The sequence below is a fragment of the Thamnophis elegans genome, chromosome 2, assembly GCF_009769535.1.
Source record: "Thamnophis elegans isolate rThaEle1 chromosome 2, rThaEle1.pri, whole genome shotgun sequence".
Classification (NCBI taxonomy): Eukaryota; Metazoa; Chordata; class Lepidosauria; order Squamata; family Colubridae; genus Thamnophis; species Thamnophis elegans.
Window position 1 is genome coordinate 10,859,255 of NC_045542.1, and position 67,356 is coordinate 10,926,610.

The 67,356-nt window shown below is 42.7% G+C and overlaps 6 protein-coding genes across 8 annotated transcripts in view; 2 read left to right on the forward strand and 4 right to left on the reverse strand.

Annotated features, from left to right (window-relative positions):
- The window catches only part of CDK20 (cyclin dependent kinase 20), an 18,216-nt gene extending 13,807 nt beyond the window's left edge, over positions 1 to 4,409 (reverse strand). Inside the window, exon 1 of one of the 3 annotated variants that reach the window (XM_032238958.1) lies at positions 4,269 to 4,409. In XM_032238958.1, the coding sequence (XP_032094849.1) occupies positions 4,269 to 4,395 (127 nt within the window). In that variant the 5' untranslated portion in view covers positions 4,396 to 4,409. Of the gene's footprint in view, positions 1 to 2,839; positions 3,052 to 4,268 lie in introns of those variants that run through there. The other 2 variants (XM_032238956.1, XM_032238957.1) reach the window with 2 other exon arrangements.
- An 11,589-nt stretch (positions 4,410 to 15,998) lies between these two features.
- On the forward strand, positions 15,999 to 19,484 carry LOC116523890 (chemokine-like protein TAFA-1). Its single transcript, XM_032238982.1, has 3 exons — positions 15,999 to 16,924; positions 17,446 to 17,586; positions 18,169 to 19,484. The coding sequence occupies exons 1-3, from the start codon at positions 16,777 to 16,779 to the stop codon at positions 18,372 to 18,374; spliced, it is 495 nt and encodes a 164-aa protein (XP_032094873.1). The 5' UTR covers positions 15,999 to 16,776; the 3' UTR covers positions 18,375 to 19,484.
- Positions 19,159 to 29,927, reverse strand: TIMM17B (translocase of inner mitochondrial membrane 17B). The gene is made up of 6 exons (XM_032238981.1): positions 29,820 to 29,927; positions 25,933 to 26,032; positions 24,739 to 24,802; positions 21,316 to 21,444; positions 21,105 to 21,215; positions 19,159 to 20,132 (listed from the first exon to the last, which is right to left on the reverse strand). Exons 1-6 carry the CDS (start codon positions 29,843 to 29,845, stop codon positions 20,044 to 20,046), a joined length of 519 nt encoding a protein of 172 aa, XP_032094872.1. The 5' UTR covers positions 29,846 to 29,927; the 3' UTR covers positions 19,159 to 20,043.
- A 485-nt stretch (positions 29,928 to 30,412) lies between these two features.
- PQBP1 (polyglutamine binding protein 1) lies at positions 30,413 to 38,652 on the forward strand. Its single transcript, XM_032238980.1, has 7 exons — positions 30,413 to 30,540; positions 31,705 to 31,815; positions 32,036 to 32,147; positions 34,302 to 34,411; positions 36,262 to 36,372; positions 36,514 to 36,574; positions 38,172 to 38,652. The coding sequence occupies exons 2-7, from the start codon at positions 31,749 to 31,751 to the stop codon at positions 38,326 to 38,328; spliced, it is 618 nt and encodes a 205-aa protein (XP_032094871.1). The 5' UTR covers positions 30,413 to 30,540; positions 31,705 to 31,748; the 3' UTR covers positions 38,329 to 38,652.
- A 404-nt stretch (positions 38,653 to 39,056) lies between these two features.
- Positions 39,057 to 56,240, reverse strand: SLC35A2 (solute carrier family 35 member A2). Its single transcript, XM_032238979.1, has 5 exons — positions 56,140 to 56,240; positions 52,911 to 53,093; positions 51,014 to 51,165; positions 48,423 to 49,144; positions 39,057 to 40,207 (listed from the first exon to the last, which is right to left on the reverse strand). Exons 1-5 carry the CDS (start codon positions 56,192 to 56,194, stop codon positions 40,180 to 40,182), a joined length of 1,140 nt encoding a protein of 379 aa, XP_032094870.1. The 5' UTR covers positions 56,195 to 56,240; the 3' UTR covers positions 39,057 to 40,179.
- Positions 56,241 to 63,908: 7,668 nt separating this feature from the next.
- PIM2 (Pim-2 proto-oncogene, serine/threonine kinase) overlaps positions 63,909 to 67,356 on the reverse strand; it is an 8,295-nt gene continuing 4,847 nt past the window's right edge. Inside the window, exons 4-6 of the mRNA XM_032212286.1 lie at positions 66,526 to 66,898; positions 65,764 to 65,940; positions 63,909 to 64,661 (exon numbers count right to left, since the gene is read on the reverse strand). Coding sequence (XP_032068177.1) covers positions 64,495 to 64,661; positions 65,764 to 65,940; positions 66,526 to 66,898 — 717 coding nt within the window. The 3' untranslated portion in view covers positions 63,909 to 64,494. The remainder of the gene's footprint in view (positions 64,662 to 65,763; positions 65,941 to 66,525; positions 66,899 to 67,356) is intronic.

The following is a 67,356-nucleotide window of genomic DNA, read 5'->3' on the forward strand; positions in this document are numbered from 1 at the left end:
TTATTCAATTTGGATGCCCATCTCAACAAGTAACTCCTGGCAGCAAACATAAAATGAATCAAAACAAATTTCCATTTTATAATGCACACATTAAAATGCACACAGCATTTGAAGAAAATACTATGGATGGTGTAAAGCCATGAAGACTTGTTCCTCCAGCCACATGGCCAGCTGGGAGTTGAGTTCAACACATATACCGTATATTTGGGATGGGAGTATGTTGACTTAGTTGTATATAGTGTTTTCTTTATGTAGCCGTTGTTAGACAGTCAGGGTAATATTGTATAAGATGAGTAGCCTTATAAACCTTTTCAATACTATAAATAAATATGAACTTTCTCTGCTCCAGCACATATACAGAGTGGCAAGATTTTTTAAAAGTCAAAATTCTTGATGGTATAGAAGATAATTTCAATCAAAGCAAAGCAAACTTCCAAAATGCATCATAGGATATATACTACATTACTTTGTGGATTTCTTCAGTGTTGATTTCAAGATTCTTTGACAAGGTATTATAGTATTGAGGAAGCAAAGTCAGGCTACTCTTTTAATTCCTTTTCCAGAAAAGTAAAACATAAAATAACCCAGCCTATTATAAATTAGTCAATACTAAAAGGTTCCATTTAAACAGGATAAGAAGACACCAATTACAAATCATATTATATGGGATGGGAGTTCAATACAATACAATACAATAGCAGAGTTGGAAGGGACCTTGGAGGTCTTCTAGTCCAACCCCCTGCTTAGGCAGGAAACCCTATACCATTTCAGACAAATGGCTATCCAACATCTTTTAAAGACTTCCAGTGTTGGGGCATTCACAACTTCTGGAGGGAAGCTGTTCCACTGATTAATTGTTCTAACTGTCAGGAAATTTCTCCTCAGTTCTAAGTAGCTTCTCTCCTTGATTAGTTTCCACCCATTGCTTCTTGTCCTACCCTCAGGTGCCTTGGAGAATAATTTGACTCCCTCTTCTTTGTGGCAACCCCTGAGATATTGGAACACTGCTATCATGTCTCCGCTAGTCCTTCTTTTCATTAAACTAGACATACCCAGTTCCTGCAACCGTTCTTCATATGTTTTAGCCTCCAGTCCCCTAATCATCTTTGTTGCTCTTCTCTGCACTCTTTCTAGAGTCTCGACATCTTTTCTACATCGTGGTGACCAAAACTGAATGCAGTATTCCAAGTGTGGCCTTACCAAGGCCTTATAAATTGGTATTAACAGTTCAAGTTCAATATCAATCAGAATATAACGAGTAGCAATTAATTCCTCAATAATATTTGATACGCTTGTTTTTATTAATAGATTCAAAAGCAAAACCACCTCTTGTTTAAGTGATCCCCCCCAATTATTGGACCCAGATTGTTGGGGGGCAATAGGCTGTAAACATCTTAGAGAGGGCTGTAAAGCACTGCGAAGTGGTATGTAAGTGCTATTGCGATATCCTGGATGAGAGAAGCAATTTTCTCAATAACTGGAACCTGGTTACTCTGAAAGAGCAGAGGTGGCGCAGTGGTTAAATGCAGCACTGCAGGCTACTTCAGCTGACTGCAGTTCTGCAGTTGGGCTGTTCCAATCTCACTGGCTCAGGGTTGACTCAGCCTTCCATCCTTCCGAGGTGGGTAAAATGAGGACCCGGATTGTTGTTGGGGGCAATATGCTGACTCTGTAAACCGCTTAGAGAGGGCTGAAAGCCCTAGGAAGCGGTATATAAGTCTAACTGCTATTGCTATTGCTAAATACAAGTCTAGCATATAATTTAGAAAGAGAAATATGCATAAAACCTATCCCAGATATCCAAGTTGAAATATTAAGATAGTTGCTTTAAAGAGGATAAATGCCAAATCCCTTTTGTATATGGCAAAATGATCCCATCAACCATGCCACTTTCTTTAATCCAAAACACGAACATAGGAAGCAGTTTCAATCCTAAATTAAATCATCAATTTCAGCAGTTCTCCTGGATTAGATAGAGATCTATCACTGGTTCTGCAAACAGGATTTCACAGCAGCACTGTTCTCTCATTTCTGGACTGCCCACAAACATATTCAGTGGTATACTGTTGTGGAATATAGCGGTTCCTTGTTTTATGAAATATTCAACAACCCGCAGGTATTAGTTTTTTGCAAATACACCTAGGATCTTTGCAGAGATATCAAAATTTAAGATATAGCCATCATAATATACTAAAGCAATAAACGGGATTGATTCTAATAATTCTATGCTGCTACTATCTACTATGCTGCCCACCCAACTGGGCAATTGCTCAAGATCTAACTGCACGAAAGAAATAGAAAAAAAAAATCTATTCCTACATACTTTCCCGTTACGGTGCACGCGCATATTTAAAATGTGAAAGAGGTAAGTTGCACAGTGGTTAAATGCAGCACTGCAGGCTACTTCAGCTGACTGCAGTTCTGCAGTTCGGCTGTTCAAATCTCACCGGCTCAGGGTTGACTCAGCCTTCCATCCTTCCGAGGTGGGTGAAATGAGGACCCGGATTGTTGTTGGGGGCAATATGCTGACTCTCTGTAAACCGCTTAGAGAGGGCTGAAAGCCGTATGAAGCGGTATATAAGTCTAACTGCTATTGCTATTGCTCTCTCTCTTAACCTAAGGCGCTAATGCACCGCTTTTGCTAATGCATAATGGTAGTAATGGTGGTTGCCTGCTCCTTTTAAAAAAAAAAAAAAAAGTGTGGAACCCCCATTAAAAGTAATAACGCTTTAAGAAAACAAAATAAAATAAAATAAAAAACAGCCGCGGACAGCTTGAAGGGATAATTGGGGTGGGGCTCCGCGTCGTCTTATGCAAAACCCTATAAACCCCTGCTTACCCTATTAGAGGATCCCCGCCCAGGGCCCCTTAAAGGATTCCAGGGAGAGGGATGCGGAACTCCGCCATCCAGCCCGCTTTCTCGGATCGGGTCCCCGGAGAATCAGGAGGCTGCTCAGCCAAAGGATTCCCCGATGGTCGTTTCCCAGCATGCCGCGCGCTCCCGCAAGTGGCGGTTCCCCGGCATTTCCACGAGAGTTCAGGTTCTCTATTGCGGGGCTTCTCGGCTTTTAGATGGGTGGACTTCAACTCCCACAATTCCATGCTGCCCAGGGGGGTTCTGGGAGTTGAAGTCCACCCTGCTCTATGAAAAGTAGTTAGCCTAGCTTCGCATATGAGCCGTTTCCTAAAGTTGTGCGTGCGTATGTGTGTGTGCGGGTAAAAGATGTGTGCACTTCAACTCTTTGATTCCCAGGATTCTCCATGATGACTAGGGAATTTCATCATGAAGAATCCTGGGAATTAAAGTTCACATATGTTAAAGTTGCCAAGTTGGAAAAACACTGCCCGTCTCGAGGAAACAGAAGGATCCCACAACACTCTGCTGGATTTTCGCAGTAGAGTTTCTAAGCCAGTGTTTCTCAACCTTGGCAACTTGAAGATGTCCGGACTTCAACTCCCAGAATTCCCCAGCCAGCGAATGCTGGCTGGGGAATTCTGGGAGTTGAAGTCCGGACATCTTCAAGTTGCCAAGGTTGAGAAACACTGTTCTAAGCAATCCTTTGGCCACTGTTCCCCCCCCCCCCCCCAACCTGTGCTTTTTTAAAAAAACAACCACCAAACAAACCCATATTTATTTACATATTTCGGGCAAACAAATCCTGCAGGGTATGGCAAAACCGAGTTTTCTGTCCCGCTAGAAACTCAGGCGGCCCTAAGTGAAAGGTTCAAAAACATCCCTTTGGAAGAGAGGCGTACAAAATCGCAAAGATCCGTTAGTGGTTTCATTTGGCATATATCTTTATCTTTAATGATTCTAAAACGCCCGTCTACAGCATAGAGGAGCTCTAAATGCAGAGAGCAAGGAGGCTTCGCACATCCCATGCCTGCTATGCCGTTGTTAAAAATAGGAATACAATTTACACATCTCCATAAATCAGCGTTTGACCAAAACCGCAAGGTGCGTGCGGGCGTATTGCTTAAAGTTAAATCTACCGTATTTTCCCTTCTCGGAATAAAGACAGTATAATATCTATCGTTACATATTCGAGGTAAATAAAAGGTTCCCACGCCTTAAGGCTATGAGAGGATGTCGAACTGGGATCGATAAACTGCAATTCGCCCCACCTGATGGAGACACTGCCACAAAAAGGTGTGTTGAATTAAGTTTTTAGGTTGGCTGCGTACTTTCGCCACCCTCGCTTCAAGCTTGGAAGGAGTCTAATTGGAACCGGAAATGATGGCTCTACAACTGGGATTTTTCAACTTACCTCTTCGCCAGGCAGTACTCTTGCTGCGGTTTATAGAGACGGGACCGCGTTGCCCAGCAACCCGACTCCAACGGTTCCTGAAGGTCCCCTTTCTGAAAGCAAAGCGCCGCGGAAGAAATCTGTGCATGAAACCTTTTGAGTTCTCCAGAAGTTTGGGTAGTATAAACAGGGTTCTCCAACCTTGGCCATTTGAAGACTTGTGGACTTCAACTCCCAGAATTAATTAATTCAATTCAATTGACCCAGCAAAGCTGGCTGAGGAATTCTGGGAATTGAAGTCCACAAGTCTTCAAGTGGCCAAGGTTGGCGACCCCTGGTATAGAAGACAAAACGAGCATTGAAGGAACAAGAATTAGAACACAATTAAAAAGTACTCATTCATTTGGGAACTTTTCTATTTTCCCCCTTTTAAATTGAACAAAAATCCTGGAAGACTTAGGTCCCTCTCTTATGTAGTTGATCCTAATAAATATTATCCCCCTTTAATGGATTTACACTCATAAATAGGACTTTCCCTTCCCAAAGATGCCCATTCAGATGTTGCTGAGTTACAAGTCTGGTGGCGATCTTCTTAAGATCACTGGAAATGCTTCGCTTGCCACCTGCTGCCATTACAGCTATGCAGAATTCCAGTTCTAAGGACAAGTATCACATCTTGATTGGCTGAAGATGTCTTGCAGAAGGACAGTGTTGGAAGCCCTATAGAGCAGGGGCTTTCAAACTTTGTTAGGCCACAAAACCTGTTGTTTTTTTTTAACTTAACAATGAAGAGATTAAGGAATATTCCCAAACTGCATGCTTGTAGCTCTGTGGAAGAATATGATTCCTTTCAAAATCAAATGTAATTTGGTAATCCACTTTTCAGCTTTGATTTCCAAAGTTGTAATATTTCTACATTGTCCCACTTTAAGTTTCAGTTTCTTAAATCTCACCCATCTCAATATTGCCCTCACATAGCAGGCCAGAGACCCCAGAGTACTACGGAGCCCACCAAGTGGTTTGTCCGATTGTTGTCGTCAGGAGTATCATTGTGCTTTGTCAACCATGAAAGACAGGGAAGGGCTTTTGACTATACAGGTAGTCCTCACTTAGTGACTTCTTGTTCAGCAACCATTCGAAGTTACAACAGTGCTCAACAAGAAGACTTATCGCCGGTCCTTGAAGTTGTGGCTGTCACAGTGTCCCCACAGTCACAGGATCATGATTGGGACACTTTTCAACCAGCACACAGTTACAGTGGTCACATCTTCCCCCAGTCACATCATCACATCAAGAGCCAAGGTGGCGCAGTGGTTAAATGCAGCACTGCAGGCTACTTCAGCTGACTGCAGTTCAGCAGTTCGGCTGTTCAAATCTCACCGGCTCAGGGTTGACTCAGCCTTCCATCCTTCCGAGGTGGGTAAAATGAGGACCCAGATTGTTGTTGGGGGCAATATGCTGACTCTGTAAACCGCTTAGAGAGGGCTGAAAGCCCTATGAAGCGGTATATAAGTCTAACTGCTATCACTATTGCTATCACCACTTGTGATCTTCACTGCCAGCTCCCAATAAGTCAAGTCAATGAGGAAACCAGCCACCATCTGATGTTGTGCTTAATGACTGCACATGATTCCTTGACAACCACCTGAACTGTCATTGTACACTGAACAGCGCATTTAATTTCGTTGTACAAGATGCAATGACAATAAAGTAAACTAACAATTTCAACAGCATTCCTGGAATCTTTATACTGATAAAAACTTCAATATGTTTCTTCTAGTGATTTAAATGTTGGATATCATGGGGAACAGGATAAAATCCTGAGAGATCTCAATTCACCATGGCAAAGTTTATGGTGGTGCAATTTTCTGAGGCATATTCTGGCCTCGTCTTTCTACATGTGTGTGGTCTGTGTCTGTCTGTATGTGTGTGTGTGTTTGTGTGTTTCAGTCAGTGTTTACTCCTGGCAATTCTGAACACGTCACTGCAAATTTCTTGGCAAGATTTCTGAAATGGTTTGCTCTTCCTAGAGGACTCAGCTTCCTAAGTCTGAGAAAGAAGAATTGGCCCAAAGTGTCCCCCTCCACCCCCTGAGACTTTGTGCCTAAGATGGGACTAGACCTCACAATCTTTCAGTTTCCAGCCTGAGGCCTTAACCACACCCCAGACTAGCTCTCTGTTCATCACCTAGCCCCATCCCTAACTACGAATTAGAAAGAGTATCACAATATTAATCAAGAGATTCAGGTGAACCGACCAAATAAATTTCCATCCCCTTTCATATGACCTCTACCGAGGCAAATCAATTAAGAGCATAGTAACATTAAATCAGTATATAGTAGCATAACAGTAGAGCTGGGAGGTCAATTATTTAATCCAGGCAAACTCTGTGCCCAGTGCAAGTACCCCAAATATAACATTTCTATCTATCTCTGTTTGGATGTATCGAGTTTCATTTTCTCTCAAGGCCATTGGTTTCTCCATGGAACAATTGTTACTCTTAGGAAGAATACTTGAGGTTGGGGACTGACTAACCTATGCAATGAAACTATTGTTCCCATAATATATACGTAGCTCTTAATCAAATACTAAGATCGGTATTAGGGAACACAGGTATCCCCATCTCTGTTTCCTAAGTGAAGATTTTTGCATATTTTTTTTCTGTTAAAAACCATTCTAGCGTTTTCAGACCTTACATACTGATATTATTTTTAATTTAGGATTTAGTTATGTTACCCAGTGGCGTGTCAGATCTGATGGGTCTTTCCTATACCTCTACACATCCAAAGATTACTGAAAATGCTGAAAAAGACCAATCATCATTTTGTGCACAGTGCTAAGTGTTGCTTCTTACATTCCACAACTTCTGTCCTCTGAGGAGGTCGTCATTGCATGGTGAAGACATTACTATTTACTTTTGAAAGGCAAATCAGAAACACCTTACACTCAGTCTACGTTTCAGCCGGTCTAGTTTGCTAAGCGGAACATAATAGTGTACTTTTATCCCTCTTGTTGGAAACATTATTATTACGATTATTATTACTCTGCTGCTTTGCAGGTCCCCTGAGAGCTTCTGCTCTGGAGACAAATTCCTTGTGTGTCTAATCACACTTGGCCCACAAACTATTTTATTCTATTCTATTTGTGGGGGGAAATGTTGATGTTAAGACAAAAGTCTATATTTTACTTGTCAGACTAATCCGTATATAGCTAGGGATCTATTCAAAACATGAAATATAATCCAGCAAATCTTCTCCATGACAAATTCATTTCTAGTAGATAGCAAACCATTTTCTAGAAGTGTACAGCTTTAATTTTTCCTTCACAATTTTCTCTGTTATTGATGACAAGCTGTCTTATAGTGTGTAAAATTGGGGGGCGAGGGGCGGCAGAGGGAATAGGAATGTTTGCCATCCTCCACAGGGGATGCCCCTCTTCTCCAGATTTTTCAAGGATAAAAATATCTGAGGAGCCCCTAATGGGATTGGTCCATCCAACTTGCTCCAGAAGAAGAGGCCTGTTTAAGATTTCGTCTATCAAAGAATTTCAGAAGAATAAATCTTTCCTGCTGGTGCAGAAGAATCTTTCCTGCTGGCTCGGACCCGATTCTCCTGCAGGAGACGAGGTTCACCCCATACTCTTGGCCTTCCAGAAAAGCGTTAAAATCTGACTTTGACTGTTGACCTGGGGGTCCCAATGAGGATACTCTGTGCTGGGGGTAGTTGAGAGGATAGAGAGAAGATCCCCACCCCTATGTTGGCTGTCTTCTTGGTTTTTAGTTTCTATTTAATCTTTCTTATTTTTAATTATTTTATGTTTTTATCATTTGCCTGGGAGTTGTTGAATAGTAATATGAGAGGCATATAAATTTAATTAATAAATTATTGTAATAAACAAACAAAAAAAGATTTGGCCTGCTTTCTTCAGGAGCTTTGATGCAATCTATCTAGCCCTGAAAATCTGAATTCAATAAAGATCAATATATATTCCCTGTTTTGGTCAAGCTCATGTTGAAATTATTTTTAATTGCTTTCTTTATGTTTCTCTAGTAAACTCTTTTTCTCAGTCTGACCCAAGTTAGGAATTGAATACTTTAAATGTTTTTTCTCCCTTCTGCGTTCTTCGCTGAACAATATATTGTTCCTTTTGTTATAAATATCACTTCCTATGCACACCTTTAACCATTCTGAGCTTTTATTTTCCTGACACCATTTCTGTCTCTTTGATCTGGTGACCTGTCCACTCTCATAGTCATTCCTTTGGATTTTTTTAGATTTTCTCCTCGCTTTTTCTGTGCAGGCACGTTCAATTTGGCTGTCTTCCATTTTTCATCCTTGGATGACTTTGTTTGAATTTATCTACCAACAGATGGCAGAGTATTTCAGTTCGCCCATCTCTACTATCTTGTATCTCTTAAAAATATCTGAACATTTTATCTGGAATACATTGTGTGTGTGTGTGTTTGTTTGTTTTTTATTTGTGCTGATAAATAAATAAAGGGAGACTAGTATAGATCTATCTCAAGCTATTTAGCTCTCATCAGCTAGCCATACCCTTGCTGGGATTTGAACCTGGGCTATATTACATACTAGGCAGACATCTTAGCCATTAGGCCACAGGCTCTTATCCATTATCAATGTATGTATGTATGTATGTATGTATATATGTATATATATGTGTGTGTGTGTGCGCGTGCGTGTGCGTATGCATATGCATGTATGTATGTATTCTTATTTGGGTGCTCAATAGTGGACAATGGGTCCCTGCTTTTATTCTGTTTAATTTCAACTTGAATGATTTCAACAGCACCATTGTATTCATTCACTTGTTATACACACAGTACAGCACAACGTGACTCCTTTTCAATTGCTTCTCTTGTGACTGAATGAAGAGAAATGCTTTTTTTTTTTAAAGTACAATGTTAGATTTGGCAAAATATAGTTGGCAGTGTCTCATAAGTAGCATGCAAATATTTATTGAAAGCTAGAACTCTTTTCTAAGCACATCTGCCTTGTGGTACTGCTTCAAGGAGCCCTAGAAAGAGGGAGCTGTATTAGCGAGGGACTGATTTGAACAAGATCAACACCTGCTTGTCTGATAAGAGTAATCGTAAAGAAGATTCCACCACTGAATGTGTACAGCTTGCACTTCCTGTCTTCAAAGGCAATCCTCATCCAGCATGTAGAGGGGGGGGGGGAATGCACTACATGATTGTCCTTGTCTCAGTCACAATTGAGTGCAAAATTTTTGTTGCTAAGCGAGACCTTTGTTAGGTGAGTTTTGCCCCCATTTTATCACTTGCCTTGCCACAATTCTTAAGTGAGTCATTGCAGTTGTAAAGTTAGTAACATGGTTGTTAAGTGAATCTGGCTTCCCCGTTGACTTTCCTTCTCATAAGGTTGCAAAAGGTGTTCATCACCCACCCACCCACCGGACACCGCAGCTGTCATAAACATAGGTCAGTTGCCAAGTTTCTGGATTTTGATCATGTGACCATGAAAATGTTGCAACAGGCATAAGTGTAAAAAATTGTCATAAGTCACTTCTTCCAGTGCTATTGTAGCTTCAAACAGTCACTAAATGAACTGTTGTAACTGTATTTAAGGTTGAAATTTTCATTTTTCCTATTCTTAATGAAAACGAAGTCTGGATATGGCCAAGAGAACAATGTTCCTTTAATAAAGTAATGTACTTTTTTAAAAAAAAAGTCCTATTGGTGGAAAAATGTACCTTACATTCCAGGCAAGCCCGTTTACCCTATGGGCTTTTTGAAATCCCTACTACTGGTTGCTACACTAGCAAAGTTCTACGTCAATACAGTATAAGATAGTTATCATAAAATCCCAGCAAGCAACTGAACAGTTAAGAGTCTATTCATATCTGGCCTCATTAATAAATTGTGTATTACACCAACACGCACACTTTGTCATTATTCTCACCATCTTCAGTGATACTGGGTCAATAGCAAACCTAGATTTGTCTAGGAGGACATTTTATCACATTTCACTCCTCACACCCTCATTTTCAATTGACACCAGAGCTTACATTGACAATTACGATTTCTACTGCATATTAGTGAAGATGGTGTTTAACTATATGGAGAAATTTACCATCAATGCAGAATGAGGTTAAGGAAGAAAAGGGTTAAAAGGATAAACTGTAATTCAGTCTGGCCACCTCATCACAGTTACCATCTGTGGCTAATGATGGAATTGGTCCTGGAAAAAAGAAAACAATGGGATTCACTAGGATCCATCACTCTCCACCATTAATCTCTGCAATCTCAATCATAGATATGGTAATTGTCTTTTGGATCTGCAAATTGGGATGGGTGGCCCAGCAGGAGCCGTTGGAGCTGCCACCAGACTCTGACAGCGAGGGGCCCTATGAGTTGGCCCTGGAGGATGTGGAGGACCCTGGACAGGGTTCCGACTCCGAGCAGGGTGCAGAGACACTGGTTGGCCAGTGGCGCCTGAGCCTTGGATCAGTGGGGAGGAGACAAGAGAGTGATCCAGAAATCAACTGTGAGTTGTTCTGGGATGCACGCTGTCGAAGGGCTACTCCTACGTAATTACAGGAGGTAATTACACTTAGCTGATGGTCATTAAGCTCCTTTCCAGACTATAAAAGAGACTGCTTGTGCTACATCCTTCTTGCAGAAGTCAACACTTTGACTAAAGAGAAACTAACTTGGCAGGCTGGATTGCTGCTAGAGTTTGTTTGCATTGCTGCCACGGTTTGTCGGACTTGCTGCCAAAGTCCTTATCTGTTTGTTTATTTGGCTTTCAGCCACCGAGAATCTGGTCTTGTTATTCCATTCCATTTTACGCTTGTCTCGGATTTCGTTACTGAACGGAGGAGGGGGTCAGAACAGGTGGCTAAGATTGAAAAGGAATAAGAGGAATAAGAGGAAAATATGCTGCCAAATTAAGAGATAATAGCACTGAAATATCAGAAATTTCAGCTACAGATTAGCATCTACAACAGTATAACCACACCTTATTCCTGTGCAATTTTCATACAAAACATACTCTTTTGCAACTCAAAGAATATGCTTTAAAATAAAACATGCCTCCCATTGCTTTATAAGAAAAGCAATAAAAGATGTGTCACCAATCCTGGGAAAGCAAAATAGGCATGACCTTTCTTTCTTTCCTTCCTTCCCTCCCTCGTTTCTTTTTCTTTCATCAAAGAATTACAGAAATCTCTGGATGCATCCTCTGTTGCTCCAACTTTTTTTTTTAACACCATCCCAAAGTGAGAAGCAGTGAAGGCAAAGAGAGACCATCAAAGCTGGCTCATATCCCAGCAAGAGGGGTGTCAGAAACAAAATCTGGAGGAGGCAGCATTGTGTGGGATGTAGCAGGAGGGCTCTCTGAACAGAAAGCATAAAGGAGAAAAGCACAAAGGAGGCCGTCTGGAGTTCTCCTACACAGGCACATGTGTATACATATATCAATCAAAGCAAAGCTGAAGAACAGGCAGACTCCAAATCTTGCACAGATACCGAGACATCTGCTGGGTTACAGAAGGAGGGCTGGCAGCCAGAACTTTTGGTTCTGGCACCAAATCTGGCTGAGAGAGCAGTGAGTTGCTAGATTGTAAGGTTATGATCAGGGCAGATCAAAGCTGCCCGAATAGTGACTTTGGTTCCAGAACTCTGAGCACTTGGAATATTTTTCTCCACCTTTTCCAAAAAAAGAGAATTAATACAAACAAAGAAAAGAGGATGCTTCCAGGCTCCCTAGACCCTGCGGCCATGGCTGGGACAGAGAGGTGAGAACACTTCAGCACCAAGGACAGGATCACAGGTAAGGAATGAGAAAGGGACCTGGATGACTATTAAAAGCTTGTTCAGTTAATGTTGTAGCATGGCAGGTAATGATGTTGGAGAAGTGGCAATCAAATAATAAACTACATCAGTATTTTATGGGATGAACTAGTCATTTTAAAAATGTCTCAAATCTCAAAATTAAAATTCCATTTATCATTGTTCCTGACATAAAACAGTAAAATAATCCCACTTGAACTAAGTCTGCAGCTTTTATCAGTTGCCTATTACATAATAAGAAATTGTTTATTCTGTATTTTTTGTCCCCTTCTGCATTTGAACCCATTTAACATGAGGGTGGGAAGGGTATTCATAGAAAGTGCCATGGCAGAGTATTTGATGGATTGAAAAATTCAGAATGCAACTTGGATATTCTCAATGCAGTGGAACAAAGCTCCCAAGTTAGGAGTAAGTTACCAGCAGCAGGAGAAACACATTTTGAACTCTTTGGTATAAAATGTGTCACTGGCACATTTCAATTCCCACAGAAGTAACAAATCCAGGACTTTGATTTGATTTGCACAATGAGCCCTTCCTTGAAAAGCTCTTACACAAAGTATTTCGCAATTTATTGCATTTCCATTTGACTAGATGTTATGAGTGCATAAACATGACTTCAAGTGCTTCAGGTAACACTTGAAGTCACTAACTGATCAATACCTTTTCTATTTCGGCGTTCTAAATAATGCAACCCATTATTTATATAGTATCTTTTTAGTCTTTTACTGCAGTGTTTTTCAACCACTGTGCCGCGGCACACTAGTGTGCCGTGACATAGTGTAAGGTGTGCCGTGGGAAAAACACCCGCCTATATTGAATATAGGCACAGAGTTAAATTTTTTAAACATTTTCTAATGGTGGTGTGCCTCGTGATTTTTTTCATGAAAAAAGTGTGCCTTTGCACAAAAAAGGTTGAAAAACACTGTTTTACTGTATAGCAACAGAGTATAAGAAGCTTATAGAAATTTATGAATGCTGGATTATATGAGCTGCAATTCTTGTTGTGTTAAAAACACTCTGGTCTCTGAAAGCAGGTATTTTCTCTATACAGGCTGATTTGAGAATTTGCTAATTAAGGTACTGATTTAAAATACAGTGAGAGAGGTTGTCTCCCCTCCCTTCTCAATTGTTCCCTTGAAGAAAAGCATAGTTCCTGTGACCTCCCAGTTCAATTCTTGCTCCAAGGGTACAAGAAAGCACCACTTTCAGCAATAAAAGCAGCGTAGACTTTATTATTTACAGGAACTGTTATTTAGCCACCATTTAGTAGAACATTTTAAATATTTCTCTTAATCAGAGTTTACACAGAATGTTTTTATGGGTTAGATTTAACACTGTATCATCTGTGGTTATAGGGACCAAGTATAACATCATCCTCTCCTACTAGAGAGTGTTTTTTAACTATGCTTCTCATAGTTAAACCATTTGGCTTGATCAAATGAGAAGGCATGCGTTCTGTAAGCAGCCTTCGCTTGTGAAATAATTAGGAATCACTGGGGCTGGATTTAATAAAGATGGAATGATTAGACTGGGATTTATATCCCTCTCTTAGATACTATTATATGCATTGCTGGATTTTTCTAGGATTCAAATTTTATTGGGTTTTTTCTGCTTCTAGTATTTTGGGAAGAGGAAAATTGCTTCTCCCTTTTCACTTTATTCACCCCATATATAGTTTTCTACAAATCTGTCATATCACCTTTCATTTGCTCTTTTTAGATTAAAAATCCCCCAAACATTCTAGCCTTTCTTCATGAAAGCTCTTGTCCCTGGATGATCGTAGTTGCCCTCCTCCTCCAGCTCCACTATATCCTTTTTGAGACGTAGTAATCAGAAACCCACACAATATTCCAGATACTGTCACACAATTTATATAAGGACATTATAACCTATTTTATCATTCGTAACATACCATTGCCCTTTTTTTACAGCAGAGGCACAGTGTTGATACATTCATTGAACTGTTTATCGTTAACTCAAGATCTCTTGCATTCTCAATGCTAGCCATGATCCATGTATACAAATTTTGTTGTGTTCTGGATGGGGTTGAACTATTTTCTTCAACATCTCGGATTCTCTCAAGGTGCTTTCTCAGCATCACTTACTTGTGCTCTTCTGGAAGGCCAAGAGTGTGTAGGGTGACCCTCACCTCCAGCAGGATAATAGGGCGGTGGCCAACAGAAAAGAGGCTTCCTTATTGCTTCTTCAAGTAATAGCTCAGGTCATCTAGCTGGGAAAATGGCTTCTCTGCATTATGAGTAACCATGTGTTTAAATCAGACTTCTAAGTTTTCAGGAAACTAACTTATGGAAACTAATTTGAAGTAACATTAATGCACAGGACAATTTCCTTCCACCACAGGATGCCTGCTGAAAAACTGGGAATTAATCACGTAGACCAGAAGAGAATTCTAGACAAACTGGAGATCCACCTCTGTTAATAATTCCAAGTTATTATGATTCTATATTACCAGACATCACTTTTCCAATAGAAATTCCCCACAAGATCTATGGATATGCTGAAGAAAGGTCTTCTCCCTCAATCATGACACAAAATGAATAAATACATTAACATTGCCCCATAGAACATCACAACATGATCCACTCTCTTCACCAACAAATCATACAGGCCGTCCTTGACTTATAACACTCCGCTTAGTAACTGTTCAAAGTTACAACAGTGAAAAAATATATGACATGGCTGTTTTTCACACTTCTGGTCCTTGCAGCATCCCCCATGGCCACGTAATGCTTCACAACTGACTCACATTTATGACAGTTTCAGTGTTACAGGGTCATATGATCACCTTTTACAAACTTCTGCCATCAGTGGGGAAACCTGATTCACTTAACAACTATGATGCTAACTTGACAACTGCACTGATTCACTTAACGAATGTGGCAAAGAGTCATTAAATGGAGCAACACTCACTTAACACATGTCTCAGCAACATACATTTTGGGCTCCATTGTGGTTGTAAGTTGAGGACTACCTGTATTTTCTACTTGTAAAAATCAACACATGAACATATCTCGGTTTCTCTTGTTGAAAATGAACATTTACTCGACTGTTGTAGTTAGGGTGTTTTGGTTTTCTGAGTTGATTTCTGCCCTCTTTCATCTAGGCTTGACAAACAACAAACTCCTTTGAAACAAGTGTTGCTGCTGGTTGAACCTGCTCAAGTGCTGATTCAGAAATAAGGTGCCCATTCAGGTCAGTAAGGTTGGTCGAAGGTAATAAATACCTCCCTTAACTGGCAGCACAAGAAAGCAGATAGCCTTCAAGCTATTCCTGATCAGTCCTGGGCTGCTCATTGTATGGTAGCACACCTTCCAAAAGTGTGAAAGTCAAGCAATGTAAAAAGAGCCGAGGTGGCGCAGTGGTTAAATGCAGCACTGCAGGCTACTTAAGCTGACTGCAGTTCTGCAGTTCGGCTGTTCAAATCTCACCGGCTCAGGGTTGACTCAGCCTTCCATCCTTCCGAGGTGGGTAAAATGAGGACCCAGACTGTGAGGGTGATATGCTGACTCTGTAAACCGCTTAGAGAGGGCTGAAAGCCCTATGAAGCGGTATATAAGTCTAACTGCTATTGCTATGGCTATTTTGTTTGGGACAAATTGAGAATATGGGACAAATAAAGAAACAATGATACAAGATTGATATTAACCATCTAACAAATACAGAATTCTGGCTAGCTTCGTTTCACTTTGCATTTTAAAGTGGTTTAGGAAATTAAATACATTAGCAATAGCAGTAGACTTATATACCGCTTCATAGGCCTTTCAGCCCTCTCTAAGCGGTTTACAGAGAGTCAGCATATTGCCCCCAACAATCTGGGTCCTCATTTTACCCACCTCGGAAGGATGGAAGGCTGAGTCAACCCTGAGCCGGTGAGATTTGAACCGCTGAACTGCTGATCTAGCAGTAGCCTGCAGTGCTGCATTTAACCACTGCGCCACCTCGGCTCTTAATTGGCACATACATTAATTGGCACATACTGTTTTGTAGGTGCATGGTATACTTTCACAATTAACAATATTTTTAATAGTCATGTTTGCACTTTTGATAATGTACTGGTGATACTTGCCCAATACTTTCTTCTCCTCCCCCACCTTTTTTTCCTTTGAACTCTGTACCACTCTTTACAACTCTGTAAGAATTCACATTGAGAAAAGGCCTTCCAAAGATCTGGGGAGTCTTTCCTGAAGAGAAGTACACAGGTATCATAAAATTATCTCTATGGTTTTTTTTAATCCCTTTCTTTTCTGTCAGTTTGAGCCTCTATGGCCATGCACTTCACAAGTCAAGATCGTCAAATGAGACTCAGCAGCCAAATTCTCTGAAAAACCAATTAACAACTTCAAAACAAATTATAAGGAATATGTCAGGGATTACCTGACATATTCCTTATAATTATTAATTTTGTTGTATGTATTTTGTACAATGACAATAAAGACTATACTGTACTATTACACCCTTTCTAAGCCTAGGTGGAAGAACCTGTCTTCAAGCTCTTCCATATTTTACTATGTCCCCTCTCGTGGAAAAGTAATCCCAAAAGTAGTTATGATGCAATTGTTCTCCTCACTATGGTAACTTTGCCAAAGCTAAGGTTAAGTGAAAAGTACCAAGTAAAATAGGATTTCATTTTCCTTTCTCCTTCTCACTGCAATCTCATCCTTCTTTTGCAGCCCTATCATGATGCGTCACCCCTTTCCAGCATTCCTAATGATCTCCATCATTCTCATGCGGCCGGGCACCTTTGCTCAAGAGTTTCCCATTCAGAGTCAACATCATCATGATCAATATTGGTACCAGACAACAGTAGATCGAATCCCAGTCATCAGTGAGTTCCTTCCGTTCTGGGGAAGGGGAGGGTTGAGTAAAAGTTATTAACTCCAGCCTTCGTTTTGGAAACTTAGGGCCTACTGTCTTTTCCCCAGTCATCTGATTGGATAATAGTTTGTGCATTTTCTGTTAAGATCACTATTTTGAGCACCCCCAATTGTATTTGTGCACAAATAGAATTACTGTATACTCCAGTTCTTAGAGTGTGGAGGTGAGTCTTCCAAATAGGCATAGTAATCCCTAAGCATCAGAGGACACCGCAACTCCACCCAAATGACAGCAAATTTGACAATGCAAATAACAACTTCAAGTAACTATCGTCCTGATGCAGTCCAATTTCCTTGCAGTTTTGTCACACGACAAGAGGTAAAATACTGGGTACGTGTGCATGTGTAGAAGTTGACACCAGATTAGATCCTTCACTCTTCTGTGCTAGGAGAAAAAAAAAGGTGCAGCAGACAAAAATCCTCAGTGCTGCCTCCTCCTCCCATCTTCCCTCTCAACTCCTCCCCACTGTAGGTGGGGGAACCTGCAAAGTGATTGCTGTCAAACGCTGCTGCAACCGCAACCATATTGAAGAACGGTCCCAAACTATCCAGTGCTCCTGTCTCCAAGGCAAAGTGGCTGGCACAACCCGTGGCAAACCTTCTTGTGTGGATAGTAAGTACTAGGAGCCAAGATCTTTCTTTCTCTAACCCCAAGGGGCAGGAAAACCCAAGGGGATATACGGACCAAAAATCTAAGCAATAAGAATCCTGGGAAGAGGTTAAAATATGGATCCAAACTAAAGAGGGAAAAAAAAACCCCATCAAATGTACATAAACGGATATGGGTCAGGATGAGGATAGCTTATAGCATGTAGACTGAAGAAAAGATGATTGACGGGCTTGATAGTTGTAGCCTCTTTTATTAGAGGACTGCATGCATGTTCTATATAATGGCTCTCAGGCCAGATGTAAGTAGTGGTTATGTCTTAAAAGTCCTCAAATAGTATTTATTGTCCTTCCACGATAAAGCAGGATACTTGATTCAAGCAGGACAGACAGTTAGCTAGTTTGGAATTCAGGAAGTCCCATTTGTCTCCGGTCTAAAAGCTCTTGATGCCAAGAGGCCCAAATAGACTAGAGGCATTCCATCTTAACCACAAACCTATTGAATTGCCGCAATGAACAAGTGACCAATGTCAGTAAAGTTCATGGCTTTAAGGAGGGATGGTAACAAGCGTCTCCCTCTATTATATAGCCTCCATTGTGACGGGAAAGTGGTGGTGTGATATGCAGCCCTGCCTGGCTGAAGAGGAGTGCAAAGCATTACCCGACAACTCAGGCTGGATGTGTTCATTAGGAAACCGTGTTAAAACCACCAAGGTAAGGTCTCTCACAACCCTGACAAAAGTCATGTCTGCACAGGATGCCACTTCTTTTCCCGCATCTCAAATGTGTATCTAGTTCTTAAGGATTGTAAAGGTTTTGTCACTTTTTTTTAAAGCCCATTGTACAAATAGTAGAGGAGATTGAATTTCCATTTAACAATTTATCCTGGCTTGTTTTTCAGATCCATCCCAGGAAATAAAAGTCTGGTAGAATGGAAAACCCATTTCTGAAGAATGCATGACATTGTATTCTGTACTGTAATTATCATCAACTTCATGATGAAGGGGAGGACAAAACATCGTATTGCTGGATGCACTGTAACTTTGCCGAAGACATTGTTGCTCTTAGTTAAGGGAAATGGAATCAAAGACCTTTCATTAACAGAAGGAAGATTTAGCCCTCTTTTTGGGGGGAAACAGAAGAGCAAGTTGGTTCAAATGAGTCTGAACTTTCTTGTGAAAGACTGCTGAGAAATTTCCTATAAACCGTAACTATCATTTTTGTCAAACGGATAATTAAATTCTCCAAAACAGATGCAAAAAAGCCAGTTTTGTATTTACATCTGTAATATCATACAGTGTCTTTCTTTACAATGATATTGAAATACAAATTGCCCCACCATTAGGCGACCTTCAAGTTGGCGAAAGTGGGCGACTAGATCTGTAAAATTTTAATGCTATCTTAACAGGCTGTTTGAATTCTGAATGAGGTCCTTAGCCCACAAAGGCCAAGTATATAAAACTGGAACTAAAATTATATTGCCGGATTAGAGGTGATTTGGCTTAGATGGGCAGGGGAGGGAGGGGTAATGTCAATTTAGATCCCAAAAGAGCTTTGGATTGTTTGGTATCTATAACTATAGCAGTTTCAATATCCTGGATGGCTTTTAGGCAATTAAGAGACTGAAGCATCTCTCTGTTTTGCCAATCTGTCCTAGTTAGTTCTTCTAAAGGTGGAACCGGCACAGCATTTTACTGGAATAAAACTTAGTTCTAAGGGAGGCCTACCCAGTCTTTTAAGGGGAGCCAAGGCCACAAACCCTGTTTGGATCCACCATCATTCCGTTTTGTTTTTTTTTAAACCTAAGCAACCAGCAACAACAGTACTACTAAGTGAAGGAAAAGGGTGAGGATTCAGGGTAGCAGCATCTCTTATTCTGGCTCAATAGCATATGGGCATCTGAACTACAATGAAGAGACCTATCACAGGATATCATCATTGGTAGAGTGGCAGAGAGCTTCCCCTTGTTACAATAATTCTTTCATCCAAGGCTTGGGAAAACGCATTGTTTGTTTACGGAGTTTTAAAAGATAACTTAAAAGGAGTTCCCACCAAACAGAGAAAATTGGAGGAGTCCTTCCATCAGAAAGTCAGGAAAACAGCCATTTAAAATTTGCCATAGGTCGATTAATTGTAATTGCACATCCCAGTTTTTCAGGCAAATATCACCCTAGGATCCCAAGTTCTCCTAAAAAGCTTTGGTTCCGTCATTGTATGGAATTAATCCTGGGGCACCTCATTTCATCACTGCAAGCTTCTTAACTCCTCACAGAGGTAGATATTATACAGCTCAAACCCCCAACCACGTTTTCCTTGCCCCTCCCCTCTGCCAAACTTAAAAGATAACTCTAAGAATCAAATCCCTTTCATGCTCTGTTTGCACTCTTGGGTGAATGTCTTAGTTTCAAGGGGGAAAACTCTTGCTCGATTCTAAAAATAGAAGTGGTTCAAGCCCCACACTGGTTCACTGATATTGTCCATAGCCTGTAAATCCTGTAGGTGGTGAACCATCTTTGGGAGGCAGTTGACTGGGATCGTCTCCAAAGGGATTGGCTAAGAAGAAAAGAAGGACCCATTAGTGGTACATGAAAACATAAGACTACTACTATTCATGATAGGAAACAGCAGAGGAAAACTTTCTGAAGCAGAAGTAACAACAGTGAAGCTAGGTGGAAAGAAGGTGGGGGTTTAAGGGAGAAGTGATTCATTAAATTAAGTGAAAAATCTCAACTTTTACTATTAGAAAATTCAAAAGAGGTTTTGATGTCAATCAGCAAATAAAAAAGAGGAAGGTGCCAGACAGCATGGGAAGAAGTGTAACCCTGGAACACATTTATAGAACCCTTAGCAAAACGCCATTGTCATAATGAATTGTGTTAAAATAAGGAGACGGAGATGCCACAGGCGTGTGGCATGCTTCCTATAGAGGCACCAAGAGATATGGCAATCAGGAAGAGACGTTTCTTGCATTTTGGGTAACTGCAAAGACATATCACTTTGGGGGCGGGGGGATTAGAAAAGCCAAAATTTATTTCACCACAAAGTAGAACTGACTTCACACCACTTCCTCCAGCTCTACTGCCAATTGGTTCATAAGATTCTCACTGAATTTTATCATTACAAGGTGATAGACAAGGGAGATGCGTTAACATCTGGCTCTTTGGATTTTGAACGACATCTCTATTGATAATGCTGGCTGAGGCTGCTGGGAATTTGTTTTTTTCAAATTTATATAGCTGCCCATTTCACTAATCAAGTGACTCTAGGTGGCATGCAAGAAAGTGTTTGGTGGGCTGCGGGTCCTTTACACATAAGTAGTATGAAAAAGTATTCCAACCATATTTCCAGGATGTAATGGAGACTTCTAGCCCTCCAGATATAATATTACATTTCAATTCCAGCATTCCTGGAATTAAGGCCAACAATGAAAAGGAGTTTTTTCTTGCAACTGTATTTGGAGGTCCACAGCTTCCCCCAAATCCCCCCTCCTTCTGAGACCCTTTTATTCTCAGAATTATAACTTACGGTTTTGGAATTGCTGGGCTGTATATCTTGTCAACAAAATGCCAACACCTTCTATCAAGGCAAGCAAGATGCCTCCCATCATGGCAGAGCCTACCATAGCCAACGGCCCACCTAAATGAAAAAGCAGTTAGTAAGCGCCAAGGAAGCAATTATTAGAAAGGGATGATAAATGGGTGGTGTGTATTTGGCTGAGCTAAGAAACATCACTTACTACGCGATGCTAATACAGCCCCAGTGAGTGCCCCGCTGGTAATGGAATTCCAAGGATCTTCTTTGCCTCGCATCTTCACCAGACCACAGTCAATGGTAGAGAAAAGCCCACCCCACACAGCAAAGCTCCCTGGGAAGAGAAAGAGAAAAAGCCTTTGAGTCACTAGTTGAATGTTGAACTGTTCATAGCTTGCATCGAAAAAGCCCCATTGCCTGATACTAAGCAACTTTATTATAAATACCTGTTGGGTGCACAGGAGAATTGGATCAAAACAACCCAGAATCTTATAAATTATTGCCAAAGATATTCAGAGCTTCTCAAAAAGGGGCAGCAATTCTACCCCTCGAGCAACAGATTTCCAAATTTATCACCGGAACCTTGAAAGACAGAAACAACTTTGCCTTCTTTTTTAAAGTAATTGCAATCTCAAATGTGTCAATTTCTTGAAAATAAAACAGTAGGAATAAACAAGTAGGAAAGCATCAGAAAATGTAAATGACTTAATTTATTTTTTATTGTTTACACTGGTATTTTTAAACACATGATCTCATTCTACAAACCGTTACACAGGTATAGGATTCATAATAGCTCACTATAATTACTGTAACGCGCTCTACATGGGGCTGCCCTTGAAGAGTGTTCGAAGACTTCAGTTAGTCCAGAATGCAGCCGCGCGAGCGATTGTGGGTACACCCAGGTACACCCACGTTACACCTATCCTCCACGAGCTGCACTGGCTACCCATTAGTCTCCAGACCCGCTTCAAGGTGCTGGTCGTTACCTATAAAGCCCTACATGGCATCGGACCTGGGTACCTGAGAGACCGTCTTCTGCCGATTACCTCCCTTAGACCGATCAGATCTCACAGGTTAGGTCTCCTCCAGATTCCATCCGCCAGCCAATGTCGGCTGGTGACCCCCTGGGGGAGAGCCTTCTCTGTTGCAGCTCCAGCCCTCTAGAATGACCTCCCCGTGGAGATCCGGACCCTTACTACCCTCCCGGCCTTCCGCAAAGCCACCAAGTCTTGGCTGCTCCAGCAGGCCGGGGGGCTTGTGAAACATCCAGCCCCACGGAAACTGTGAATGCTGCGTTCTTTTTTAAAGTGTTGTCTTTGTCTATTTATCCCCCTTTCCCTTATCTATTGTGAGTCGCCCTGAGTCCTTCGGGAGTGGGCGGCATACAAGACAAATAAATAAATAAATAAATAAATAAATAAATAAATAAATAAAATAAGTAATAGATCTCAGAGCAGCTTACTGCAAGTAAAGGTCTCACAGATGCAAGTAATCAAGTCATGGGATTGCAATTTGGGTGCTGGGCAGCCAGATCGCATTTATGACAGATTACAGCATCCTGCAGTCACATGATCATGATCTGCAACCTTTTTTTTTTTACTGATTTCCAGCAAAAAATAGCACAAGCCACCCATTGGAGAACCTGGATTTGTTTAACAACCATGTGATTCACCACAGTAACCATCCAGTAATTAGCTAATAATCACCATAAACATTGTTGCAAAATAGGATCTGACTTGAGTTACAACCACAACTTATGGCAGGAATTCCAGTCCTAATTGTGGCAGTTAGTGGAGGGCTACCTATATAATACGAACTTAGAAATTAGTATAACGGGTAATCCTTAAGGTAAAATGGAAATTGGGACCAAGATTGCTACTGCTAAATGATGTGGCTATAAAGCATGATATCATGTGACCACATCAATCCAGGCCAATCCCAGTTGTCATCATAACCCTAAGACACATGGGTCATTAAGTCAGAAGTTAAGGGAGTCCCAGGTAAGGAATGTGGACTGGCACAGCGGGGTGGGTGCCCTAGGAGGCTTGGCACAGATTATGGTGAATGGTGTGTGTGTGTGTGTGTTCCAGTGCAGCTCAGGTTTATAAAGGCTAAGGAAAGAGCATGTAAGGTATGTGCATGTGTGTGAGCACACGGAGGCCGAGGAAGGAGAGTAATAGTGCAAGCGAACGGAGGGCATGGTGGTTGGGTTGGGGGGAGAGACTTACCTGTGAGCTTCCCTGTCAGCTTCCCCATTGACTTTGTTTACAGGAAGCTGGCAGAGAAGATCAATAACAGTGATCACGTGATTGCAGGATGCCACAAACTGTCATTAAATGTGAGATGGTTGCCAAACGTGAGCTTTGTTGCAATGACTGAAACTTCAAGGACCTCAAGTATATTCTTTGTCCAGTGTCATTGTAATGTCAAACAGTTGCTGAATGAATTCATCCTAACTCGAGGTCTATCTTTACTTACTTTACTCAAATCTTTATAGGACTGCAATGTTCAAGAAGGGAAAACCCAACCTTCCCCAATTTGATGCCTACCAGATAAGCTGGATTTCCATGTCCAACATATCAAGTTACTACGGCTACGCTAGAAATTCTACAAACTGGTCTAACACATCTGAAGGCCACCAAGCTGTAGATGAATTTAGCAAGTAAATGTTTCTCAATTAATTCCCATTTTCCATTGCTTGAGAGTATTTATTTTTAAAAATATATACCAGGATTGGGAAAGAACGCCAACCAGGCACTCCACTTTCTTCAGAATAATAAGTTATATAGGAGTTGGGCTAAGCGACGCCACCCATTCTCTGCCTGATATAGCCTCTCTTTTCTCTTGTCTTTTGCTACCCTCTCCACTGTCTCCTTCATCATAGGCTGAAACCAGGGTAAGAGCTGCAGGACCACCCCCACCCCCGCCATCGGATTAACCAATTCTAAAATGCAAGGTCCATGCCTGTGATGTTTAATTTTTCTTCATCTGAACCATCAAAAAATACTTTTGTCTGTAGTCTAGAAGATTACAAGGGTCTTTATGCTGCAGAAGATTCACTTGCAAAAATGGATAAACCACTTCTCTCAAATTCTTAGATCAGCTTGTTATGGAGAAGCATCAGAACATTCTGGAGACAGACTACACAATTTTGTATATCCCTGTCCCAAACATCTCCATTTTTTCCAGACACTTAAATCCTTATAACAACAAAAAAAAATGGCATACTATAGGTCAAAACAGACTGATCCAAAGTCACTTCAACAATGTCAGAATTTGATTTTGGTTCTCCTTGATCTTTTGCAAGCCCTGCATTGGGGAGGGAGGAGGGGGAAAGAGTGGGAGCATGTGAGTGGCAAGCACTTGCACTCATGAATGAAGCTCCATTTGGGTGAATGGAGCTTTGCCTGCAAGCAAAAGCACCCTCTGCTCGCATGGGTGGAGCTTCGCGCCCGCATCTGTCTGCCACTTATGAGAGTGAAGCTTCGCACGCACTCACTTGCCCATCTCTACAACGGCCTGCTTTTAAACAGGCTGTGACGTGGTAGTGGGCCACATTCCGGGGGGGGGTGGAGGTGGGGACCCCATCTTATGACATTCATTCCCCCTGCAAAACCCTCTCTCTTACCTCCAATCTGTGGTGCTCTGACTCTGATAGCATTGATGCTGCCTCTGAATCGATGCCTGACACCCTGAATTTAAAAAAGACAAAGAAGAAGCAAAACCCCTTTTGGTTAATCAACTCCACACTTAAAGAGGACTCATAATTCAAGCAACGCACACAGAACTCATATTTTAGGACCATTATACTACCTCAATATTATACTGATACGTTTTACTGACGTTTTAATATATAACAAGTGAAAACCGTCAGGACTGGCAACCAATAAGTGATCTCCTTTTCACAGCACACACACATACACAAACAAGTAATCAACAATTTACCAGTCTAAGTATAGAAAGAAACATCAGCTTGGGGAAAAGTGTAGAATAGTTGCAACAGAATATCACCTCCCATAGAAACACAAAGGCTAGTGTATTGAGCTGCTGGCCTTACAGCAGTGTTTTTCAACCTTTTTTGTGCAAAGGCACACTTTTTTCATGAAAAAAATCACGAGGCACACCACCATTAGAAAATGTTAAAAAAAATTAACTCTGTGCCTATATTGACTATATATAAAGTAATTTTCCCACAGCACATCTTACACTATGTCACGGCACACTAGTCTGCCGCGGCACAGTGGTTGAAAAACACTGCCTTACAGTACTAGTTCCCTCTCAAAAACCTCACTTCCTTGACAACCAATTGATGTGAATTCTCTGCTTTTATTTATATTTACAAATGTCCATGCATCACATTTCATTTCAAATGTATTAAAAATACATTTTTACTGCCTTACAGTACTAGTTCCCTCTCAAAAACCTCACTTCCTTGACAACCAATTGATGTGAATTCTCTGCTTTTATTTATATTTACAAATGTCCAATTAGCAAACAACAACAACTGAAATTAAGAATGAACTGTTTGGATAAACATGGAAATTCCATGCTCAATCAATAATAAGTAACAAGACTGCAGAACAGTAGGGTTGCTTATGGATGCAAACAATAACCATTTTTTTTCATATTGTTAAATCATAAAGCAAAATACTTTACATTAAATCCCAGTACTGCCTCTAAATTTATTATAGCAAATGTCACTGGAACGAGAAAGAATTCTGACTCCACATACACCATTTCCTCATTACTTGCTGCTTAAAGAGAGCAATAGATAATAAAATCAAATGAAATAAAGACTAAAAACAAAATATGTAGAACTCACCACTGGAGCATTGCGAAAGCCTTTGATTGCCTGAAAGACACCTCCACCAATCATTCCCATAGTAAAGGCGCCACCACAGTCATCCACGATCCGCCAGGGGCTGTCAGATAGAAACAAGTCAGTGTAGGCCCTTCACATAGGAAGCTCTGCGATATGCTAAGAATTTGTGTTTAATTAAATACTAAAAGTATTTAAATTTAATTTTTCTGAACCATTATACTACCTCAATATTATACTGATACGTTTTACTGACGTTTTAATATATAACAAGTGAAAACCGTCAGGACTGGCAACCAATAAGTGATCTCCTTTTCACAGCACACACACATACACAACAAGTAATCAACAATTTACCAGTCTAAGTATAGAAAGAAACATCAGCTTGGGGAAAAGTGTAGAATAGTTGCAACAGAATATCACCTCCCATAGAAACACAAAGGCTAGTGTATTGAGCTGCTGGCCTTACAGCAGTGTTTTTCAACCTTTTTTGTGCAAAGGCACACTTTTTTCATGAAAAAAATCACGAGGCACACCACCATTAGAAAATGTTAAAAAAAATTAACTCTGTGCCTATATTGACTATATATAAAGTAATTTTCCCACAGCACATCTTACACTATGTCACGGCACACTAGTCTGCCGCGGCACAGTGGTTGAAAAACACTGCCTTACTGTACTAGTTCCCTCTCAAAAACCTCACTTCCTTGACAACCAATTGATGTGAATTCTCTGCTTTTATTTATATTTACAAATGTCCATGCATCACATTTCATTTCAAATGTATTAAAAATACATTTTTACTGATTTACTTACATAAAATACTTGAAAATATAATTCCTAAAAAAAAAAACTATCACAGAAAACTCAAAAACATAAAGGTTGCAGAAATTACATGAGGCTGAAAGCACTCTACACATGATAAAAGTTACTCGATACAGATATTGCCCCAAACAAGTGTTTCCTAAACATTCCACTACATGTTGAAATGCTGCCACAAACATGAAATGCCCCTCTGAATAAAAGACAACTGGGTTGTTAACAACATCAATCACAAATCGCTCACTTGCGATTTACGATCGCAACTGAGCCCAAAATTTGTTGTTAAGGGAGACATTTGTTAAGTGAATGTTGTTCCATTTTACGACCCTTCTCATCACAGTTGTTAAGTGAATCACTGCAATCATTACATTAGTAACATAGTTGTTAAGTGAATCTGGCTTCACCGTTGATCTTGGCTTGTCAGAAGGTGATCATACCATCCAGGAACACTGCCGCAGTTGTTAAATATCAGCCAGTTGCAAAGTGTCTGGATTCTGATCATGTGACCATGGGGATGCCGCAATGGTCAAAAAGTGTGAAAAATGATCCTAAGCAGAGGTGGTATCAGCAGGTTCTGATTAGTTTTGGAGAACCAGTAGCAGAAATCTTGAGTAATTCGGAGAATGGGTAAATAACATCTCTGGCTGGCCCCGCCCCCATCTATTCTCTGCCTCCCAAGTCCCAGCTGATCGGGAGGAAATGGGGATTTTGCAGTAACCTTCCCCTGGATTGGGGTGGGAAGGGAGATTTTGCAGTATCCTTCCCCTGTCACACCCACCAAGCCAAACCATGCCTATAGAACCAGTAGTAAAAAAAATTTGAATCCCACCACTGGTCCTAAGTTACTTTTTTCACTATAGTATAGTACAGTGGTGGGATTCAAATAATTTAACAACCGGTTCTCTGCCCTGATGACCAGCTGGGTAGGCGGGGATCAGTGGTCATGTGACTGGGTGGGCATGGCCAGCTCAACATTACTCAGGTCAATGGGCGCTTCACCTTAGCTGTTACAATGTAACAAGGGTTAACTGGAGAGGCAGTTTCTGTAAGCAGGGTAATAAAGATTAGACTAGAAACAATATCAGAATGTTTCTTTCCTGCCTTCTTTACAGGATTAACTATGTACAGTGGGGGGGAACGGGGACAAAATGAAATTTCTTCCAACAACTGGCTTAGAAAGTTAAGAACTGGTTCAGGAGAGGAGAAAGGAAGGAAGTAGAGAAGGGAGGGAGAAAAGAAAAGAAAGAGAAAATAAGGTGGTGTTACAACAGGCGCTAGGGATGGTAAACAAAGCAATCCAAACTATACCTTATAACCTTTTAAGTGGAATAACAATAGTATAAGAATGGCAAAGAAAAAGAAATAACTATGTGAATGTATACCTATAAATTGTATGTAAGAGAATAAATGACAGTAAGAATATAAAGCACAATATAGGTAAACAATATTTGGTTATAAATAGCTAAATATAAATAAATATAGAATTGTACCTAAAAATGGATAACGAATAAGATTATGAATGCAAGATAGAAATATACAGAAGGGAAAACACTAACTGCAAAGAAACCGATGCCAAACTGCTGTATGATATACGATGGAACTTCCTGTTCCTATGTTGTTTTAAGTCATATGTTTGTTTCTGTTGATGTGTTTATGTGTTTAAAATAATTTTTTTTTTAAAAAAAAGAACCGGTTCTCCTGAATAGCTGCGAACTGGCTGAATCCCACCACTGGCATAGTATATAGCCTTTATTGTCATTATACATCATGTATACAACGAAATTGGTTTTAGCCTCACTGGTGCAATCCATGTCAACAAAGTTGTGACCTGTCAAAACCGCGGTCCACAAAAGCGCGATCGACGAAAGCGCGCATTTGACGTCATCACAGCGTGACGAAAAAAATTAAAAATTGAAATAAAAATTAAATTAAAGCAAGCCGATTCACATAAAGGTAAGGGTTAGGTTTAGGGTTAGGTTAAGGGTTAGAGTTAGGTTTAGAGCGTTAGGGTTACGTTTAGCATTAGGTTAAGGGTTAGCGTTAGGTTTAGCGTTACGTTAACGGTTAGGTTTAGGGTTAGATTTAGGGTTAGGTTTAGGGTTAGGTTTGGGGGGGTTAGGGTAAGGTTTTCGCTTTATTTTTACATTTTTCGATCACAGCGCGATGTTTTCGTCGCGCTGTGATGACGTCAAATGCGCGCTTTCGTCGACCGCGATTTTGTCGTCCGCGGTTTTGTGGTGGAACCAACAAAGTTACAGTTGTTAATTTTCAAATTTAACCTGTGAGTTCCTAATTGACAGGGACATGTGAGCTAATAAGCAGAAAAGGGAAGATGCTCAAGTACCAACAGCGATCCCAGAGCACACTCCGCACCAGAAGGCAGCAGGCAAAGTAAATCCTTGAGAGCCGGCAAAGAGTGATGGGACACGGAGCAAGGACACCGGAGTACGTACGAATGTTTCGTAACATTCACGAGGTGACCTTGGAGCTATTCCACCCCCTCCATCCCACCCCCGCTTCTATCATCCTGGCCCGTTTCTTTGTGCCTTTTATGCAATGCCTCCTGAACGGCATTTGTGCCCTGGCCGCTTTTGTATAATAACCAGGAGGGGAGTAAAAAGAGGGAAGAAAAGCGTTGCAGTATATAAAGAAGCCGAAGTGCCATTGCTTTAAAAAAAAAAGGGGGGGGGGAAAGGCCAAGGCGGCTCCAGCGCAGGCTTTGGACTGCGGGTTCAATCCCTTCTCAGGAATTGACCCCGCACGGAGATGGGACGCCGGTTCGTTTTCTCCGCTGACCTTGAAGCTACCTCGCAGGGCTGTTGTGATGGGATACAAAAAGGGGGCCGGGCCGAGGGAAAGGAGCAGCCGAGGGAGACGGAAGGAAGGAGGGGCGAACTATAAAGAAGGAGTCCGGCTACGGAGGGCTGAGGGGGGGGGGGTCTCCCCAAACTTTTATGCTTTCCCCGCCACCTCGAAGGAGGTGAAGTCGGCCAGCGAAAGACGCTCGCTCTCCTCCGAAGCCAAGGCCCGCGCCCAGCCCTTGGCCGTCCACCCACCGCCTCGGTTACCAAGGTTCCCGGGCGTATTCCTCCATAGCTCCCGGCCTTTCAGCTCGCCAGCCCACGCGAAAAAGGGAGACGGCTCCGGGCGAGTCACGTTACCAACGCCTATTGGCCGGCCGCTGCACGTGACAAGCACTCGCGCTTCGGAAGGCAACCGAAGGCAGCCTACGTCACTCGCTGGTTGGTTGTTTTTTGCCCCCGAAGCGGAAAGCGACGGAAGGGGCGTGGTTTTCAAACGCTCTGATGATTTGACAAGTAAGGAACACACAAGAGGGGGAGGAGTTACAACACAGCTCAGGATTATCGCGCGTGTTGGGTGCTGCTCTTGTCAATCTACTTTCCCGCCTTCGGCAGATGAGGATACGAAGGGCGGGGGGGTGAGGTGTCAAAGGATGCGACCGGATCTGTATTTCGTCACTACCGGAGGAGGAGGAGTAAGCCAGCTCCGATAGGGCCAAAGAGGGCGCCGAAGAGGGCGGACCTAATTGAGCCTTCTTCCCCGGGGATTGGTCGGTTGGTTTTCATTGAACGATGACGTTTGACGAGGCGGGGGTGAAAAGGGTAGCGGGAGGAATTCTTTCGCGCCGCTGATTGGTGGGCGTGTGTCACGTGCAGGTGGCTCCTTGGAGCAACGGGAGCGGCTTTGAATCCGGCAACGGGGAAGGGCCGTTTGCGAGGGGACGCCGGGCGCGCGGGGGGCTACGTGACTCTCCAGGGCGATAAGAAGGTACGGCTGAGGAACTGTTGAGGCGTCCACTGAGGCTGTTTGCGAGAATTATTGGGAGCCTGAAAATGAAGCGGGTTTCAAGGTTCACTTCTTACCCAGAAACGATGATGGTGATGAGCAATAAGGCTTCGTTGTGCAAATGTCCTAAACTCTTGGAATGTTAGAAATGGGGATAAACTATGTTAAAAATGGAAAGAACTCTCGTATTTGTGCTCTTCAATTATATGAGGCCCGAATGTAACTTAAAAAAAAAGTCACGGTTAGAGTAAATATGATCATTTTACAGGCAGTCCTCGACTTATGACCACAATTGAGCCCCAATTTTCTGTGGTTGAGACGTTTGTTAAGTGAATTTTGCCCCATTTTTTTTCTCTTGCCTCGGTTAAGTGAATCACTGCAGTTGATTAAGTAAATAAGTGAATCGGGCTTCCCCATTGACTTTGCTCCTGGGAAGGTTGCAAAAGGGGATAGTGGTGTGATCTTGGGACACAGCAATGGATCATCAATAGGATTCAGTTGCCACGCATCTGAATTTTAATCACATAATCATGGGGATGCTGAAAAGGTCATAATGGTAAAAAAAAATAGTCACTTTTTAAAATGCTGTTGTAACTTTGAATGGTCACTAAATGAATTGTTGTAAGTCGAGGACTACCTGTATATGGAAAACTGAACGGGCTAGATCAGAGCTGTCTGACATGGTGTGGCAGCAAATTCATCAGCTTGGTAAGAATTGGATTAGAATTTTCCTAAGGTACAGGCTAAACTTGCAAGGTTCTGTTGCAATACCCAATCGCAATAAAAAAAATTAGCCGCTTTATGGAGTTGATTTCCTATTCTATTTTTCTAGTGGGGCAGTCACTAAGCTATCAATTTTATGTCATTCCAAATTCTGATTAAATTGCTGAAAGAAAGTCAAATACACTTTTAAAGATTGCACTTGATTCCCAGGGAAATGCAAGTAGACAGGAAAAAGGAAAAAAAAGTATCACTCCATAGTGATCCCTGATGGATTATTATTACCATCAATCCTAGAAGTTGAATCCCACGTATACTGAGAAATAGTATTAAAGAATTCAGGTATGAAAATTTAGGCATGTTCTGGAAAGAGCAGTGATAAGCGCAAAATGTAATTATGATATTTCTCTCTCTGCTCAAATATAGAAAAGTGATTGGAAAAACAACAGTTGCACATCTGCTCCACTCTGATGCCGCTGCCGGTGGCATTGCAGTCCCGCCTAGCCAGGCGAGGCCTGCTTAAGCATGTAGAACCTGGTAAGTACAGGGGGGGTGGGAAATGAGGAGGAAGATAATTTGTATAGGCTGTCTACAAACCAAGGATGAGCATCAGGGATAGTTCCCAGGAAGTAGAGCTGGTTAGTTCCCAAGTCATTTTTGGCTCTCTAAAATTGGTATCCATTCTGGATTGTCCAATTTTGCCACCTGTTGACCCCGTCTTTTTTTTCAAGCCTGATCCTGTTTCTTTCCACATAAGAGCCAGAAGAGGAAATAATTGCAGAAGATTATGATGATGATCACGTTGATTATGAAGCCACAAGAATGGAGAACCTGCCACCAAATTGGTACAAAGTCATCGACCCAGTTTGGTAAGCATAGAGTGAATGCTCAGTATGTCCTGCTAATGATTTCTATCAGAGTGTTTTTAGTTTGTGCTCGCAGGATTGGTACCACTATTCATCAGTGCCCAATCAGAGACATGTTTCTGGTTCTGTTAGCTCAGGGCTGTCAAATTTCTGGCCCATGGGCTGGATGCGTCACGCACTGACCACGCCTGGTTTAGCAGAGGGGGGAAAAGTCCCGATAAGTCATGTGATGCTGTTGTGACAACATGAGTTTGACACCCCTATGTTAGCTGATCTCTGAAAGGAGAAAAAAATTGGTGGTTCTGGACGGCTGCCAGGTACTGCTTAGCCATCAATGAGTTGGCAAAGTTTTTATTATTTTTTTATCTCTGGTCCAATAGAGTATTATTACTATGACATATAGGTTTCTGTTGTGGCCCGGCAGGAGCTATTAGAGCTGTCGCCAGACTCCGACAGCAAGGGGGCTGATAAGTCGGCCTTGGAGGAGGTGGAGGACCCTGGACAGGGTGTCGATGCCGAGCAGGGCGAGGAGAGACTGGTTGGCTACCAGGTGGCGGCAGAGCATTGGATCAAAGGGAGTGTTCCTGAAAGTATTTAGGAGTTGTATCAGGATGCATGCAGGCTTAGATCTACTCAGCATAAAGGACAAAGGAGAAACTACAGGAGATGATTGCGAGCAGCTGTTGCTTATTGGGATCCTCACCTGAGTATAAAGACTGCTGGTGCCACGCCCCGGTTGCAGAAGTCAACGAAGTCAACGTTCGTTCCTGTTCTAGTGTTGTTCGCGTTCACAACCCGAGAGAAGCCAACTTAGATAAGTAGTTTTGAGATAAGAGAAGCCGGGTTTGCATTTTGTTATGAGTTATAGGACTTTTGCCAGAGCTATTATCTTTGTTTATTTGGGCTTGCAGCCAACAAGAGCTTGGACTGATTAAAAGAAACCTTTTGAGTTACGTGGCTTTTGGCTTTCATTCCTGGATGGAGAAAGGGGGGTCAGAACAGGTTTCCAAATCTAAAGACTTGGGGTACATATAGTATTAATATAATAGGATATAAAAGCAAAAATCAATTAATGTGGTGTGGAAGTAGCTAGATGCCTTTCTGAAAAGTTAAGCTTTTATGGCTCTGATGATGATGGAGAGGCGTCATGAAGTTGGTGTTGATCTTAGTGATCGCATAAATAAGTTTTCTCTAGGATAATCTTTCTCCAGCTTGATCCTTCAGGTCTTCCTGAATGAAGGGATATCGATGCACCTATTACTGTTGTAATTGAGTCTGTTCAGCTTCCTGCTGATCATTCTCTGCTTCCTCCCACCTTTGCCAACATTGTAGACTTTTTCAAGAGAGCTAGGTCTTTGCATGAGGTCTCCAAAATATGATCATTTGTGCGATCAGTGAAAACTCTGAATTGATGTGTTACTTGATCCATGTGTTTGTTTTCTTAATGAAGGCAGGGGTGTCAAACTTGATTTCACTGAGGGCCGCATCAGGGTTGTGTTTGACCTTGAAGGGAGTGGAGAGACGGGGTGACTGTGGCCAGCTCGAAGTTACTTGTGTTGTTTGCCTGTAGTGGCCCAAGTACTCCGCCAGCAAAAACAGGCTCCCGGGCTCCATTTGTGCCTGCGATGGCCTCCTGCTCCCTCGCAAGCTCCATTTTCACTGGCAGAGGCACCACATGGCGGTCCTTTGCTGTTTCCAGGGCAGCCCCGCAGGCCAGATCTATGCACCCTGTGGGCCTTGCGTTTGACACCCTGATCTAAGCTATCTATCCTGCTGCTTAAAAGTCCAAGTGTTGTTTTCATAGCATGTCACAGGGACATCATTGCCTGTGTCATTTTGATCTTTCTTAGCATCTGAATAACTTCACGGCTATTCTACCAAGTGCTAGGCTGCATCTTATTTCTTGCATGCCTGATAGTAGTTGACAGCTAATCCTAAAAGCAACACCCAATTATGAGCAGGGTATAGTGGGGGAAAAAACAGTAGGATATCAGTCTAACTAAAATAAATTCAGTTTTCTAAAGTTAAATGCCAGTGCTTTTTGACAAAAAGTGTTGAGAAAACATTTCAGTGTTTTTGGAGAAGGGGGGAATTTTGGGTTTGGATCTATTGCTATTGGCTCTAGAGGTAACAAATACAGTTCTCTTCTGCTTACAGCTGCCTCCCTTATTACTGGAACATAGAAAGTGATCTAGTTTCATGGCTCTCGCCTAACGATCCCAACTCTGTGATGACCAAAGCAGCTAAGAAGTTGAAGAACAACTTAGGTAAGAATGTTTTGTTTTATACAGTGTTTTGGGTGTAAGTATAGATCATAATAGGAAAACTATAAATTGGTCTTAAATGAATGGGGGAATTAACCTCTAGAAGCACAGAAGATTTGATCTGGCCTCTAGTGAGAATGAATGTATGCCTAAGGCTACAAAGTTGGGGTGGACAGCCTATATGGCCTCTGAATACTCCTTCTGCACTGGCATTTTTATTTTGGCTGTTCTTAAACAAAAATGTGCAGAAGTAGTAAGCCTATACCGGTAGTCCTCAGCCACCACAATTGGAACCAACTCAGTTAAATAAAGTGGTCACTAAGTGAAACCATGAGTCTTGGTATGATCCCGCCTCTATTTTTAAAGGAAAAAGAAACTCTAGATCTCTGTTGGATTGAAACCGAGTGGTGCATTTTTCCATCATTTTGAGGTGGGAAAACATTCAACTGTAATATCAGAAGGGATAAAAAATAGCTATCTAAAATCTTGAAATATACCAGATTCTCCCACTGTATGTTGCCAGCAAAGTGAACCACAGTTCTCGTTCTCTCTTTCCCTCTCCCTCCCTCCTTCTCTCCCTCTCTCCCTCAAAACATGGGGACCTATAGAGGATAAGTGCAATCACGAAGAGAGGTGATAATGGAAATGTGGAGTTAAATACTAGCAATTTGATTAGGAGTCATTTAACAGACGATACTTCGCTTTGTGAAAAAGGATAGCTTCATCTATTCTCTGCCACAGTTGCTTGTTGCATCACAGCAAGTAGTCGGTGGGCAATCTTATATGAAAGGAAATAGATGGTTGTATTTGCAGTGTTCATCAGCAGTGAAGAGCTATTAAAACTGATTGAATGACCTTCTCTCCCTTTCTTTCACAAGAGCGTGCATGCGGCCATTTTAATATTTAACTCGTTTTGGAGCTGCGAAGGTGGTGTTAGGTGGCCGTTGATTCTGCTGCTTATGGGCAATTCAAGTTTTCAAAAAGATTTATTTCCAAAGCAGAGGGAAATCCACTTACAGGTTGTCCTCATTTAGTGATTTCCTTATTTAGCAATAGCAATGAAAAAGTAACTTTATTACCAATATTAGGATTTACAATCTTCAGAGGTTTGTAAAGCAAAGGAAAGCTGAAGTAAGATCATACGGAAAGTTGTGGTTTCGTGTAGCAACCACTTAAGCTGTTGGTTCCAATTGTGGTCTCTAACCAAGGACTATCTGTGTATGCTGGTATCCGTTGTCTACTTACATGCATTATTGTTTAAGAACAAGGTTTGAGGTTTATTGGTTTTGTATGCCGCCCACTCCCGAAGGACTCCAGGCGGCTCGCAATAAACAGGGGAGGGAATAAATAAGACAATACAAACAAATTTTAAAATCCACAACAGTCACAATTAAAACGGGGCTGGGTGCTTTAACAGCCCCCAGCCTGCCGGAACAGCCAGGACTTAGTAGCTTTACGGAAGGCCGGGAGGGTAGTAAGGGTCCGGATCTCCACGGGGAGCTCGTTCCAGAGGGCCGGAGCAGCAACAGAGAAGGCTCTCCCCCGGGGGGTCGCCAGCCGCCATTGGCTGGCAGATGGAACCCGGAGAAAGCCAAGCCTGTGCGATCGAATTGGTCTTTGGGAGGTAATTGGCAGGAGGCGGTCTCTCAGGTACCCAGGTCCAATGCCATGTAGGGCTTTACAAGTAACAACTAGCACCTTGAAGCGAGTCTGGAGACCAATGGATAGCCAGTGCAGCTCGCGGAGGATAGGTGTAATGTGTGTAACAACCAAAAGAAAAATGACAGTGCAGAAGAAAAAGGCAAGTGGTAGCCTGTTGAGAAAACTAAAAGTAAAATATTCATCTCCTTTAGATGCTGAAAGCAAAACAGAACGCTTCCATGATAAGATTGAGCGGGAGGAGGTGAAGGAGCGTCGCTATCACCGGCGGGAAGAACTGGCCCCCTACCCTAAGAGCAAAAAAGGTAAGAGCACATGCCCTACCTACCCTGAGCAGCCCAAAGGTGTTTCGGCTAGCGGCATACAGTATCTCCTGGAGGAATGGATTCCTCTTATCCCCAATGTGGTTATCAAACTCCGGCATCCCTCTTGTCTGTCTTCTACAGCGAGCCGAAAGGACGAAGAACTGGACCCCATGGACCCCAGCGCTTACTCAGATGCTCCTCGGTGAGTCTGCTCAATAGAAAGCTCCCCCTACTGCTGAAGCCGAGTATCTTTGCAGAAAGAGGGGGGCTAGATTGGCAGATCAGCAGCAGCCCCTGGGAGAGGACAAATGTTTCCAATTCCAGGATTGAAAGAGACAACAGGAAGTGGGAGGTTTTGTTTTTTTTTAAAAAAAAATTGTGAGTAGCTAGATCTTAAAGAGATTTCACTAATCAGAAATAATTTTTGGACTATAATTTTTGGTATATTATGGAAGTTTCAGATGTTCCCCAGTCTGCTGGAATTACCAATGAGATGCATTCAGGCAATTATCCGTTCTATATTTTAGCAGACTTTTATAATGTTTGTACATAAATGATATCAAAGCATGTATGATCTATCGGGACTATAAACTTGCTTTTTCTATGAAAAGACGGGTTATAAGGAAATGAAATTCTGTCTCTAACTACATTCTTTCATTTTCTCAAACTTACACCAATCAGACGCTCAAGTGTTAGTGCCATAAGTTGGTGTCTTATGGTGTTCATGGCCCGACAAGACCGAGTGGCTATTGATGCTCCCTCCCAAAGATGGTCCAACTATTCCATCTCTCAGCCTGGGGGGGTGAAATTATACGCCCCTCAGAGAGGGTTCGCAATTTGGGAGTCCTCCTGGATCCGCAGCTGACTCTAGAACATCATCTGTCGGCTGTGACCAGGGGGACCTTTGCCCAGGTTCGCCTGGTGCACCAATTGCGGCCCTACCTGGACCGGGAGGCCCTTCGGATAGTCACTCACGCCCTCGTCACCTCAAGACTGGATTACTGTAACACGCTCTACGTGGGGCTGCCCTTGAAGAGTGTTCGAAGACTTCAGCTTGTCCAGAACGCAGCCGCGCGAGTGATTGTGGGTGCACCTCGGTACACCCACGTTACACCTATCCTCCGTGAGCTGCACTGGCTGCCTATTGGTCTACGGACACGCTTCAAGGTGCTAGTCGTTACTTTTAAAGCCCTACATGGTATTGGACCTGGGTACTTGAGAGACCGCCTCCTGCCAGTTACCTCCCAAAGACCTATTAGATCGCACAGATTAGGCCTCCTCCGAATTCCATCTGCCGGCCAATGTCGGCTGGCGACTCCTCGGGGGAGGGCCTTCTCTGTGGCTGCTCCGGCCCTCTGGAACGATCTCCCCATGGAGATCCGGACCCTTACTACCCTTCCGGCCTTCCGCAAAGCGGTTAAGACTTGGCTCTTCCGGCAGGCCTGGGGCTGTTGAACTATCCAGCCCCATCCGAGGTTATGCCTGTTGTAGAATTTTAAATTGTTGTTTTTATTTTATTTTTTGTATCCCCTCCCTTTTTATTGTGAGCCGCCCTGAGTCTCTTGGGAATAGGGCGGCATACAAACTCAATAAATTAATTGATTGAATTGCTTTTAAAAGTCACCGAGCACTTCAGGCTGTTTTAGGAGCCGAGAACTACATAGCAGAGTGGGTGCAGCGGAGTAGGACCAAGGGTAGATGAAGTTAGAAAACAGAGGCAAAGTTATTGAGGCCAGTGGCAGGATCGGAGAGCAGCCAATGATGCCAACTTTGTTTCTGCATCTTTCCTACCTCTCAAGGGGAACCTGGTCCACGGGGCTGCCCAAGCGAAATGAAGCCAAGACTGGTGCAGATACCACAGCTGCCGGCCCACTGTTCCAGCAGCGTCCTTATCCAAGCCCTGGGGCAGTCTTGCGTGCGAACGCAGAAGCTTCTCGAGCCAAGCAACAGGACTGAGATGCCCACTCCTCCTTTCATCTTGGAATGTGTGCGTTAAGTTCTGCAAGGCCCGCTTCAGGACTCCCTCTGGACTACAGACTGGGCTAGCGGTAGTCTTTCCAAATCTTTACTACAACTCTGGCATGTCAGCGGTAAGAGAGGGTGATTTTTTTTTATCGTTCAGTGGCTTCCGAAAAGCTGCAAAGTTCCCAACATCTTCGGGGCTTTCAGGAGGCGGTGCACCCTGCAGAAGAAGTTTCACATATTTGACTTGCTAACTTCTGCAGAGGACAGTCTCCATCTCCTTCTCCCATTCCACTACGAATTTCTAAAAAAAAAAAAGAAGTGGAGAGAAAACCCGCTTCATTTTTTCCCATATAACAATTTTGATCAGCTTATAATATTTGCATAGCATAAAGAAAAACATTTGCAGACAGGTTTGTGGTGTCTGGTCAATAAGGACCAGCCAAGGCAAGGAGATGGAAGCCAGTACACCTTCCTGCTCTCCACCCCCCTCTCCCCACCCAGATCGGAGTAGCTATAAGACACACAGCTCTTGGATACTGCTTAAATGACCAGATGACACTTGAGCTGGCTTGCTTTAGAAATCTGTATTATGTTTTTACAAGAATAAATAAAATATACAAAGCTGCCTGTGAGTATATTTAAAATATAACACATTAGTTCCATATAACATATCTCAACACTGCCTTTATAATGCAATTAATACTTGATACGATGCTACAGTTCTGCACAAATATATGGCTGGGGATAGGGAGTAAAAAGAAATACTGTCTCTCCCTTTTGTACGGGGGAGGGAAAGGCTCAGTGCACAAAGAGAAACGGAAATGAACAGCGAGGAAAAGTCAGTATGTTGTCGTCTTTTTGGTCTCCAAGGTCTGGATTTGCCCAGGCCAGACTTTTGCCAGCTCAGCTCTGGAAAGCGATGCAAAGTGAAGCCATGGAATTTAGACTGGGTTAGTCTCTGCTACAGATTCTCAGGTGGAACAGGAGCAAAGTCAAAAGACTTAAGACAAGTTACAACTCTTCTGATAATGTCGATCAGAACGGAATGGTGGTTTGCAATCAATCTCAGTTCACAAGAATCAAGGGCCAAGGGTGGTTCACACATGATTATTTTTTTTTCTGGATTCACTCATACTGCCCACATAGGACCATTCTGTAATTAGCATTAATATCACAAGTTTTTGAACTTAGAAAATTGGCTGCTCCCACCCACCCCACCCCAGCTGCATTGTAAACAAAACAGAATAAGTCCAGGCCTGAAGTTGGTCCTTAGCGTTGCAATTTGTAACAGACTTCTGGTGGCAAACACTAGGAAAAAACCTTAGAATTCAAATTGTACACCAGGCTACTGAGACAATTGATTAAGGGTATTGCTTCATTTTTTAAAAAAAAAATATGGCTCTAATAGCTCCATTACTCCTCTGGGAAGATATAACTGATCATCTAAATCAGGGTTGTCAAATTTGTGTTATAACGTGATGTATCACAACTTCCCCACCCCTTTGCTAAACTCGGCATGGGCATGGCCAGCGCATGACATATCCAGCCTGCAGGCCACGAGTTTGACAGCCCTGATCTAAATGAACCATGAATTGCTACTGGGGCCCCTATGGTTCAGCTCTGTCCATGAGGCAGATCTTAATGGGTGACCAGGTTTAGCTTGGTAAAGTGCATCAGGCAACCAAAAGGCACATCTGAGAAAATTAGTCCCGTCTTCCCTGTGCACTCAGTGCCATGAATTGTTCTGCATCTTGTAAGCGCAGGCAGAAGATTTCGTTAAATCTAGAAAAGCATCACAGCTGAAATGCTGCCGAAGTCTTCGGTGGTGCTTTCTCTGCTGCTTTAAGAACCTTTTTCTTTAGCTGAGACCCTGGGGAAAAAAAGCAGAAGGATGGTTGAGCTCAGTCGGGGACGGGACCTGGAGGTTTGTCAACTCTTAGGACATTCCATCTGCTAGGAATAACAAAAAACACATTTCAAGTTTGGATATATTAGAAAATGAATTTTGCCTAGAAAGCAAGAGGCATATAACTCCCATGATTTCTTGTTTTTTATATTTGCCTATTAGAGTTTTCCCAAATTCTTTTATACTTAACGAGGACTTCAAAGACATTCAACTGGGGCACCAGGGATAGGGGCAGGGGTGTTAGAGGCAAAATGGCAGGCCATTGGTTTTTTTCTAACTTGAGTTCAGTTCAACTTCTTAGATCAGTGTTTCTCAACCTTGGCAACTTGAAGATGTCTGGACTTCAAGTCCTAGAATTCCCCAGCCAGCGAATGCTGGCTGGGGAATTCTGGGAGTTGAAGTCCAGACATCTTCAAGTTGCCAAGGTTGAGAAACACTGTCTTAGATGGTTGTGATAGCTTTGCTAAGCATGGCACCCTTACTTAGACCAACATGGTAAACTGCCAGAATGGGTAATCTCTGGCTTTCCAAACAGCCCTGAACAACAACTCCCAGCATCCTTTATTACTAACCAATCTGGCTGGAAATTTTGGAGTGGCGGTTTGGTAACATCTAAAATACAATATGGGACCAATTCTATTCCTGACAGTACTGCATTTGGATCAGGGAAGGCAACTTCAAAGCTCTGTTTATTGGAGAGAGTGTCCCCTTCCAGCTAGAGCCACCTAAAGTGACTGGAGTGAAGTGAGCAAAGAATACGTCTGAATGCTTTCTATGGGAAGATCCAAAATTTACTAGTTATTCCATTTGTCCACTTAATAGATCATCATATAGATTAGGGGAAACAGCGCCCATTTGGCAAAGAGGAATCCTATACAAAGATTCCATGTCGTATCAACAATGGCTTTTTTAAAAAGCACATTACAAAAACTTGCTGTGTCTCAATTACATCCTCAGCCAATTATCTCAACCAATAGTTTACTCAGTTAACCCAGATTCCGGGATTTGCAGGATGCAATCAATTATAGATGATATCAGAATTGACACCATAAGCTAGGCTAAAACATTTAGTAGGTTGTGGTACATTGTGTTCTTAATTTCACAAGGTTACTACAACAATGTTGTCAGAGTAACAAAGCCACTGACCTATTAAGTACTTCCTCCTTTTGTTCCTTGAGCCAGATCTGTAAATACGTACAGCCAGACTAAATCATGCCAACAAGCAATGTAGTTTGAGCCCCCCCCCCCCCCCAAAAAAACCCCACCTCAAGATAGGGGAATATTATTTGGAATTCTTTTCATGCAACAAACTACAATTAGAAATTAAATTTATTTGAAGGAAAAGCCCTGCTTTAGCTGCCGTTTTAGGAAAGAGTAAAAAAAAAAAAAAGCAAGCATTGAAAAATATACATTTAACTCATTCCAGGCAGTGTAGAATGGCTTCAGAGTAAGTATGCCATGAAAAGAAGGACAGGCCCTTTCAAGGACATCTGGTCTATGACACTATACTATACTTCAGCTGCAGAAACAACACACTATGCCCAAAGAAACTTTATCTGTATTTTCCTGTTTCTGCAACTCACAAAACTCTGGATGTTCCTGACCACCTTTTTTTAAAAAAAAGCAATAATTACCATATCTCTTATATCTAGCAAAGAAAAAATACGTGCCAAAAGAGGAGTTATCTCCATAGCAGTTGTCTGTTGTATGGAGCAAGCAAATATCTCAACGTACATTTGAAATGGACCCCCAAAGTAAGTCTAGACATTGTACTAAGACATAATTGTGGCTTTCTTAGTTGGTTAGCATGTTGTGTGAATCAAATCAGTTTCGGTTAATTGATATTTATTAGTTCATTATTAGTCCAATCGTGGCTTAGCATATTGTGCTAAAACTACGTAGGTTTCAATAAGCGCATAGTTAAGCATGATATGTGAGCCATGACAATTATTTCTGCTTGTATGTTCTGTGGGAAGTAGTCACAGAACACACAATATTTACAACAGAGCCACGGTGGCAGTGTGTAGTACTGCAGGCTACTTCTGCTGACTGCCGGCTGACTGCAATTTGACAGTTCAAATCTCACCAGGCTCAAGATTGACTCAGCCTTCCATCCTTCTGAGGTGGGTAAAATGACCCAAATTGTTGGGGGCAATAGGCTGACTCTGTAAAGCGCTTAGAGAGGGCTGTAAAAGCACTGTGAAGCAGTATATAAGTCTAAGAGTTATTGCTATTAATGGTATTTTGTAGAAGATAACAGCAAACTACTGGCAGTTCTAATCTAATTATAAATTAGTGCTCAAATATGAACCTCCAAAGCAGCAAAAATTTGTCAATATGGTTACAAATCCAGAATGAAGAAGTGGTAAAATCCCCAGGTAGTGAAAATTAATAGTGAAAATGAATCCCAAGGTAGTGAAAATTAATAGTTCCAAGAGAGGCCTAGGGCTTCCCAAGAAATATGCAGCAGTTTATTCATTTGGAGCTACCCGGAAAACAGGCTATATTTAAGTTCATCTCACTGGATCCTGTAGAGCAGAATCAATGCTGAAGACAATCAGGCTGCAGTACAGAAATTCCTCTGGTCTGATTTGGCTCAGCGATTCCCAGCTCACGTCAAATATTTTACCTTACCCTGGGTGGAGTCTGAAACTTTTTTTAAAAAAAAAATCAATGTTCTGAAAGCAGTGGTTTAGATCTTGCAAAAGTTACCAGTTAAGCAAAATGTGCATAGTTTTGCTTACTTTTAAACTGTATTCATCTTTATGAATAAGTTACCAGTCTTTTTGTGAGGTAAGGAAACATTGGAGACCACAGAAAGTCTGTTTGATGAATTTTTGAAAATGCCATTTAATCCTGTTCATGGGCCACTAAATTTTCACAGCCGTATCTTTAAAACGCTTTGAGGGCAGCTTTTTCTAGATCCACTCAAGTCCCATGCTACTTTGCTACTTACCTACTGCTCTTCCCCACGGAAACCAAGGTTTCTGTCTCTGGCTTTTTACTTTCTGCTTTAGTGATGGGGAGGGAAGGATCAATTCAAGGAAGCAAATCTGTCATCTGCAGTCTGAGCTGGTTTCTCAGATCTGGCAGAATGCGACATAGGGGCCCCATTCTCACCAAGCCTCAAGGAAAATGGACCTCGCCAATATGACCCAATTTCATGTACTCCAGATCTGCTTCCTTGGAATAAATCATGGATCAAAGAAGAGGAGTCATTATCTATGTTGCCACACCGCACCCACTATTTTCCCCCCTCTCCGTCTGCATCCTCAGTCAAACTTCATTAGAATTTCTTTCCCTAGGAAGGTTTCTTAAGAAATTGACCAGATTTCCCAGCATCTGATAGTAATTTTCTAAAAAAAATAAAAAACCCTCACGCCTATTAGGCAAATATTTTACTACCCAGAGAAGTAGGGAGCAAACATAAAGCAGATCAGCAGAACCTCGTGCCCATAAATTTGCCTCTGGACCAGAGATGAACAATCTCTGGATCACAACAGCCTACCCTTAATAATTCTCCAAAACAAATAACGGGACTAAAAAATTCCAGATAGCCTATGCTTAAGATCAGGAATGATTTAAACTGTTCAAAGTTAGCATAGCAAGAAGGAGCTAAGATCAATGTTGAGATGTTATTAATCCTTTTTTTTAATTTCTTTTTTCTCAATATATTTTAGACTGTGTTTGTTAAAAATCTATACCGTGTACGGGCTCTGGGAAGTTGGGGGGGGAGGGAGGTGGGGTGTTGGGGGGGAGGGTGGGGGGAGGGAGGGATATATACTAGGTTAGATACGATGTGTTAGATTTCAATGTAATGCGACTTCACATGTATACTGTTTTTCTTTAATTTCTCTGTAAAAATAGGATAAGTTAAGTACATTGACATAGTGGAAATACACCAAGGGGAGGAGGAGTGGGATAGAAGAAAGATGGGTAGAGAGGGCGGGAGAGAGGATGGGAGGGAGGGTGAGAAGGAAGGGAGAGAGTGGATCGGGAGAGAGGAGAGGTAGAGAGGGAGGGGAAGTAGGGTAGAGGGGAATGACGGAGGGAAGATAGAAAGTTGGAGTGGGGTAGAAGAAAGAGGTGTATGGAGAGTGGAAGAGGTATATTGGGTTTCTATTTTTTGGGGTATTGTTGACAAGAGGAATTGCTGCGATTATTGTTTAATGTTGTATGGCTCTGGCTATGCACAGTATATATGTGAGTGTATGAAAATGAAAAAATGGAAAATAAAAACCTTTTCAATGAAAAAAAAATAAAAAAATAAAAAAAATAATTCTCCAGGGAAAGAGGGCTACTGAAGACTTTTAAGTGCAAAGTAGGCAAAACTGTATCTTATGGGCTAGCATCCTCCCCCCCTCCCCAATTTTGAAAACCGTTTGCATTTTACAGTACCCATAATAGGAAATTGCATCTCTCCTGTTTGATTGGGGAGGGGAATCCTACAGTTCTAGGGACCCCGTCTTCCACTTTTGGTTTAGGTGTCTTGAGCCCTGAAGTTCAGATGCCCGAATGGAACTTCTATATAGGAGGCGGCTAGAATTCTCAGGAAAGAATTTGCACGAGCTGTTTTATTCCCCACTTGGGAAAGGCAATATTGAATCATAATGCATGTGGATTTTATAAGTACACACACTTTAGATCAGTCTGCACTAGAGGTGGTATTCTCCCAGTTCGGGCAAACCGGTAGTGGCAGCAGCGGGAGGCTCCGCCCACCTGCCCAGATATCATCACGGATGCTCTGTGCATGCGCAGAAGCACCGCAATGCATGCTTCCGGTTCCGAACTGGTTGCAAAGGTAAGTGGATTTCATGCCTGGTCTGAACTGGGAAGTACATCATCAGTTCCTGGGCCTTGAGTTATCATGTAATTCCAATTTTAACATATTTAACTGTTGGTAAAGTCAACCTCAACTTGAATGATTTGAGAGTGCTGTTTATTCTTAATCGAAGGGAAGAGTAAGGCTATGGCTGTTCCTTCTGATAGGGATGTACCATCTGAGACCCCGAGGTTGTCAGTGGCCATTTAAAAGCTTGAGGGTGGTAAAAACAACACTTTTAAAAGCTGCCACCAAATTGCAAAGTTTTATGTGACAGACAAGCCAATGGCTTTCTGCATTTTAATAGGCCATCGCGTGCATGCATTATTTCAGATACCACTATCTGCGGCTTCAGTCATTACATTCTAACTGACTCACAGGTATGGGAAAAGCACTCTATGCCAGCCTTTTCCGTTTAGATGTCCACCAACTGGTTTGAACTAGTTCCCATCATCCACCCACCTACCCCAGACCACAAGCTCTTTGGCCACAGGCAGACTGATGGGAGGACTACCAGGCTGATGAAGGCTGGTCAGAGTTCTGGCTCAGAATCGCCTCAATGCGTCTCCTTTACAAGCAGCTGACCCCAATCTCAAGGGAAAAGGCTGCCCCATCCTTGCCCCAGCCATCCCCCAGTGTTAATAGGGTTAGACATGCAGCATGAGACAGAGCTGCCCTTTTCAAGGCTTCCTCAATCATTAAGCAGTAAGGCTAAATAAATACACGCTCTTTATTCATCTGTAATTTATGTACATTGGCAAACAGTACAGGCTTTCTTTGATTGTTTTCCTTAAAAAAGCAGAATTCATTAAAAAAATGATTAGCAATGTAAAAAACATGTACATACACACTCACACACATCACGGTGACTTGTGTTTATCCTCCCCACTTCAAAAGGAAACGAAATGCACCCAACACACTCCCACCCCCTTCACACACACTCCAGGGTTAGTGTACTCCCTCTCAACCCCCAAACCTCGTAGGTGTAAAACGCATAACGATTAGGGAGGGGCAGTTCACACACCCAAAGGCCTTATGTATTAACATAAAAAGGAAACTGAGCCAGAGAAGGGCCCTGACTTCTCAGAATCTCAGCCTTTCTTACCTTCCTGCCGCTTGTAGGTTCAAAATTTACACAACATGTGAACCATCAAGCTGGACAGTTAGTGTGCGCCTGTACAGATGGTTGCCTGAAAGTGCACATCAAAGGGAGACCTTTGTTTGGGAGTGAGGGTGGGTGAAGAGGGAGGACACATACTTGAAATGGGCTTTAGACGTTCACTAAGAACCCTGTTTTCATTTAATCACCTCCTCTCCTGGCAAAGTACAAAAGGAATGAATGGCACTCAGATTCTTAGCTTCTGCCCCATAGACTCCCCAGTGGTTGAGCTGGAGATCCAGAAGGCCAATTTTGGCTTTCTAATAGCCACAGCACCAGCAGATGGTGGTCCTTTTAATCTCTGGCTGATGCAAATTTCCCTTCCCATACTATATATACATTATATGCCCATATCCGGTGGCTCTATCCTAATAACCTTTACCCTGAGATTCTTCTTACTTCAAGCCAAGTGTCCCTTATGTGAAATGAGACAACCTGTTCCAGTCCATCTTCTCTGTCCGTAACAAAACCTTAAATTAATTACTAATGATTGAACATTTGCCCAATAATTCCCAAACATTTAATATTCTAAATATACACTGAAGGAAGGAAAGAATTAACTACACCTCAAACTCAGTTCCCTTTCCACAATGATCCAACAGCATTTGCTAAATGGTCAGAGCTGGAGAAGGAACAAAAGCAGAATGCCAAGCAACTCAAATACCCAACACCTTGATTTCACTCGCCTGGTACTGCCACATGCACGCACCCATACACCACTTTTCTTGTTCAGTTTTCATCTGCTTACAGTAGATAAATTTGACAATTTATGAGCAAACAGCTCTAAACAAACCAATCCCTCTAACTTTTATATACCTGGCATTTAAAAAACATTGGTATGTTCTCAAAGGGAAAATGACTTTTTTCTTCACATTTTTCTCTTTATGTGCGTGCGCGCGCACACACACACACACACACACACACACGTTGTATTTGTGCTAACAAAGGCAACAGTAAAAATATTGGGTTTCTGTCTGGATGGTCTCTTATGATGAGCTGATGGACAGAGAATGGAAGCAGTGTACTTCCTCCCATATTTGGGCATACCAGGGGTTGTGACTTTAATATATATATATGTGTGTGTGTGTGTGTGTGTGTGTTTTATTTGTGCTGATAAATAAATAAAGGGAGACTAGTATAGATCTTTATTTATTTATCAGCACAAATAAAACACAAATATAACAAAGGCAACAGTAAAAATATTGGGTTTCTGTCGTGATGGACTCTTGTGACGAGCCGATAGACAGATGATGGAAGCAGTTAGCTTCCTCCCATAATTGGGGCTTACCAGGGGTTGTGACACTAAATATATATATATATATATATATATATATATATATATATATATATATATATATATATATATATATATATATATATATATATATATATTTGTGTTTGTTTTTTTTTAATTTGTGCTGATAAATAAATAAAGGGAGAGTAGTATAGATCTATTTCAAGCTATTTAGCTCTCATCAGCTAGCCATACCCTTACTGGGATTTGAACCTGGGCTATATTACATACTAGGCAGACTTCTTAGCCATTAGGCCACAGGCTCTTATCCGTTATCAGCGATAATGGATATATATATTATATCCATCCATATATCCATATATCCTTCTTGGGATTATTATACCTTGTGATTGTGTACTTTTATTAAAAGTACACTTTCTTATAAAATTTCTCCCTGCTGACCAGAAATAAGGAAGTTCTTGGGACAGAATGTTTCTGCCCAAAATATTTCTGCCTCAAGTTGCTTTTCAGGAGGCAATGTCGCTGGGAGGTGCGGGGGGGGGGGGGGGGGGGGGGGCGCAGCGGAGAAAGAAAGAGGAAAGTTAAAGTCAAAGGGAAGGTGACCAATTCAAGCAAACAATGGCAGATACCAGCTGAAGGGTGTGGAGAATTATACATAAATACGCAATTGGATAAAATAACCATTTATGGGTTTACAAAATGGGAAGCAGATGAGAAAAAAAGGAAGACAATACGAGTGGTTCGGCACACAGTTAAGAACATAAAGACCAAGGCAAAGAGGGGGAGGAGATGAAAGAGCAGAGAAGACCTAGGGAAAGAGAGGTCAGAAGTGAAAAAGATGGGACATTGCAAAAAGGGGTCCAGGTTTTTGTGAACCTCCACAAGAAACCAGTGACAGGTAATGCAGGAGGTGTTCTGTTCTTCTCAACTGATCAGTACTGACTTGGACAGGAAGCCATCTGTAGTCACGGAAGGAAGTTCCTTGCTTTGTGCTCCATGGCCCTGCTGCTGGATAGCTGCACCCACCAGGGATCGACTGGACAATGGTCCCTTGGGCAAGCTGTACAGATAGACAGCCCCTATGACCAGGCCTGCTCCTAGAGCAAAGAGTAGATTGAGGTGGAAGTCAAAGAGGTAGATAGAAGCCACGGTGGACACCACAATGGAGAAGGAGGTGGCAAAACCTTTGAGGATGTTGTCGGCGTATTTCACAACCAGTGCCACCAAGAGGCCACCAAAAGCCTGATTCAGGATCACTCCCCACACCAGTGGGGTGTAGCCAAAGAAGAATCCATGCTGAGCTACGGCTGCCCCCTCGGTGGACCACAGCCCCAACAGCCCCAGCAAGGTCCCGAAGATGCCCAGTTGGACGTTACGTAGCCAAACCGAGGCTGTGCTGCCTTTGAGGATCTTTTCAAAATAGACCCCGGCAAAGCCAGACGAGAGGCAGGACACCACCACGGCCACAAGTCCCACCATGTAGCTTTGTTGCATCCCCTGGTCTTTGTGGGCTGGTTTGCCCCCTGCCTGCTGCTGCTCCACCTGGACAATGGCTACACCGGCAAAAAGAAGCAGGAGGGACAGCCACTGAAGACGGGACAGGCTCTTGCGGAGCATCAGCACCGAGAAGACAGCTGTGGTGAGGATCTTCAGCTGGTAGGTGACCTGGGAAAGGCAGTGCAGTTTAGTAGCCAGCCCAATGTGCCATGAATCAGGAATCTGCCTGCCACCAAGCCAGGGGCCTAAGGATTATGTGGTTCTCCTTAGTCCCAGACTCTACATTATGAAAGAAATCTCCAGATTGTTTGGACCACAATCCCCAGAATTCCCAGAAGCTTTGGGGAGTTGCAGCTCCACTCACCCAGAAGATATCTGGTTAGGGAAAGTTAATCTAAATCACTATATTACCTAAATCACCATTATTACCTTTAAAGCCCTACATGGCTTAGGGCCAGCGTACCTTCGAGACCGCCTACTGCCACATACCTCCCAGCAGCCAGTAAGATCCCACAGATTGGGCCTCCTTCAGATGCCGTCAGCCAGACAGTGTTGGCTTGTGGGCCCCCGGAGGAGAGCCTTCTCTGTGGCTGCTCCGACTCTTTGGAATCAGCTACCCCCAGAGATCCGGACCATATCCACTCTCATGGCCTTCAGGAAAGCTGTAAAAACCTGGCTGTTCCGGCAGGCCTGGGGCTGTTGACCTCACTCTTGAGGTCCAGCCCCGATTAGAATGAATGTATGTAGTGTTGTGATTTTAAACCTTTTTTTTTTCTCTCTCTCTCTCTCTCTTTTGAAAGCCGCCCAGAGTCCTTCGGGATTGGGCGGCATATAAATTTTATAAATAAATAAATAGTTCCAGATCCCTCTTTAGTTCTTGTCTCCTATTTGCAAAATGAGACCAAAATGCAGTTCCACTGATTTAATCCACCTTAAATCATTAATTTTACTGGGGGGAAAAAACAAGCTTACTGAAAACTGTAGTGGTTTAGAATCAAATATCGGATAGCCAAGGTTGTATTTGTACCCTTATTTAATCCCTTAAAAGTGGATTAAAAAGTGGAGATTGCAACAGTTTGGCTACTTCAGCATCCCATTACTGTTCACTTTCCTTTTTAAAGAGAGAGGAAATCTCTACTATTTATGGTAGGGTGTCTATTTGCTTGAGAATAACAAGAATCCCTGATAAGATTTCAGAACCTCATAATTCAGCATATCGCCCCCCACAATTGATTATCAGAAACAAAGTATATTAGACCAAATCATAAAAATATTCCAAAATTGTGCAGAACAAGGGATTTGCTTAAGCTCCATAATTTACATAAACAGCATTCAGTTTCTTTTTCCTAAAGACAGAAAAAGGCTCCCTTTGCATATATCCATATATATATATGTTTATTGTCAGTCCTTTCCAGACAGGTAGCTACACTTCCTACTTCTGTGGTGAACAACCTTAATGCCATCAGGATAAATGAAATCAAATAATAACATGGGGAACTCATTGTATTTTCTGTTTTTCACAGAATTTCAATATCAACTGTCCAGGAGATTTAAAGGAACATAACTCAGGATCCCCATCCTCATTATTCTGATGTGGGGAAGAAGGACACATTAAAAAAAAAGAATGGCAGGTATATAAAGTAGATGAAACGGTTCCACCACAAATGCGCAAACGACAAAAGCGCACCTGACCAAACCGCGGTGACAAAACCGCGCCGACGAATGAGCGCTGAAGCGCGCCGACAACAGCGCGCTGACAGAAGCGCGCTATAACCCTAACCCTAAACCAAACCCTAAACCAAACCCTAAACCTAACCGTAAACCTAACCCTAAACCTTACCTTAACTTAAATCGCGCTTCTGTCTGCGCGCTTTTGACATCGCGGTTTTAGCGCCGCGGTTTTGTCGGCGCGCTTTTGACGTTCGCGCATTTGTCGGGTCACGGATGAAACTGAAGGACATTCTCCTTTGAAAAGATGCTTCTAACGTTTCCAGAGAGCACTTTAGAGAGGAAGTGGCAGTAGGAGGAGCATCTCACCTGGAAGGTAGCTGCTGGCAGGTTGGAAATGGCCACATACTGCAGATTGTTTTGGAGGGTGTAAATGAGAGAAGGCACTGCTAGCTTGAGAGTGTCCATATACTGTACCAAAATGGAATCATACAAAGAGGCAGCAAACTGTCTCAGGTTACCTGGAAAAGGATACAGACAAGAAACTGTTTCTTGTACATATCAAGACACAACAAAAACATTTCAGTCTTTTTTCCTTTGACATGAACAACAATTGGAAAAAGGAGAGGCCCCTACTTATTACACATTGCAAATATTTGTTCCTTTCCTGTCTTTGAGAATACTCAGGACAAAGAGAAAAGACAGAACCAGAAATACGACTCTTCCCTGAGGGCACGGTGTGCAATAATTCTTTTTCCAGTGCTCGGGCATAAGAAAAAGTCCCAGGTCTTTATAATTGAGAGGGGAAGAAATGTCACAGAAGGATTTAATGTATGTATTGCACAACCTAGAGTTTTACAGCCTAGAGATCCTTAAATTAATTTCAATAAAACCTCTGTGAGTAAGCAGCTAAGACCCCTGGCAACAATAAACTGTTCTAGCCAGCTGTAGGGAAATGGGAGACTGCAAAAGAGGTTGAAGGAAAAAGAAGACAAAAGATAATTAGAAGGATTGTTTCTACTTGGGCTTTGATTTCATTGACTAATTCCTTAGGCTTCAGTCACAATGGCCATGAGGCCCCCTACAGATAGCAATAGCAATAGCAGTTCGACTTATATACCGCTTCATAGGGCTTTCAGCCCTCTCTAAGCGGTTTACAGAGCCAGCATATCGCCCCCACAGTCTGGGTCCTCATTTTATCCACCTCGGAAGGATGGAAGGCTGAGTCAACCTTGAGCCGCTGAGATTTGAACCGCCGAACTCCAGTTAGCAGTCAGCTGAAGTGGCCTGCAGTACTCCACTCTAACCACTGCGCCACCTCGGCTCTTCTACAGATTACTCTCATGGCTCAAGACCCATGTATTTTCTCACAATACCCCTGCCCAACCAGTAAGCTCCAAGAGTGTGGGCTCCCTCAAGTAAATCATTGCAGGAAACTCAGGGATAAACCTCTTCCATCACTGCTCCCTCTTCTCTGGAGTGATATCCCATCTGCAGATCAGACTCTCCTCTACACGTGTGTATTCTATGAAGCCGTGTAGCCCTGGCTGTTTCAAGCACCCCGCTAAAGTCTAGCACATATAACAACTTTCTTGCAAAAGAATGCTTGTTGCATATGGGGTTTTACAGAGCTAATTTGGGGTGATTGTTGAATTAATCATTATTGTGGTTGTTGCCCTTTTAATCTGATTACACAGTGAAATATGCAGGCTGCTCAGAGTCACTTGGTGACTGGACCAGCACGTTAAGTAAATAAAATAAAAATAAGCCCTTGCAAGAAAAGACACTGCTCACCTTATGTCAATTGGCCAGTTAACTAGGTGTTCCATTTTGTATTTTGACTCTTTAAAAAATGAATGTACTGTATATATTTCTATTTACAGAAGGAGTTTTATGACTGCATATGCACGTTTAAAATTATTCATTGATTCGCATAATTGAATTGTTTAATTACGTAATTGTTTCTCTCTGGGTCCATAGAAATAATTTTTTTGCTTGTTTCCTTCCCATTTTTGTATACAAGTTGCAAGCCATTCAAATCATGTTATTTAAAGTTATGGTGAGCCAAATCCAGATATGATCCTAAAGAATAATGCACAGAAATGACATAAAAAGAGGTTTCGATTTTTCAATGCAACCATTAGAATGGGTCAAAGGCAGAAACACACATCTCAATCCAGCAAGACTGTTAATGAACATGGAACAAGGTTGGGAGAAGCAAACCCTTCCCTGAGGGCCTCCATTCTCCGTGGTGTGGTATTCCCACCTTGCTTCTGAATAAAGATGAGCAGTAGGCAGGTGATTCCCTTAAGAATTTCAGCCATAACCACCGCTGTGGTAGCAAAGAATCGGTCCCCAGGCAACGTGCGCACATAGCGAATGCTGAGGATGAGAGAGGCATTTTGCACCACCAAGACTGCCAAACTAATGTACTTCAACTGTCGGTTACCTAGAAAAGGAAGAGTAGAAAACAGCTCAGTATCCTTCTACCAATATCACTCCCCAACAGATTCCCAAGAGATACTGCACTGGGAAAAGGATCCCCATCCAGAAACAGCACTAGAGATTTTGATGGAAGAAATAATTGAGAACCTCTGGGTCCCCTTTAAGTTTCTTTTATCAGAAACCAATAAGAAGGGTGTTAGAACATGGAGAATCAAGGCCTGAATTCACACAAACCAACAGACACACATGCAGACCAATTCCCATCTTCTTCCCTTAGGTGCCAGCCCACTAGGTAGGATGAAGAGTGAAGACTGTCAACGTGAGCAGAAGAGGGCAATCCTGGCTGACACAAGTGACCTGCAGTCTCATTTTTGTAGTCCCTAAACTCCAAAACCATAGGTTTCTACAGGCACCATTTTTATCAAAATTTATTCCTCCTCTGCATTTAACTTCATTGGGGCTTATTTCACCCCTTAACCCAGTGTAGTCAACCTGGTCCCTACTGCCCACTAGTGGGCGTTCCAGCTTTCATGGTGGGCGGTAGGGGTTTGCTGTAACTCTGCTTTACAAATTTTATAAAGTAAAGTTACTTCCCTACTTTATAAATCACCATGACTGTGGAACTGGTGGGTGGTTAGAAAATTTTACTACTAACAGAGATATAAAAGTGGGCGGTAGGTATAAAAAGGTTGACTACCCCTGCCTTAACCTATTACCCCCAAAAGGGCCGACAAAGCCCTGGTTAAATTTTCAACATTAGTTTACAGATGTAATCAAAGTTCAAAGTGCAATCCTATAGAGTCAATTGGAAGTCTGAACTGATCTTGTGGAACAGAAATGAAAAACTCCCACTTACCCACCTTCATCTTCCAAGAGCAGGAATCTTAATAAATTGCTGATCATGTCAAGAGGGAATAGTGTATGGGGTTTTTTTTTGTTTGTTTAAAATGTGTCTGGTTTTGATAAATATAATGAGTGATAATAGGCACTTAGATTCAATATTCTAGCTTCTTGATGTCAAATGGAAAAATGTTTTCTCTCTAATCTAATTGGCGAATAACAAAAAGTAATTCGGAAGCAATATTTTCATATCTAATGCCCCATATCGCAGAACTCCAGATTAAACCGGATTATTTCTTTTACTCTGTTCTTGTGCCTGTCAATTTAGGAGCAGGAAGTGGAGGGCAAAAAAAAAGTATAAGCCTCATCTTGCAGAACAACATTCCTCTTCTAGGAACAAATGCCAAGCAGGAAGGAAACTAATGTAAAAAAAGGACACATTCATAATCTGATGCATTCCAAATGTAATTGTCTACAGTTGGCCCTTGACTTACAACCATTCATTTAGTGACTGTTTGAAATTACAACAGTACTGGAAAAAATACTGATGCCCATTGCAGCATCCCCATGGTCACATGACCAGAATCCAGGCATTTGGCAACTGGCATGTGTTAATGACAGTTGTAGCATCCTGGGATCATGTGATTGCCATTCGTAACCTTCTCAGCCAGCTTCCAACAAGCAAAGTCAATGGGGGAAGCCAGATTTGGTTAACAACTTCATGATTCACTTAACAACTGCAGTGATTCACTGAACAACTGTGGCAAAAAAGGTCATAGAATGGGACAAAACTCACTTTAACAACTGCCCTCTTTATACCAAAGGAAATTTTGAGCTCAATTGTGATAACATCTACTACTTGTATATATATGAAATATTTTAAGGAAGTTTGCCTTACAATAAATTGCTCCCTAATCACACTTGCCATGCTAAAGACAGGACTGTTTTATCCCTGATACACCACACTAGCTTTGAAATGTACCTACCTTAGTTTGCAGTAATAGTTTTAAAATTATTATGGCATTTTAAGTAGTCCATTTGTCCACAACAACAATTACCCCCAACACAGGAGGAAACTCATAACATTAGGAAATTGTGTACAACTTAATGCTTTCAGGATTACCCCCCAATACCACTTACTCAAAATCTCAAGGGAACTCTCCTTGCAGCCAACTACCAGCCCTTCCAGGGTGCTTTTTAAATTAAGTAATTGGGTTACATACCCCACTCTCAGCAGTACATGGTGTTGGATAGATAGATAGATAGATAGATAGATAGATAGATAGATAGATAGATAGATAGATAGATAGATAGATAGATAGATAGATTAGATAGAGATAGATAGAGATAGATAGATAGATGATAGATAGATGATAGATAGATAGATAGATTAGATAGATAGATAGAGATAGATAGATGATAGATAGATAGATGATAGAGAGAGAGAGATGATAGATAGATAGATAGATAGATAGATAGATGATAGATAGATAGATTAGATAGATAGAGATAGATAGATAGATGATAGATAGATAGATAGATAGATAGATAGATAGATGATAGAGAGAGAGAGATAAAATAGATAGATTGATAGATAGATTAGATAGATAGAGATAGATAGATAGATGAGAGAGAGAGAGAGAAGATAGATAGATAGATGATAGATAGATAGATGATAGAGATAGATGATAGATAGATAGATAGATAGATAGATAGATAGATAGATAGATAGATAAGATAGATAGAAAGATAGATAGATAGATTAGATAGATAGATAGATGATAGAGATAGATAGATGATAGATAGATAGATAGATAGATAGATAGATAGATAGATAGATGGATAGATAGATGATAGATGATAGAGAGAGAGAAAGAGAGAGAGAGAATGAATTATGTGGTAAGAAGGAGGTTGAGGACTATTTAATTTCTTCAGGAATTCCTATCCATTCCAGCACATTAGCTACACTTCTCTCTCCTCCCATGGAAAATAAAATCCCCGAGGCCCAAAACTCAGATAAGTCCTGCTCGAAGGAAAGGAAAAACCTTCCCGGAGGAGGAGGAGGCAACACAGCCTCTCTGTAGGGAACAGGGAGATGGGAAATCGGTCATTTGGAAATTATTTGTAATTTGGTGGCTACACCAGGAGAAACTCGAAACGTCCCTCCGCCTCCCTTCCCTTCCTCCTCCTCCTCCTCCTCTCTCTCTCACCTGCCGTCGCCACCGGACTGTCAACGCCGCCACCCGGGCCCCCAGCCGCTGCCATGGTGGCAACCGCGGGGCAGCCGAGCTTTCCCACTGTAACGGACACTTCCGCATCCTACTTGCCGGCCTAGATCCGCTTCCGGGAGAACCGTAGCTAGCCATAGAGTTGGGCACAGAAAGCGAGAGGGTAGGCGGGGTCAAACCCAGCTTTGGTAATAGTCTTCCTAGAGCGTCGCAAGAGGGGGGGCGGGGGCGGAGAGGACGATGTGGTAATGTTGGCGAAAGAGGCGGACGGTTTTGCAAACAGAGACGGGATCAATCTCGCATTTTTCGACTCGGGAAAAGGCAAAGTGCGGGTCAAGTGTTGGGATCTCCCCTGAAGAAACCAGAAAGCTGTAGTCCATGGAAAACTGGTTACAGAGGGCGTTGATCAGACTCCTCTCTGATATTGCAATGGGTTGTTGCAATGGGCAAGGAGATGAAGAAGAGGGATTAGTATAGTGAAGGGGTGTCCAAATTTGGGAACTTTAAGACTTGTGGACTTCAACTCCCAGAATTCCCCAGCCAGCTGGCTGGGGAATTCTGGGAGTTGAAGTCCACAAGTCTTAAAGTTCCCAAGTTTGGACACCCCTGGTATAGTGGTTAAGGAACAAGGCTAGAAACCAGGGGATTGTGAGGCCAGTCCCATTTTAAGCATAAAAAGCTGGCTGGGTGACTTTGGGCCAGTCACTCTCTCTTCAGCCCATGATATCAGGCATGGGCAACAAACTGGTCTGTCAATTAATGTTGCAACCAGATCGGCCTGATACGGCTGCCTTTTATTTTCCCCACAACAACAACAACCCTGTCAAGTGGGTTGGACTGAGAGAGCAAGACTTGCCCAAAGTCACCCAGCTGCCTTTCATGTGTAAAACAGGATTCGAACTCACTATCTTCTGGGTTTGGGGTTGGCACTTCCCAAACTACACAAAACTGATTCAGTGAGATGGCCCAAAACCAGGCACTCAGTGTATCCTCAATCAAAGTATTCAACAAACTACCCTAGAAGAATTGTGCAAGAAGTGAAAAACTACTTAAAAGATTGGATAACTAAAGATAACCTAATATAGCTGGCTGGGGGATTCTGGGAGTTGAAGTCCGCAGGGCTTAAAGTCACCAAGGTTGGGAAACACTGTCTTAGAAGGTTCTGGGGATTGAAAATAAAGGAAGGGGAGGGGCTGTCTAGCAAGCTGCATACCTGGGTTGCCCAACCCTATTGAACTTCCTGCAGGATCCCAATTAGGTGAAAGTTATCCGTGCTAATATCTCCCCTAACATCACAATGGATCCAATGTGTGCACAAACACACCCCAGACATATTACATGTACCTGCCTTTATTCACCATACAGAGGATAATATATACAGATATATATACAGGTATATATAATATATACCAGGCACTCAGTGTATCCTCAATCAAAGTATTCAACAAACTACCCTAGAAGAATTGTGCAAGAAGTGAAAAAAAAACACTTAAGATTGGAGAACTAAATATAACCTTAAGAGGTGCTTATGTGAGCTTAGGATAAGGCAAAAGGAACATCGGTAGGATGTGTCATTCAGGAATGGATTGTGGGGGTTCTTGGGCCACAATCTCCAACTCCTAGGGACCCACTTCAACAGAAAATAAAAGAGTCTTTCAGCCTGAAATCTCAGCAACTGGACTGCTGTCATTTGCGAATACAAGGCGTCTCCCAAGTTGCTAAGAAGTCACCTGCAAGATTGGAGGCTTTGCTCATGAGAAAGAAACAACATTGCTTGTTTAATGTAGGTTTGCAACACCATGATATACATAAAGGGTAGAACATCATGATTGCATGGCATTCCAATGTGGGTCCAGGGAGTATCACTGCATGCGATACTTCTGGGACACCTGGTCACAGAACGGGTCAAGGCAGAGCAACCACACAAGCAATAGCAATAGCAGTTAGACTTATATACCGCTTCATAGGGCTTTCAGCCTTCTCTAAGCGGTTTACAGAGTCAGCATATCGCCCCCAACAACAATCCGGCTCCTCATTTTACCCACCTCGGAAGGATGGAAGGCTGAGTCAACGCTGAGCCGATGAGATTTGAACAGCCGAACTGCAGAACTGAAGTCAGTTGAAGTAGCCTGCAGTGCTGCATTTAACCACTGCGCCACCCTCGGCTCTTAACTACCGTATATACTCGAGTATAGGCCAACCCGAATATAAGCCGAGGCACCTAATTTTACCACAAAAAACTGGAAAAGTTATTGACTCGAGTATAAGCCTAGGGTGGGAAATGCAGCAGCTACCGGTAAATTTCAAAAATAAAAATAGATACCAATAATGTTTTTGAATATTTATTTCAAAGAAAAACAGTAAACTAGCGGTGTATTCAATGAAATACTTCACTCACCTCATGATGCTGATGTCCCGCTGTGATGATGATGTCCCGTGCAGCCGCGGGAGCGATGTCCCGCCTCCTATGACACATGGCACAGTGATTCCTATCATTGGATCACTGTACCAGAGGAGGTGGGACATCGCTATGTGGCTGCTTGCCATAACAAGGAGGAGGTGGGACATTGTTGCAGAGCGGCAGGAGGGGGAGGAAGGGGAATCGTAAGACAGCCCTGCATTACATTAGAACGTGAGGAGGGGGGATGGTGCGGTGCGCGCTGCGCGGCAAACTGACACAGAGGGAGGGGAAACTCACAGGGGCACTGGGCCATTCACGAGTGTCACCCAGTGGCATGGCCCCGCCCCTTTTTCTCCTCCATTTCGGGCAAATTTTTCACTGACTCGAGTATAAGCCGAGGCGGCTTTTTTCAGCCCAAAAAGTGGGCTGAAAAACTAGGCTTATACTCGAGTATATACAGTATCAAAACTCTGCCCCTTTGTACATGTGCACTATCGTGTTACACAAGCAAAAAAACCCATGCGAAACAATTCAGTGGATGCCACTGGTGTCAGGCAATGTTTTAGTCCTTGTTAATTTAAAAAAATCCCCAAGAATACCACATTCTTGTGAGTCCAGTTTTCACTATTGACTATGTAGCATCACAGTAGTATCAGCTTTTAGTGACCACATCGTTTTATTTATGATAATTTGCTCTAACCTGGTGTTTCAGGCCTTCCAATGGTGTACTTCTTGTCACCGTAACTGAGTCCATCCATCTTGCTGCTGGTCATCATCTGAGGTTAGAGCCTTCTCCAGAGAGCTACGTAGCTCTTTGCATAGCATGTCCAAAATGCCCACTATTATAAAGGATGTTCTGACATGATTCAGAGCAAGCGAAGAGCCAATTGGATTCATAGGATGTTAGAAAAACAGGTCAATTGATAGAAAGATGGGTGTGGCACTTCTGAATGAAATTCATCTGGTTGGCTTCCACTTCAACTGGTCATTGCCTTAGATTACCTTAAGTGTAATATGTGATATCAGATCAAACCAGTGGTGGGTCGTGACCCGACAAATGCGCGAATGACAAAAGCGCGCCGACAAAACCGCGGTGCTAAAACCGCGATGTCATCAACACGCCGACAACAGTGCGCTGACAACAGCGCGCCGACAGAAGCGCGATTTAAGTTAAGGTAAGGGTTAGGGTTAGGGTTAGGGTTACAGCGCGCTTCTGTCGGCGCACTGTTGTCAGCGCGCTTCAGCGCTCATTCGTCGGCGCGCTTTAGAACTTGCGGTTTTGTTACCGCGGTTTAGTCAGGCGCGCTTTTGTCGTTCGCGCATTTGTGGGTGAACCGTGGTGGGTTCTTACTGGTTCGGGTTAGTTCGGCCAAACCGGTAGTGGTTTGGCGGTCTGGGTCGCTGGAACCGGCAGCGGCTTTGGCTGCCACGCCCCCGAACCAGTTCTCTGGGCGGTGCCATAGGCGCCACCATCTTGCTTTTGGCTTTTGCGCATGTGCAGAACTATTTTTATTGTAGTGTGTATGCGTGTGCAGTGTGCATCAAGGGTGTGGGTGCATCAAGTGCGCGGCGCAGCCACCAGCAAACCGGCAGTAGTGACTGCCGGAACCCACCCCTGGATCAAACATGCATTTGGAGGACAGGTAGACCTGAATGTACAACTACAATTGGGACCAGAATTTCAATTGCTAAGCAAGGCAGTTGTTAAATGATCCGCACTCAATTTTTTGACCCTTTTTGCAATGGTTGTTAAGCAAATCAATCCTACGCTGTTAAGTGAATCTGACTTCCCCCACTGACGGTGCTTGTTGGGAGGCGTCTGGGAAGGCCACAAATAACAATCAAAAATGAGCCTGGGATGCTACAGCTGTTGTAAATATATGCCAGTTGCAAGCGCCCAAATTTTGATCACCTGGCCGTACGGATGGTGGAATGATTGAAAGAATGAGGAGCAGTCACAAGTCGCTTTTTCTTTTTTTTAAATTATTATTATTTTAATTTTATCAATTTCATATATACATTCACAATTATATGATCTCATAACTGTTATTAATAATATGTATTTATAACAATTTTTCCCTACTGTTGACAATATACTTGAAGATTGCTTTTTTAACATCCCATAGATCCATCTTATCTTACAACGGTCCTACTTCTTCTTCCCTCCCTCCCTCTTTCCTTCCCTCATTTCTTCTCTCCTACTCCCCTTCCTTCCCTCCCTCCTTCCCCTTCCCTCCTTCTCTCCTTCCCTCCTTCCTTCCCTCCTTCCTTCCCTCCTTTCTTTTCTCCTTCTCTCCTTCCTTTCCCCCTTCCTTTCCTCCTTCCTTCCCCCTTCCTTCTCTCCTACATTCCCTCCTTCCTTCCCTCCTTTCTTCTCTCCTTTTTCCTTCCCTCCTTCCTTCCCTCCTTTCTTCTCTCCTTCTCTCCTTCCTTCTCTCCTTCCTTCCCTCCTTGCTTCCCTCCCTCCTTCCCTCCCTCCTTCCTACCCCCTTTCTTCTTTCTTCTCTCCTTCCTTCCTTCCTCCTCTCCTTTCCCTTATCTCCTTCCCCTTCCTCCCCTTTACCCTTCCCCTCTTCTTCCCATTCCTCCCCTCTTTCCTACTCTTACATTCCCTCCCATTCTTCCTCTGCCTTTCCCTTTCTCCTATTCCTCTCTTTTCTCCTCTCCCTCCTATCTTTCCTTCTACTCCTCACAAGTCACTTTTTCATTGCCGTTGTAACTTCAAACGGTCGCTAAACGAATACTTGTAAGTCAAGGATTACTCATAATGATGGAGTGCTGAATTCATTTAGAAGAGCAGTCGTTTGCCAGTAAAACATGTTAACAGGGAATGAAGCCTGGTGGCACTTCTAAAGAGAAGCTAGCATTTCAGTTCATTGCTATCTTAAATCACCTAGAAAGCAGCATCCCTTCTTCAATAGCAGAATTTATGATATATAATGCCTCGGATTTACTCGTCTTACCAGCTGTTGCACCTGGGAAGGGCAAGAGCCAGCACATCACGGATACAGGCAGAAGGCACACAGGTGGACAGGCCAGCTTTTGTCAGGGTGTAGCGACTTCCTGTGTACTCAGGAGGTAAGTAAACTCTAGCGTGACGCAGGGGTGCGTCACTTCTAGAACTTGCTTGGCATTCCCAGACTGGCACCCCAGAGGGTGGAATTTACAGGAACTTGCCTTGTTGGTTTCATTAGACTGGCATTCTTCCCAGCAATGGAATGTTCCACATTTAATGATGGGTGTGAACGTCAGGTCAAATCCGGGTGAGGGGAAGGCATAATGTTACCTTCGTTCAAGTTCTTTCTTCTAGGAGGGTCAGAATATAAATAATGCTATCTGTATATATTATCCTCTGTATGGTGAATAAAGGCAGGTCCATGTAATATGTCTGGGGTGCGTTTGTGCACACATTGGATCCATTGCGATGTTAGAGGAGATATTAGCGTGGATAACTTTCACCTAATTGGGTTCCTGCAGGAAGTTCAATAGGGTTGGGCAACCCAGGTATGCAGCTTGCTAGACAGCCCCTCCCCTTCCTTTATTTTCAATCCCCAGAACCTTCTAAGACAGTGTTTCCCAACCTTGGTGAGTTTAAGCCTCGTGGACGTCCAGAATCCCCCAGCCAGCTATATTAAGTTATCTTTAGTTCTCCAATCTGAAGTGGTTTTTCACTTCTTGCACAATTCTTTGAGGGTAGTTTGTTGAATACTTTGATTGAGGATACACTGAGTGCCTGGTATTGGGCCATCTCACTGAATCGGTTTTGTGTAGTTTGGGAAGTGCTAACCCCAAACCTAGAAGATAGTGAGTTCGAATCCTGTTTTACACATGAAAGGCAGCTGGGTGACTTTGGGCAAGTCTTGCTCTCTCAATCCAACCCACTTGACAGGGTGGTTGTTGTTGTGGGGAAAATAAAAGGCAGCCGTATCAGGCCGACCTGGGTGCAACATTAATTGACGGACCAGTTTGTTGCCCGAGCCTGATATCATGGGCTGAAGAGAGAGTGACTGGCCCAAAGTCACCCAGCCAGCTTTTTATGCTTAAAATGGGACTGGCCTCACAATCTCCTGGTTTATAGCCTTGTTCCTTAACCACTATACCAGGGGTGTCCACACTTGGGGACTTTAAGACTTGTGGACTTCAACTCCCAGAATTCCCCAGCTACCTGGCTGGGGAATTCTGGGAGTTGAAGTCCACAGGACTTAAAGTCGTCAAAGTTGAGAAACACTGTTCTAAGATACAATGCCAAATTATGGGGGGCAAATTTTATTAGTGCAAGTTGCTTCTGAAAACAATGGACTGAAAGAATTGATCTGCTTTTTGAAATCTGAAGCTCTCTCTCTCTCTAACCCCCTCTCCCTTTCTCTCCTTCCCTCTCTTCCCCCCTCCCTCTCCATGACGCAGCGTGCCTGACTATAAACATATTTACTTGACCCTGATGTGGCAACTATAGACTTTAGTCATCAGCAAGAAGCATTTAATAGGCAAATGTGAATCACTGCAAGTGTGAACATGTGAACCACAGAGAACATTTGCGTTCCTATGAAATTTGGGGAAAGGCTTTTCAAATGCAGTCTTGTTTGTGTCTGTCAAATTGATAGCTATGACTGGCACAGCATGCAGCCCCATGGACAATTCTAGGGGCCTGCAGGGTAACCATGTAACACCATGTTGAGTGAGCTGCACTGGTTGGAGACCCCTGATATGTGTGGTCTTCAATTCTCTGAATTATGTTTATGTTTGTTTATGTTTATTTCATTTGTATGCCACCCATTTCCCCCCGAGGGGGACTCAGGGCGGCTCACAACTCAAAACAAGGGAAGGGGGGATACAAACAATTTGACAACACAAAACAATACATAATTTAAAAGTGCAACAATCATACCATTCGAGATAGGGGCACGGTTCTTTAGCCCCAGGCCTGTCGGAACAGCCAGGTTTTAAGGACTTTGCGGAAGGCCTGGAGGGTGGTGAGGGTGTGAATCTCCACGGGGAGTTCGTTCCAGAGGGTCGGAGCAGCCACAGAGAAGGCTCTCCTCCGGGTAGTCGCCAGTCAACACTGGCCAGCGGATGGAATTTGGAGGAGGCCTAGTCTGTGGGATCTAATTGGTCTGGTGGAGGTAATTGGCAGCAGGCGGTCTCTCAAGTGAGTTTCCCAGCTTCAGCTCAAAAGAGCATTTTAAAAAAGACCCCTCCCTTCACTGATATGTGATTGCATCCCCCCCCCCTCAGGCCCAGGCAAGAGAGACTGCTTTTTCTTGAGATCCCACACCCCTTAGAGTTAGCTTCCACCCCAGAAAGACACATTTAATGAGAAAATGAGATTGATGAGCTTCTTGGTGACAGCAACAAGGATTCAATTCTATTTTATTAAATACACTTCCACTCAGATTTTGACATTAAGGTCTTTGCATGATGTCTTCCTTAAATACTTCTTTTTTTTTTTTTAAAAAAAGGACACATATATCCATAAGTCAAAATTATGCACCCAAACATGTAAACCAGACATCACCTCCTCCACCCCATCCCAGTTCTCCTTTGGCCAGAAGCCTTGAAAAGAGTTTGGGAAGGATGGGTAACAGAAACCCACCTGAGAATTCTCTTCTCCAAAAATACGCAGGAGTCCTTGTAAATAATAATACTCAAGTATTTACACCTATTGAGATGTCCTTTTCCTGGTCAAAGCCAGAAGTGAAACATCTTCTAGATAACTGAGAGGAGATTAAGCTTGAGTCAATGAATGAATGTGCTTCTCCCAGCTCAAGTTCCCTCTCATGATTCAGTTTCTTAAAAAAAAAGAAAGAAAAACTAGCCTGTAAAACCAGGTTACATTTCCTCAACCAGTCACTGAATCCGGTTGCTTGAGATCCAGTGGCTACCACTTGGACCACTGCCCCATCTTAGAGGGGAAAGGCACGGCCAGGAAACAAGGTCCTTCAACCACTGCTGTTGCAGACGGTAGCCCTGGGTGTTGTTGAGCCCTGGATTTCTTCAAGATGAAGATGGGGGTCGCGTTTTAGCCAAGGGTGCAAAAGCACTTGCTCTAATGTGGGTCGTTCGGAAGGCTCTGGAGACAAACACCACTGGACGAGGTCTTTGAGGTCTGGAAAAGAAGAATTGTTTTTAGAAAGAGCTCTCCATTCGAAAGGTATTCAGCACCCTCACTTCTTGAGAAACTTGGATTACTTCCTCTTATTAGAAAGTCCCCAAGAGAATAATGAGTTCCTAAGAGATAGAAAATGGATATGCAAATGGTGGGGCCTTCCATATGCCCTCTACTAATGCAATGGCTTTCTGTATTGTATTGTATTTGGTTTATTTGTATGCCACCCTTCTCCAGGAGGGACTCAGGGCGGCGAACAACTCAAAGGGGAAAGGGAACATAAACAACAGTACACATAATTAAAATACACGAAAATCACACAGCCATACCAGTCGAGAGGGGAGGGGAACTCATCAACCCCAGGCCTGCCGGCACAGCCAGGCTTTGACAGCTTTCCGGAAGGCCTGGAGAGAGGTGAGGGTCCGGATCTCCGCGGGGAGTTCATTCCAAAGGGCCGGAGCTGCTACAGAGAAGGCCCTCCCCCGGGTAGTAGCCAGATGGCATTGGCTGGTGGACGGAACCCGGAGGAGGCCGACCCTGTGAGATCTGATGGGTCTTTGGGAGGTAATTGGCAGCAGGCGGTCTCTCAAGTACCCAGGTCCAATACCATGAAGGGCTTTATAAGTTACGACTAGCACTTTGAAGCGTATCCGGAGACCGATCGGTAGCCAGTGCAGCTCGCGGAGGATAGGTGTAATGTGGGTGTACCGAGGTGCACCCACAATCGCTCGCGCGGCTGCATTCTGGACAAGTTGAAGTCTCCGAATACTCTTCAAAGGCTGCCCCAATGCAATGCACCAGACAGCCTCTTCTAAGTCCAGTCCCAGATTGGTGACCAGTTGGGGAGCCCAAAAGGAAGGTCTGTGACCTTAAATGTGGCAGCCTTGCATAAAAAAATATGGGGCAGCCTGGGATGCCTTATTAGTTCTTAATCAGCTCTGATCAGATTGAATAAAAAAATCACATCTGAATTTGAAAGTAGATGTCTCCCACCACCCAGCTGAGAATGGAGGACTGATCCATCCTGGCCACCTAGAAAGTCACTTAGATAAGATGGGCAGGGTGGACATTAATTAATTAAGAAGCACTAGAGAGGACTCACCAGAAGAGACGGGAGTGCAGAACTGCACCTTGGCAGCCATGATTTCCTCATCTCGTTCAAATGGGATATCCCCACATGCCATGTCATACAGCAGGATTCCCAAGGACCAAACAGTGGCTGGGAGAGCATGGTACTGCTGGAATTCCACCCACTCTGGTGGACTGTACACCCGGGTACCTGAAAGAAGATGAGGGAAAGAAACAGCTTGCGTCAGGCTCCAACAACCAAGAAAGACACGTTCAGATTCTCTAGGCAGCTAACTTGATTGTTCCTCGCTAGAGATAGAAATCCTACATACCAAATTAAAGCAGAGTACTTGCACCATACATTCTGGGAGCTATTAGGGAGCAACCATCTTTACCTTCTTTCTCCCACCCAAACCAACTAAACTGTGATGTTTCTTGCTCCTCTGGAATGCACTTCCTCCCCTGCTGTGAATACGGACAACATTCCATCACAGCTAGTTAGCATCACTGAGTAATGAGTCATGTATTTAGTTTAGGCTTGGATTTAACGTTCTTATGAGTTTTCCCTCTGTAGATAGCAATCTGGAATACTTCCTCTCCTACAAATTAGGTCAGGCAGTCCAGGCTATCCAATCACTGTGAGGATGTTCTGGACCTCTGCCCCAAAGTCCTGTATTAGCATGACCTACTGTATGAAATCATTTAGAGCAGCTATTGGGCTTGGAGGTTGGAGGAGGTTATGAACCAATTCATCTCGGGACCAGCAGATTGGAAGAAATGCCGGATGGACACTCACCATCAAAATCCGTGTAGACTGACTCCCTCAACAAGGCTGCAGACCCGAAGTCGATGAGCTTGAGGTTGCCGGAGCGCACATCCACCAGAATGTTCTCATCTTTGATGTCCCGATGGACCACCCCTTGGGCATGGCAGTGGCATACTGCTTCGACCACTTGCTGGAAAAAGTGTCTGCAAAGGTTCTCGGAGAGTGGTCCCTGCTCTGTGACATAATCAAAGAGATCTTGGCAATGCTCAAGGCGCTCCAGGATCAGGAAGCAGCTATCGGGAGTTTCGTACCAGTCCAAGAGGCGAATCACACCACGGTGCCCAGATCCTGACCCGACAAGTTTCATCAGGGTTACTTCCAGAGGAGCCACAGTTCCATTGGGCTGAAATGGGATAGAGAGAAGAATTTAAATTGAAGGGCGAGGAACAAAAATACTAAAGGAAGCAGCCCTCCCCAAGTTAATATCCAACAAAAATATTGGAGCTGCAATTCATGGAATTCCTCACTTTTTTTTTCTAAGCCAGAAATGTAGGAATTGCTAATGCAATACTCTTGAAGAGACCCTATTGCAGTAAGTTGAAATAAAAGGTTTAAAAAATTGCTCAGAGCCTATTCCACTCCATGATCCTTGTTTAGAACCAGGTTTTATTTTTAGGTATTAGTCCTAAACAGATAAAATCATAGTGCCTTATGAAGCAAACATGGGACACGGTGACTGGACCACAAAGCTGGAAAGACGGGGTCTTATAAACTAATATCATCTCGAGGACCACCATTTGTTCAAAATCTGCTGCAAAATATCCAAGTGCCCCAAAATCTATGCTGCAGATTTCTGGCTCA

What these genes read in the sequence shown, in the direction of transcription:
- LOC116523890 (XM_032238982.1), top strand. Translation starts at nt 16,777, where the DNA reads ATGATGCGTCACCCCTTTCCAGCATTCCTAATGATCTCCATCATTCTC. An exon ending in AGATCGAATCCCAGTCATCA is followed by an intron (nt 16,925 to 17,445) that starts GTGAGTTCCTTC and finishes TCCCCACTGTAG; the next exon opens with GTGGGGGAACCTGCAAAGTG. An exon ending in CAAACCTTCTTGTGTGGATA is followed by an intron (nt 17,587 to 18,168) that starts GTAAGTACTAGG and finishes TCTATTATATAG; the next exon opens with CCTCCATTGTGACGGGAAAG.
- TIMM17B (XM_032238981.1), bottom strand. Translation starts at nt 29,845, where the DNA reads ATGGAGGAATACGCCCGGGAACCTTG. An exon ending in GCTTTCGCAATGCTCCAGTG is followed by an intron (nt 24,803 to 25,932) that starts GTGAGTTCTACA and finishes TTTTAAATTCAG; the next exon opens with GGTGTCAGGCATCGATTCAG. An exon ending in GGCTGTATTAGCATCGCGTA is followed by an intron (nt 21,216 to 21,315) that starts GTAAGTGATGTT and finishes TTTTTCATTTAG; the next exon opens with GTGGGCCGTTGGCTATGGTA.
- PQBP1 (XM_032238980.1), top strand. Translation starts at nt 31,749, where the DNA reads ATGCCGCTGCCGGTGGCATTGCAGTCCCGCCTAGCCAGGCGAGGCCTG. An exon ending in GCTTAAGCATGTAGAACCTG is followed by an intron (nt 31,816 to 32,035) that starts GTAAGTACAGGG and finishes TTTCCACATAAG; the next exon opens with AGCCAGAAGAGGAAATAATT. An exon ending in CTACCCTAAGAGCAAAAAAG is followed by an intron (nt 36,373 to 36,513) that starts GTAAGAGCACAT and finishes TGTCTTCTACAG; the next exon opens with CGAGCCGAAAGGACGAAGAA.
- SLC35A2 (XM_032238979.1), bottom strand. Translation starts at nt 56,194, where the DNA reads ATGGCAGCGGCTGGGGGCCCGGGTGGCGGCGTTGACAGTCCGGTGGCG. An exon ending in CATCTTTATTCAGAAGCAAG is followed by an intron (nt 51,166 to 52,910) that starts GTGGGAATACCA and finishes ATCCTTTTCCAG; the next exon opens with GTAACCTGAGACAGTTTGCT. An exon ending in TGCCAGCAGCTACCTTCCAG is followed by an intron (nt 49,145 to 51,013) that starts GTGAGATGCTCC and finishes TGCCTTTCCCAG; the next exon opens with GTCACCTACCAGCTGAAGAT.